The 61,023-nt window shown below is 36.5% G+C and overlaps 1 protein-coding gene across 8 annotated transcripts; it reads left to right on the plus strand.

Annotated features, from left to right (window-relative positions):
* The first annotated feature begins 17,556 nt into the window (after positions 1–17,556).
* Positions 17,557–55,140, plus strand: Fmr1 (fragile X mental retardation 1). 8 transcript variants are annotated; one of them, XM_021153170.1, is made up of 17 exons: positions 17,557–17,883; positions 26,504–26,556; positions 29,730–29,823; positions 32,320–32,391; positions 32,795–32,943; positions 34,972–35,065; positions 35,152–35,268; positions 37,365–37,535; positions 37,647–37,725; positions 40,975–41,084; positions 42,337–42,468; positions 42,953–43,015; positions 45,169–45,255; positions 47,743–47,938; positions 49,390–49,572; positions 50,382–50,464; positions 52,744–55,140. In XM_021153170.1, the coding sequence occupies exons 1-17, from the start codon at positions 17,833–17,835 to the stop codon at positions 52,852–52,854; spliced, it is 1,845 nt and encodes a 614-aa protein (XP_021008829.1). In that variant the 5' UTR covers positions 17,557–17,832; the 3' UTR covers positions 52,855–55,140. The 8 variants fall into 8 exon arrangements, with proteins under 8 accessions (XP_021008829.1, XP_021008832.1, XP_021008830.1 ...); XM_021153173.1 differs by having other exon boundaries at positions 49,465–49,572; XM_021153171.2 differs by having other exon boundaries at positions 49,426–49,572; positions 52,744–55,131.
* Positions 55,141–61,023: the final 5,883 nt, after the last annotated feature.

Below are 61,023 nucleotides of genomic sequence, written 5' to 3' on the forward strand. Positions count from 1 at the left end.
CATAATTTCTGTATCCATTCCTCTGTTGAGGGACATCTGGGTTCTTTCCAGCTTCTGGCTATTATAAATAGGGCTGCTATGAACATAGTGGAGCATGTGCAACCCAGGGTTTCTAAGATACGTTTGCCCTTTGCAAACAGCCAGTGGGGCCCCATTGCTGAAGATAACATCCACATATCTAATTGAACATGGAGAAGTCAAGCTGGTGCCTACATGGAGCCCTCACCCATATGTGTCTTTGGTGAGGCAAGGTACGCTGTAGGCTACCAAAAAGAAACATAGATACCAACCAACCCACAAAACCTTTGACCTACACTCTGTCCTGCCTGCACCATTAATAATTAATGGTGGCACACAACTTGTGGGAGTAACCAACCAATGTCTGATTTGACTGAAAACCTGCTCCATCAGAAGTAACTCAAAGACAAGACTGTGTAACCAAAAAACAAGTGATTAGATAGCACAGAACAAACAGTAAAATGATTCCAAATGGTAGTCAGCTATAACCATAGGTCAGTGCCTCATCAATGAGCTCTTTTAAGGGATTAGAGGCCCTATTGATCCACCAAATAATTGTCCATACCCAAGCCAACACTAGTGATATAAGTATAAGTGTTCATTTTAAAGGCAGTGTTAATTCTAAGACAACATGTATCCAAAGATACATGGTACTGTATATGTAGATGATGTATTTGCATCCTGAAGGGAATAGAAAAAGGAATTTATATTTGTTTTCAAGGATAACCATTTGGTATTGGATAACCACTTTGTGTGCTCTTCCATGGGGAAGATTTTCTACTCCCATTTTCAGCATTCCATGGCTGCCTATAATACTTTGTGTAGGGTTGAGGACTCTTGGACTTCTACTTGACCTGCTATATCAAGAATGGATAAATGGGAGGTTTTGAAGGGAAGACAGAAAATGGAAAATGATGTAATTTTATTATAATCTCAAAAAATAAAATAAGTGTTTAAAAACCAAGAAATGAAGAAACTTATAATTCTAATTGGTTAAGTCTTACAAATTATTAAGACTCTGTTAAAACTTCTAAACATAGTCTGGTTAAATAGATCAGTAAGTATAGATGCTTGTGAAATAAGCCTGGGGACCTGAATTGTATTCCCCAAACTCATATAAAGGTGAAAGAAGAGAACTGGCTCCAAACAATTGTCCTCTGACTTCTACACATGCAACATCCATACACATTCTCCTCATAGTAAATAATAAAATTTATTTTAAAAAGCCTTCCAAGCCACATTTGATAATTATTAACATTTAACATCCATAATCTAAAAATATATATTCTCATCAAGGCATATTTTCAGAATTAACAGAAAAATTTCAAAGTATTGCTGTTGAAAACAATTTTATGTGAAATTAAGATTATGAAATTTGTTGTTTAAAAATACATTATATGTATTTGTGTTTTGTCCCTTGCATGCCTGCCTTCCATGTGCATGCCTGGTGTTACATAGACCAGAACATTTCAGATCCCCTGGTAGTGGAGCAAACAACAGTTGTGAACCACCATGCGGCTTAATGTGTTTTCTTGTGTTTTCCTTTAGAAAATAAACAAAGTATTAATTTCTCTTTATGGAAGAAAGGGAGGCAAGAAAGGAGAGAATGAAGAGAATTGTATATTAAGTATAATTTCGGAGGGGGAAACGGGGGCAGGATCAGGTGTGGGAGGAGATGGGGGAGATGTACAGAGGGTCAGGAAATTGAACAGAGGTGTGTAGCAATGGGGGATGGGGAACTGGGTTTAGCCACTAGAAAGTCCCAGATGCCAGGAAAGCAAGAGGCTCTCAGGACCTCACAGGGATGACATTAGCTGAAATACCCAACAAAAGTGAGAGAGAACCTATAGAAACTATATCCAGAGGCACAGTACCTGGTTGAGGGGTGTGGCCACTTACTGTTCTCAAAATTTTCAATCCAGAATTGCTCCTGTCTAAAGGAAATAACAAGAACAAAGAGTGGAGAAGAGACTGAAAGAAAAAACATCCGGAGACTGCCCCACCTGAAGGAGTTTATAACCCCATAGGAAGAACAATATCAACCAACCAGACCCCCCAGAACTCACAAGGACTAGACCACTAACCAAAGAGTACACATGGAGGGACCTATGGCTCCAGCCACATATGTAGCCTTATCTGGCATTAATGAGAGGGGAGGCCCTTGGTCCTGTGAAGGCTCAATGCCCCAGTGTAGGAGAATGCTAGGGAAGTGAGGCAGGAGTGGGTGGGGGAGAAGCACCCTCATAGAAGAAGGGAAAGGGGGATGGGATAGGGGGGTTGTGGAGGGGAAACTGGGACGGGGGATAGCATTTGAAATGTAAATAAATAAATATAACCAATAAAAATTATAATTTCGATTTTCAGAGTGAACATAGTATAATGATGATTCTGGAAAGCCATGCTTACTGATGGATATACTAAATTTGGTCTGAATAATCTCTAACTAGTTTGTGTATATATGTATGTATATAGGCAGGTAGGTATGAATGAATGTATTAGTAGGGAAAATCCCACAAGGCCTCAACCCTACATAATGAATTAGAGGTAAATGAGGAAAACTGGCATCAGGAAAGGTGACCCTCTTAGGGAAAGAGCACACCAATTGATTGTTCATTGTCAAGTTGTGAGCTCTGAAAACATGCATACAAATTGAATTGTATGGACTTGACAGGCTATATTTGGGATTGTATCATGCTAGAATGTTTGGTTCTAAAACTTAGTGTTTGGGTTGTTGACTTAGGTTTCATAAGAAAGCGTTCAGTGAGTTAGGACTTGGTATTCGGACAGAATTTCTAAAATTTTCTGAAATAGCCCTAAACATTTTTCTATAGTTTTTTTTACTACCTGTTTATGTGGTGGTTTTAGCATTGATGATTATAAAGTGAAGCCTTCTATCAACCCTGCAAAGCCCTGAAGATGGTCTACAATGCCTCCCTGTAGTGTCACATGTTCAGCCAAGATCTCTATGTAGGAAATAAACAAACATAGCTACCTCAAAAAAATATGATAGCAAGCTTCCTTCTTCCATATCTGCTATAAAAGCTGCCAACAGGAGTGACCCAGATTAAAGGTGGTCTCTAAAGATCCTACCTCTAAAGATCCAGATTAAAAGTAGGTCTTCCCACTTCAAATGATTTAATTAAGAAAAAATTCCTCACAGGCACATAAGCTCTTAGGTTTTAGTTAATTCCATGTAGTCAAGTTGACAACCAAGGATAGCCACCACAATTCTACCCCTTGTCAACTTGACACACACTCATCTGTCCTTATGTCATGCTTAATTTCCAAATGAAAACAATAACTAAGTCATAATTACATCTAATATGACATAACTATCCCACATACAATCCCAAATGTATAATATATTTAACCAGGTCCTAATTATACCTAGCATACTACCCCTCAAATAACTACAAACACCCTAAAAATTTTAGAATAGATGCCAATGTCCCTTGATGGACATTGTTTTACTATCTTAAACTTAAATAAGATAGGCACTAGAAGTGGATGCTCACAGTCAGCTATTGGATGGATCACAGGGCCCCCAATGGAGGAGCTAGAGAAAGTACCCAAGGAGCTAAAGGGGTCTGCAACCCTATAGGTTGAACAACAATATGAACTAACCAGTACCCCCAGAGCTCGTGTCTCTAGCTGCATATGTATCAGAAGATGGCCTAATTGGCCATCATTGGAAACAGAGGCCCATTGGTCTTGCAAACTTTATATGTCAGTACAGGGGGACGCCAGGGCCAAGAAGTGGGAGTCGGTGGGTAGGGGAGTGAGGGGGAGGGTATGGGGGACTTTTGGGATAGCATTGGAAATGTAAATGAAGAAAATATCCAGTAAAAAATAAATAAATAAATAAAAAGAAAAAAAAAAGATAGCCACTGATATCCCTTAATGGATGCTACATTACACAATAAAGAAGATGAGGAAAGGAAACACAAATATCTGTACAAACACATTCTTAACACAATATGACAGAAATTCTCATGTCATGTCAATTTTAGTTCCCATGTCTATAGCTCGTCATATGGCCTTAGCTGGTATTTATAACTGCCTTCTTCTATTACTTATTCTATATTTCCTCCGCCCTCAGGAAGCACCTTAGCAGGTTTTGGCTTTTTTTTTTTTTTTTTTTTTTTTTTTTTTTTGAGGAGTGACCCATACCTTCATTTCTGAAGGGTATGTGCCTTTTGTCATCTTGCCTAGATTAGGTTTTCATAGTTTCCCATTGGCTTTAATCACAAAACATTGTAGCACGAAGAGATGCTCTAAAGCAGTGTTTTTCAACTTTACCAATGCTGTGACCCTTTAATATAGTTCCTCATGTTTTAGCAACCCCCAATCATAAAAGTATTTTCACTGCTATTTCATAACTATAATTTTGAGACTTGTGAATCATAATGCAAATATCTGTGCTTTCTAATGGACTTAGATTACCCCTGTGAAAGGATTGTTCAACCCCCAAAGGGGTTGTGACAGTTTTGACACTTTTTTTTTAACTGTGAGAGCTACCATATTAAACCTAGAATCTACACTCAGTGGGCCCATATTCAATAAATTAAGCCTGCTCCAGTTTTTAGTTCCTTCCACCATTATCAAATCTGTCCTTCAAATCTATCCCTTCAAACTATCTGTGATGGTTTGTATATCCTTGGACCAGGGAGTGGCACCATCTGAAGGTGTGGCCTTGTTGGAATAGGTGTGACCTGGTTGGAATGGGTGTGTCACTGTGGGTGTGGGTATAAGATCCTCACCCTAGTTGCCTGAAAGTCAGTCTTCCACTAGCAGCCTTTGGATGAAGACATAGAACTCTCAGCTCCTCCTGCACCATGCCTGCCTGGATACAGCCATGCTCCCACCTTGATGATAATGGACTGAACCTCTGAACCTGTAAGCCAGCCCCAATTAAATGTTGTTTTTTATAAGACTTGCCTTGGTCATGGTGTCTGTTCACAGCAGTAAAACCCTAACTACGACACTATCCTTACACAGATTCTCCAGATTTGTGGTTAAATGAATTTGCAAACTCAATAAGTTCTTTAGTAGTGTAGAACACCTCCTCATGGACTATACTTTTTCTATCTTCTCTCTAGGAGACTGCTTAGTCTTAAATCTGATTATAGGTCAATTGGTGTGGGCCCTGTGGGGCATCAGTATTGTCTTGTCTGGCATCTCCTTCAGAAAAGTCACTGCTGGTTTAGCAGACAATGGAGGATAATTTCCATAGTCGAAGATAGAAAAGGTAATATTTCAGAGGGTGGGGATGGCTGAGAATACATCTGAGGGCTGAGTAACTCATCCAAATATCAAGTCAAAATATACAGAAAAACCAGACAAAAAGCCACATAACTCAAATTCCTCAAACCCTAAGTACACTATTCCAAATCAAACCCTTTTTGTTAAATTTCTTTTTTCACTCCCTGCAAATGTAGAGGATATGCTTATGCTTCTATTTTCTTATTTGTATCTGGAAATACCCTGACAGCACTCATAGGAAAATTGAGCACTTAATTCACATGATCCCTTCTGGTCCTCATACATCTTCCTGACTTTTGATCTTTGCTAGTTTTAATTTTTATCTAGTTACCCAGGTAACATTAAAAACTCTATTAAGAGCTCTACTAATTTCTGAGAGTATTGCTGATAGAATGCACATAGAAGCAATAATAACTACCTCAAAGATGGCATCTGAACAGGGTCCAATATTTTAGGCGTATGATCTATAAAGATGCAATTTTATGTGGCTTAATACTGTGTATAATTACTTCTGACATCCTTTATTCATTAAAGATATCTTTTTATTGGATACTTTATTTATTTACATTTCAAATATTATTCCTTTTCCTGGTTTCCCCTCCAGAAATCCCCTATTCCATCCTCCCTCCCCCTGCTTCTATGAAGGTGTGCACCCACCCACTCCTGCCTCTCTGTCGTAGCATTCCACTACTCTGGGGCATTGAGCCTTCACAGGATCAAGGGCCTCTCCTCCCACTGATGTCAGATAAGGTAATCCTCTACTCCATATGCAGCTGGAGCCATGGGTCCCACATGTGTACTCTTTGGTTGGTGGTTTAGTCCCTGGGAGCTCTGGGGGATATGGTTGGTTGATATTGTTGTTCCTCCTATGGGGTTGCAAACCCCTTCAGCTCCTTCAGTCCTTTCTCTAACTCCTCCATTGGGGACCCCCCATTAAAGATATCTTAAAATAGAAAGGGATGCCTTGCTTTTGGTCTAGTAGTTTGTAATAAAATGCAATTTTAAAGTCCCAATGGGTGTTCTTGTTTGTCTGTTTGTGTGTGTGTGTGTGTGTGTGTGTGTGTGTGTGTGTGTGTGTGTGTTAATTGGAGTCTTCTAACTCAGGCTTACAATGTAGATGTGAGGATGACCTTGGACTTCTGATCATTCTTGCTTCCACTCCCCAAGTGCTTGGATTTTAAGCATACACTATCACACCCAATTTATTCCTGCAAAGTAACAAGCCTGATGTAGAGATAAGCCCTCCAAAATGAAGATGTTAATAAAACTAGAGTAGGAAAAGACTAATCCCTAAAAAGTCAATTTTATTAATTGTTAATTTAAAAAACAAATACAAACTAGCTATTCACTCTTCTCAATTTGACAGTTCAGCTATGGTACAACTGCTAGACAAAAAACAACATTTCTACATACTTGGTGGTCACAAGATTTTAAAAAACATAATCATTTTTACATAAAGGAAATGAATGATATGAAAGTAAGCCAGGACATATACGAGCAATCAAAAACATTTGGGGAAGAAGGAACATGCTATCCTAACTGAAGAAATGAAGGGGAGACTAGTTGATATAGGAAAATGTGCATTCTGTAATGTCGGGTGAGAGGGACTTAAAGTGGAAATCTATATAACTTGAATTTCCTGTAATTGCTAAATAGAATGATATCTTTCAATATTTATACTTTATGGCTCAGATACCTACCTCACTTGCCTTGATTCTTTATCCTGACCTTTAGTTTGAAAAAATGTGAGGATGTAGGTTAAGAAGAGAAATAACACATAATATGCCTCATTTCTTAAGCTACTTTACACCTTGGTTTGTTACTAGAAATTTCCAAAAGAAAACATAAATATAAGTCTTTGTCTTCTTAGAATTAAGTCTCACCAATTAAGATTTAATAAACACCCACTGTTTGAACTAATGACATTCTTGGCAGCACTTATTGTAATGGGACATCTAAACAAAGTTTGTGTCTCAAGTCAGTGTTAAGTCCATTTCAGGGTACAGGGAATCTAAAATTCCAAGTGCAAACATGACTTAGATTCTTGTACTTCTGGATCCATACTTCAAGGTCTTCATCATTATAAATGGTCTCTGCCATCTGCCACACTTACATATTGCCTTCTGATGCAGGGGAAAAAGTCATCCAATGTTCACTGGGATTCCAGGGGAAATCATATTATTTTGGCAATGAATAAACAACTTTGATAAAATATCTTCTGGGGACTTTTCTGTATTCTAATGAAAAATATCCATCTACTCAAATATAACATGATGTCTAGTATCTTTTGCTTTATGTTTGCATCTTGCTTTATACTCATTATTTATTTTTGCATTCTGCTTGCTATTTTTCTTTCCTCTGTCACAGATATTTCTTTACTGTTTATTTGAGTAAGATATTGAGTGTTGCTTCTATCATATAATGTTCTTTTTCTCATTTTCCCATTCAAGTAAGATGAAACATATAGTATATTTTCATTCCAGTCTATCTTCCTCTCCCTGTCCTTTGAAAGGTTTTTATTTCCTCTCACTGCCCATCTTTCCACATAACCTTGCATGTGGTCCAGAAACAATGTACTATCTGTTTGCTAAAACTTCGTGTTAAATCAGTACAACAAACCACATACAAAAGGGAAAGTACAATGCAAGGGAGAACTAATTGAAGATAAAACTATAGAACTTTTAGAACGTAATATAGAAAGGACACTTTTCTTCCCTAGATAAGAGTGGATATAGTTATTTGATGTCCTTTATCTGTCTGTATTATAGCATCTATCATTGTGGCTGCTTCTAGGTCCATAAACAAAAGGCACACATTGTGACCTAGCAAGGAGAGAAGGAAAGGGTATCTCAGATTCTTGCTGAGTTTACCTATCTGTTGTGTGTGTCCAGTCCCAGAACTCCTATCACACTATCAATACAATAAATTTCCCTCCAGTCCAACGGTGTCCATTTAACACTCCCTCCTATTGTTTCTAATTGATGTTTCTATTATTTTGGTTAAAGGTACAGCCAAAACTCTTCATTTGTCCATTCAAAATGACAACCCAAAGCTGAGATGTGTTAAAGCAAAGAAAACATGAGAAAAATAAACTATTATGACCATCCTCAAGGAACTATTCAGTAACAGTTATCTGGACTTAGAACTTCTCCACACCCCAATGCCAGTTATGCCTAACTCATTTTAAAAATAAAATCATTAAACATTTGATTTTGATTTTCTAAACTTACCAAATAAAGAAGAACCTTTAAATCTCAAAGTCATTACATATAGGATGTGGAGAACACTCCAAAATCCCGGAAACTCAGCGACCAATTGCTCAGACTCATAAACAATCTAAACATTGGCTTATCTACCTTCCCAGACAATGACATGGATCCTTTCACCTTACAAGTAAAATTTCACACAGAAAGTATTTTGGTACCTTTAAGGAGTAGAAACCTATCTCATTTGCATATATTTTGGAGAGTTCTGTTCTATGCAGAAAGTCATTCCTGAATTCTTGATTTTTGAAAGGGTACAGAGTTCACTTTTATGAATCAGATCCAAGTTGCTTTGAAGATCAAAAAGTTTTAATACATATTTGAATAAAGATACTTTTAACTTGGATCCAATTTCCTACTTGGCCTTCCTTTTCTGGAAAAGTCAATAAAAACAAAGATTTTAAAAATTTTATTAGCATTACTATTATAATATGCCACAGTTAGAAGTAAAGCTATTTAGATCCTTTGCTTTTGAGTGAGAGACCTTTGAACAACAAGCCCTAAATGGGATGTCTCCATCAAAGACCTCTCCTCAGGGCTAGGGAAGCCCACTAAAAAGGAGGTGGAGTGAGTATAAGAGGCAGAAGAAAAAGGCCCTTTAAATCACCTGAGTAAAGTTCATATGAACTCAGATACTTAGGCAGCATGCACAGGGGCTACAAGAGGCGGCACAGGGTCTTCTGTGGATGTCATAATATGGGATTCCTGAATGTACAAACATGTAGGTCTCTGGTTGCTGTGCCTTCTTTTTTTTTCCAATTTTTATTATGTATTTTCTTCATTTACATTTCAAATGCTATCCCAAAATTCCCCTATACCCTCCCCCCATCCCCCGCTGCTCCCCTACCCACCCACTGCCTTCTCTTGGGCTCTTTTGCTTCTGTTGGTTTGTCCTGTCCAATTTCAATATGATAAGTTTTATTTTATCATTGTTTCATTTATTTTGTTACAGATTTTTTAAATGATGAATGAATGACTATCTAGACACGTGGATAAAGGTTAAAAACTGAACTGTCATTTATACCTGCTGGAAGAGGCAAAATCTACAATGGAGTGACCCACAGTATATCAACAACTCCAGGGAAGGCTTCATGGTCAGAAACAGCTGACCTAATATAATGGGTTCCACTGGTGTGTGTGTGTGTGTGTGTGTATGTGTATGTGTCTGTCTGTCTGTGAATACATGAGTGTGTGCTTTTTTTGTCGATTTTAATTTTTTTTTCTGTTTGGGTTTTTGTTGTTTTTGTTGTTGTTTTCTGATTTTGGTTTGGTTTTGGTTTTGGAGGTTTCTCTTGTATTGGCTTTTGTCTGTTTGGGTTTCTTTTTTGAGAAAGAACTTAAAGTTGGGCAAGTGGAGGGGTGGAGAGGATCAGAAAGAACTTGAGGAAAGGGAAGAATATGATCAAAATATATTTACATTTAAAATTGTTTTAAATAAAAAAATTTAAAATCCTCTGCTTTCTTACTCTCCATGTTCCATGCTATTTCTACGAGTACCAGCTCCATGGAATTCAAAGCTTTTTCACCTCTACTGTCACCCTTTTCCTAGTTCTTCAAGCATCATGTCCCAGCATCTGCATAGTGGCTTACCGCCTTCTGTAACTCCAGTTCTAGAAAGTCCAAAGCCCTCTTATAGTCTCTATGGGCACCAGACATGCACAAAGTACATAGACACATATGCAGCCAAAAAATTACACACAAGCATAAGCATAAAAAGACTCACAAAATGGAAATAATAAAGCAGGTTTGGTAGTACACATCTTAATTCTGAGCACAGTGTAGGTTTAGGCAGGTAGACATCTATGAGTTCCAGGCTAGCTAAAGCAATGCAGGAAGATCTCTTCTCTAATATCAAAAGTGAAAAATAAAAATAATAAAAATTACAAACTAAGGTGACTGGGGAGATGTCTGAGTTGGTAAAGTGCTTGCATAAAATAACAAGAACCTAAGTTCAGATCAGCAGCACCCGTGTAATAGCTGAGTGTGGCCGCACCTACCTAAAACTCCAGGATTGGGAGAGTAGGGATCAGAGGCAGGTGAATTACTATAGTTCCCTGTCCAGCCAACCTAGCCAAGATTGTGAGCTCCAGAGAAATGGAGAGACTTTCTCTAAAAGCTAAGACTGAGAGCAGTTGCAGGAAACAACTGGCATCCACCTTTTCCTCTACACTCACATCTATGTCATCCACTTGTGCATACATCATGTTCACAGAGAAAGGGGAAGACTAAAACAAACAAACAACAACAACAACAAAAAGAACTCAGACGTAAGATACTACCACATTTCTGTAACTAGAAAGTACTAGCAGTGTTTGGCAAATGCAGCAATGATCTTTACTATAGCATAAGAACAGATGCATCATTTTCGGCCTTGCTTTGCCATAGAGACTGAGAGAGTACTCCTGTTAGTAGCACTTTCTCTGCAGATCAGAGAAGACAGCAGATTGGTTGCTTAATCTAGAACTGTCTTTCCTCCTCAGCCTTGCATCATTATCACCTGGACAATTTTTGTAACCGGGATGCTTTCTTTCAGGTGCTATCTACAAAAACAGCACTTTTCTGGGTTTTCAAGTAACTTAATTCCCTTCAGGAACAAGTAAATTCCTTCTACACCATCTTTCTGGTATCTTAGAAAACACAGGCTGTTATAATAACTCTTCTTACCAAGCGAGTCAGGAACTTATTATATACCTTCAATCCATAGACTCAGCACTTTAATCCTTAGAGGAAGATTTTCTTCTATGATTTTATTCAACTTACTCTCTTTATTTTTCTTCCCCTAGAATTCTTACCAATTTTCCCATCTTTCATCCAAATATCCTGATTATTCATGGTGGCTATCTCTCTGTGTTTTATATTTTGAGCTAGGGTTTGGGTTATAATGTTTTGATCTTAACAGTGCTGTCCTTTATTTTGGCTATCAAATTATCCTTTTAGTTGCTCTCACATTTTCTCAAATGTTGTATGCGCCTTTCTGTTCCAAACATCCTATGCCTCCTAGCAAGTCTCTTTACCTGGATGTGTCTGATGAATTTTCTTTCTAACTGCAGAAGCTATGAAGTGATTGTTTATACTACAGTAACTTTGTTTGGGGGGACTTCAGTTCTGGATTTTAGAAAAGTATAATGTAATATAACTTCAGGTTCAGGTAGGGGTAGGCTGATCAAGAAGACTCCCTGCAAAACAACACTACAGAAAGACATAAGTTACGTAGAAACTAGACATACCTTCCCTCCTAATTTGTTTTCTATTGCTGTGACAAAATATTCCAACCAAAAACTACTTGGGGAAAGGACTGGTTTATCTGACTTACACTGTCAGGTCAGCTCACCATTAAAGGAAGTCTGGACAGGAATTCAAGGCAGGAACCTAGAGGTAGGAACTACAGTAGAGGTTGTGGGGGAATACTCTTTAGTGGCTTGCTCCAACCCAATTGCTTCCTCAGTTTTTTTTTTTTTAATAAGTCAGTACTACCTGGCCAGAATGATACCATCCACAGAGAGCTGGGCAGCCCCACATCAATTAGTAAAACCCTACAACACTTGGTTACAGGCAATCTGACAAAGACAATACCTCAATTAAGACAATACTTCTTCCCTGGGGAAGTCTCAGTGTGTGTCAAGATAACCAAAATTAAACAACATACCTCCTTCTCATTTTGACAACCAAGGATCCCCACAACAGCAGGAAAATCTGCACAGCATTCTCTTTCTTGGCCCAAAGATCTGGGATGCTAATGCCCACATATTCCTGAAGCTCATGACGGAGAAAATTCTCTATCGGCTTACTTACTCCTGAAGAATCCAAGGCTTGATGTGTCCCCAACAATTGGAGGTTCCAACCTCTGTTTTCCTAAGAGAGGAAGAGTGATTGGAATTGAGAACTATTTATTCAAAGTATCTCTTTTCACTTGCACAACTTTGTAATGCACAAGTATTAAACCATAAATTTACTTCAAATTTTAAAACTCTGCCCAATTTCCCCTCCAGTTTTATTAGAAGCATTTCAGATTTATTACTATAAAGAGATCCTGATTTTAAAAAGCTACAAGATTTGTTCCATTTTTAGTATTTATATAGCTTTCTCAGAAGACCAAAATGTCAGTGATCAGATTAAAACCAGCTCCCAACCTCAATTTTGAAGAATTAATTTCTTTTGAATAATTAATTGGTCAGTTTCTGTGAATAATAGTTCAACCAAGGTGCATATTATTATTTTCTTATTTATATGACAAAATTACCATTTACCAGGCGAAAGCATTATCAAATATAAATCTTTCAAGCCAAACTGACCAAACTGACTTTCATTTCCTTCTATTCTTCAGTATATTGTACTTTAGTGCACATTCATAAGTCAGGTTTCAGTGCTAAAGGAAACCATCAAATAGCAATCAATTCTGCTGCAAGGCTTAGTGACATAAATTCTTGTGTATTTTTATTCTCAGTCATATCAACCTAGATGTAAAAATAGAAGTCATAATAGCAGTGCTACAATTGTATTACTCTGGCTGTGCTCCATCCTATATAATTCAGAAGATGTTGTAGTCTCTCCTCTTTCTTAAAACTAACTCTGAAGAGTCCCCTAGTAATGCTTAATGAGTTCTCCTCTGATGGCACTTTCTATTTCCCTGTTCCTATTCTGATAGCTCTTATCTCTAAAACTCTTTTACTACTGCCAGACAAACAATGCCTGGTAATTTCTCTGTCTTCAAATTATACCAGTGCTGCTATCTGTGTCCAGGAATTGTTATATGGGTGCACAAGCCAAGCCATTGCCATGAAGGAATTGAAGATGCTCACTCTTACTAGTTGATTGAAAAGCAGTTGGTATTAGCTCCATTGCCTGGAGAAGAACTTAGGTCAAGTACAAGTGGTGCCTTACATAGCATCTCTAGCTGCTCCTCTTAGATCTTGAATTCTATCAGGAGGCCATGGTTAGGGTTACAGAGCACAATCTGAATGGCAAATGCTACACCAAGTTTTGAATCAGTCTCACTGTCCTAAGGTGTCGTCTAATTCTAAACCACACTTGGCTGACCTATCTATTCCAGATACATCTTTCATGATAAGCTTCTCATCTCTCATGAATAATAAACTTATGTCAATCTTTTTCTTCCTTGAGTCTTCTGGATATGACTAGATATCAGTTGTGAAAATAACATAGGAATATATCAGAATGTTTGGATACCATCCATTCTAACTATAGTTGTTATCATTTAAATGCAAATACACTGTCATTTAATATTTTCCTACAGTAAGCATTACCTTGATAGTTTTTTAGATGGGGTCTGCACCTACTACTGGACAAGAGCTCATTATGCAGCTGAAGATGCCCTTGAACTTTTGATTCTCCTGCTTTTATCTCCATGTTGGATTGGGTTTAGAGGCATGCATCTAAAACATGGTATTCTATTTTTTGAATATCTGTTTTAGAGGTGAGGTCAAATCGAGGTGATATGTTCAGAGAAAATAACATGAAAGAAGTCTGACTTTAGCAGTGTCTTGAAGGGCATTTCAGCTAGAACTGAGGAATAAAAGGGCATAGAGGGCTCAAGTTACAAAACCATGAAATATAGAAGAAATCGATGCAGAGACAACAGACAGTTATTTAATGGAAGATAGGGGCCAAAGTGGGGCCAGACATGTTGAAGTATAGGCATGAGAGCAGATGTCATTTACGCTGAGTCTTCAATATGTATTCATTCATTCACTTACCCATTCATTCAATAAATAGTTAGAAACCATCTACTGTGTTCCCGACATTGGTGACACAGGCACTTAAGCAATACATAAAAGACAAATCTTTTTTTTTTTTTTCAAAATTAAGTTTACATTCCAGTGAAAAAGACTAACAGCTTGCCTGATAATTTCAAGACATCAAAGGAAGTATCATGATTGTGAAATTTAGAATGTGAGGCAGAAGGGATAAAAGATGTCAGAATGTATAAAACATTAAGACTTGAATAAATAATTACTTTAGCTTTAGCCAAAAAAAAATATTACCAGAAATCCCATCGGAGTGTTTGGGGTGGCAGTTTAATTGGTGTGGCACATAAGCAGGGGTATTATTTCGTGTTGCAGCTTGACAAAAAGAAGGCAAGAGTGGCTATAGGAAAGCAGGTGAAGAATGAAAGCCTGGATAGTGCATGAGTAGACTCTAGACTCTGAAAGAATTTGGTATCCGATTAGGACTGAGAGACCCCCCACCGTGAGGTGTAAAGTATGAGCCCACCTCAGAGAAATCTAAAAGAGGAAAGATAATGTCACAACATATCCCCACAGTGAGAACAAACACCAAACATTTTAAATCTACCTAAAGTACAAGGGTGAATAAGATATTTTTTCTGCCTAGATAGTACTAATAGTCCAATGAGAAAAATAACTGTAAATAAATAATTCTACTGTATTGTAAATGACAGTAAAATATTAAGCATTCAGAGCCTGTTTTATAATCAGTGCAAAAGAAGAAACAGGAAGTGCATACACAACTCTGTAAGAGCACACTCACAAAATTCTTGCCACAGTGCATGAAGAAGACACAAGAGTTTTCATGACCCTGGGAATGGTGGTATATGCCTTTATTCCCAGTACTTTGGTAGCAGGAGCAAATAGATCACCATGTGTTCAAGGCCTGCCAAGGATAAATACTGAGACACTGCCCCAAAAGCAATTTTAAAAATACAGATTTAATGGTAGTAGTGAGAAACAGATATACAGTCCAGTACCATCTCTGTGTATGCAAAAGCCACACACATATAGCACACTAGAAGTAAAGAAAGAACAGGGAATTCAAGGATAGCCTCTACTAATTCTGAGTTGTGGCCAACCTGCCCTACAAGAAAATCTGTCCATAAAAACACTATCTTAAACTATTAATGATATGTCAAACATTACAACTATTTTCTAGTAGAATGAGACAAGTAACATACACAATAATATGAGCAAAAGAGGGGCCATGTAAGAACGAATGGTGAGCATGCTGAGAATTGAAATAAATGCTTACTGAAATATTTGCAACTGAAGTGAAATAATTACACAATCAGACTCTACCTAATAACTTTAAGGGGGAAAGTTATGCACAGTGTCATGAAATCATGAAACTATGTCTTAGGTCAGCAACCTTTGTGAATTACTGATATGTTTGAAAGCCCTGAGAAAACTACATATCTTACACTTGGAAGATAGAATCTTCTCAATCAATATGTCTCCTTTTATTACACTGGAGTTAAAGCTAATGTTATGCCCCATCTGGTCTATGGTGAGATTTGTATTCAGCCCTACAGGATTCTTAATATATTGTGGCTACTCCAAAGATCCTAGTTCAATGGGTCATTTCCGTTTACCATAGCCTCAAGGAATGTGGCCCTTGATCCACTGCCTTAAAGCTGGAGTTCCAACAACATTAATATTGTTCTGGCTGAGGCAGGCTGGGAACTGGAAGCCTCACATCCTAGCCCTATACCATCTGCTTAGGACAACTCACCCTTGCTCTTTCAAGTGCACACTTCCAAATAAGTCTTTCTTGTCACATTCCAGTTGGAATCATCTTGCTTCCATGCTCACTTATCTCACACCACAGACAGGCTCATTTCCAACTGTAAAAGATATAACCACACTTTATAGACCACATCACAGTTGTGATTCCATATTTATATCTTCTTCATGCGTGTATGTGTGTGTAGCATCCATGTGTGTGAGTATGGCCACACATATGCCACAAAACATGTGTGGGGGTCACAGTACAACTTCTAATGCAGTCCTTGCCTTCTACCCAGAGTCTCTCTTTTTGTTGTTTGAAACTAGATAAGGCACACTGACCTGTGAACTTCTGGGGAATCAACTTTGTGGGAGTGCTTATTTAGGCACTTAGGCCCAGCTTTCTATAGATTCTAGGAATTAGAAAATTCAGGATTTCATGCTCGTATAACAAATGTTTTACCCCCTCGATCCACCTCTCCAGCCCCATACTTACGGTTTTGAGAAGTTGAATTTTGCCCATCTATTCCTGTAGGTTCCAATTTCAATAGTGACAGTCTTTTTGTTGCTACCTCACCAAGGACTCACTAGTGCTTAGTACAGTGCTTGGCACATGGTAGGCATTCAATGGACTTCTCAGTTGGATGCAAGCCTTCTGGATTAAAGGAGCATGGGTCAGGCTGGATATAAGCCCAATGCAGAGGCCAAAGGGGTGGGGAGGTGATTTTGATTCTGCTGTAGAAGGCAAAGGCAGAGAGCTGCATGGAAAGGACCCATAGACAGATCCCATGACTGCTTTACTGATGCCCTCCCTCTGGTACAGGGTGCGTGTAGAAGAGGCAGAAGTCAAGTAAAAGGGAATTAACAAGTGTTCAACTCTCTCTCTCTCTGTCAGCTCTTTTTATTATGAATTCCAAGTAAAACTATGAACGGAAAGTGGGAGGGGGACTGTCTGAAAAAGGGATAACATTTCCTGAAGTTCTGGCACACCCTATTGGCCCTTAAAAAGTACTCACATTTCCCACAATACTTCCCCAAATCACTAGGTAGTAGAGCTTTTTATTTTGCATTCTAGCCATAGGAGTCCCAGAAGTCAGGGTCAATGTGGTTATCACTGTTCCTAGATCAAAGTGTACTCCAATGGAATTTATCACTTTTTTTTTTTTTTTGACTTCCCTCCCGCCGCGACTTGCAGTTCAAACAGGTCCCAGGCCAGTGCCGTGAAAAATCTACCCAATGCCCCTCCACTTCTAGTCGGGCCCCATTTTCGACAACTGGAGGCCTTTTCCCATGTCCTCGCTTCCTGTTGTACGGAAGAGGCCTCTAGTCCCCGCGGCGGGCACAGGCAGCCAGACCTAGTACTACCCTTTACGCTTTCCCGCCTTTCATCAAGTGCGCGCGCCAAAGGGTGCGCCCTGATACCCTGAGGCAGGTACCCAGGAGGGCGCATGCGCGTGCTCCACAGCCCGGGAGGAGCCAAGGGCGGAGCGGAGAGGGCGGGGCCAAAGGGGGAGGGACCGCGCTGGTCACGTGACACCGTTTGACTGTTTACAGGAGGCGCGGCGGAGTCCTTGGCCTCAGTCAGTCAGGCGCTGGGGAGCGTTTCGGTTTCACTTCCGGTGAGGGGCCGCGCCTGAGAGGGCGGGCAGTGAAGCAAACGGACGGCGAGCGCGGGCGGTGGCAGTGACGGCGGCGCCGCTGCCGGGGGGCGTGCGGTAACGCGGCGGCGGCGGCGGCGGCGGCGGCGGCTGGGCCTCAAGCGCCTGCAGCCCACCTCCCGGAGGCGGGCTCCCGGCGCGAGGACGGACGAGAAGATGGAGGAGCTGGTGGTGGAAGTGCGGGGCTCCAATGGCGCTTTCTACAAGGTAACCGGCTACCGGACAGGCCCGGTCCTCGGCCTCCCTCCCTCCCTCGTGTCCAGGGTGGCGGGCGGGCCCCTCGGGCGCGGCGGGAGCGGCGGGCTGTCGGATGTGAGGGAGCGGCGGAGTCGGGGCCTAGAGCCCGCCTCAGCGCTCCGACTCCCGCCTGAGGCCCCCGCGCCTGGCGGAACGCGAAAGGAGCGCGGGTTGCTGAGGGCGGTTGAGCGGCCGAGTTTGTCAGCGAAGCGGGAATGCGAGGACAGGGGATCCGATCGGCCGTGGGGCCGGTGCCGCGGGAAGTGGCGGCAGCGGCTTAGTCCTGCTTTCCCAAATAATCCTCTCCCAGTGGGTTCGGGGCCTGACACGCGGGGAGCCGTGCGGGAACCGGGGGCGCCTCAGCCCGGCCGCCGCCTGCCCTGCCGGACGAACGGCCGTTAGGAGGCTTGGGCGGCCGTTAGGAGGCTTGGGCTCCGTGTTCGGCCCACAGTCCAGACTTTGGAGAGCTCCCCGGTTCTGGGCGAGGGGTGTGCAGGGAGTAGTAAGAAGCGGGCGGCAGCCCGGAATCACAATGGCAACTGCTCTTGAGTGGCCTCTTTGTGAATTTCCAAGGAGGGTTTTAGACCTAAAAGTTTCGGAAAGACCGTGACATCTGAGAGAGCGGTTTCAAACGCTAGCCAGAGCCGGTACCCACGGCCTCCGAGGCTCTTTCTAACTGGGAGCAATTCAGGGATAAGCATGTCGCGGCTTCTAAAAATATTACCAAGTCTGCTTATTTTAAATTTCCCTTTGTGTTTAAGTTCTCAAGGACCCGAATTTGTGCCACAGAACTTCAGGAAATTAACGGGGACTGTACGATTGCTACAGAATTTTTACCAGGACGGTTTGGAATGTTTGTTCTGTGCGCTGAAGTGCATAAACTTGAGTATATTCGCCTTGACTTTTGCGGTGTTGCAGTGGGCTATATTTGAGGTTTTAAATAGGCATTCATGGAACTACTGAGTTTTTTTATACCATTGAATATCAAGTAACATCGTATATTTTTCAAGGAACTTTAAACTTATGTATTGTGGTGTGATTTTTATAAAAATACTGCATAAATGTAGCTCTAGCAATATTATAAATTCTCCTTTTGTGAATGTTTATAAGCTCTGTAAGGTCCCACCTCACTAGAATATTTTAGTAACAGAAGGTGCACGTGGAAGGAAGCATGGAAAATAGCTTTTGCCATTGTCCAATAGTTTTAAGTTTATTATAGAATAACTTGGACATTTCAAATGAGACATACTAGGCTAAACTCGGGAAAGTGACTTTAGTAAATTATGCTTTTACCAAGTTTATGGAGACATTTAGTGGAAGATAAAATTCTCAAATGAAGGAAATTTGTAAAATACTAATTTATACTAAAAATACCCTTTTGTTGTAATATAGGAGACAGAAAGAACACAGCATTTATGTTACTAATTTTACCAGTGCAGTTATTTTTCAATTTGCTGTAATTTAAAAAAATGTTCCAGTTAGTTATGGTTAGTTTGCATTAGAAGGTTTCTAGGTTCTAGAATGACAGTTTTAGTTGCTAGAGTTGGGGCATTGAGACACAGATGAGCAAGGGATAATAGTTAAGAGTATTTTTGTTCATCTCTAATACCAGCTTAGATTTGAGTCCACTGTTAGTGGCTTTTAATGAAGTTGGCTGGCCAGTGAGGGCAAGTACCCCATCCTACTCTTGAAGGATTTATTGGCCCCAGTAATTTTCCTTGAAAACTGACTGGAATATTTTTTTTTTAAAAAAGTGCTCTGTTTTCACTATTAATCCCCTTGCTTTTTTCTTGGCTTTGTTTTTCAACAACTTCTTGATTTGAAGGTGAACAAAAAAAGGAATAGGTTATGAATTATCCTTTGATTCCCTGAGGGGACATATAGTACTTTTTAAAAATGTATATTGAAAAATTGCCATTGTGTTTAAGTTTGGTTTTGGTGTTGTTTGTTTGTTTGTTTGTTTGTTTCAACTGGTCTATATAAAGGGAACGGTACTGACTACCCTGAAAGAGGTTCAAATTTTATAACACTTAGAATATTGACTGTGAACAGGAAAATAAAGTGGAAGCATGCTGAGTTGTTTTCTGGTGAAATTGATGACAAAGATGAGAGGTAAAGACCCTTATGGAAAAACTGGGGTACTTGTTCATTAAATCTGTAGAAATAAAAATTTAAAGTGAAGTAAGTTAAATTCAATATAATTAAATTCAGTCTTTGATTTGCTTACTAGAACTACTGTATTGTGAAGGATAGTTGTACATCTCCTGAGAACATTAAGTTTGCAGAATATATAGAACACATATTAGCGGTGATTTGATTCTTTCTCTAAGGATCACTAAAATGAAGATTTCAAAATCACAAATCATGCTTCCAGCATGATAACAGCCAACCTGTTCTAATTTGGATCTTTTTCTTTTGGTGTTTAATTTTTAAAACGATTAGGTTTATTTGTGACAATGTGAGGGTGAGTGGATGCTTATTTACATCCCATGCCACACTTGTCAAGAGGGACAGATTTCAGGAGTTGTCTGTCTCCACCATGTGGCTACTGGGGATGGATCTCAGGTCTGCAAGCCTTTACCTGCTGAGCCATCTCAAGACGTGGCTCTATTTTGGTGTTTATTTTTTAAGATTTGAAACTTAGACTCAGCACTCACCAGAATTTCTAGTTTTAAGCTTTGTTTTTTTCTTTAACCTGGAAAAAGTTGGTCACACGTACTAGTTTTTGAGCCCTTCAGACATGTTATATTTAAAATCTGAAGAAACTTTGATTTGTATCTCATATGATCTTTAAAAAGCCAGTAAAGTTGCAAAACACTGCTATACATCTTTATTCAAGGTGCATCTGCCCCATGTAGGTTTTTTTTGTGTGTGTATTACAGTTTGGGTATGTTGAGAATGATAATGCATTAAATTCATTTCGATATAGAATATATGCTGTTCAGATGTGAGAATACTACATATGCAAAGATTTCTAGGTTTTATATTCTAGTATCAAGATTAGTAAACCTTATTAGAGACGTATACAAAACTTAAATTTCAAACTATAATGGCTAATATCTAATTATTATGTGTAATGATGCAAATTCACAAATATATTATCATCTTAATTTTAAGCTCAGCATCTGAGAATAGACTCCCACTAGCTGAATATTGTTGCCATATATAGTAGTTTATTAATATACAATAATATACAGTCAAGACATTTTTTAATGCCAGGTTTGGTAGATCTCACCTATAATCCTAGCACCTGGAAGGCAGAGACTAATGGTTCCATGCCAGACAGGGCTACATAGTGAGACCCTACTTTTTGAGGTGGGGGCTTACAAAGTATTTAGTACCCAACCTATATATCATTTTAGCTACATTGGCTTGTAGAAGTAAATGCTTTACCATAAACTTTCACAGGTTTAGAAATTTATAAGCCTACATAAAATTTAAATGAACTCACATTCATGGTTTTCTCTGAAATCCAGCAATCTTGAAGTATGAGTGTTAATTTACATGTTAGAGATAAATTATGTAAATTACCATATTTTAGCCTCCCAAATCGACACACCCTTTGTAAGATTTAGTGTCTTTGTGAATGTAACACCCCACTTTAGAGATGTGCAATTCCAGTTCTATACTCATGTATTCTGATAACCTCAAAATTATTGTGTGATTCTGGCCCACTCTGGGAGATGTTTGGGATCATGGTTATGGTAATAGTTACCAAGTGGGGAGTCTTAGGCACTACTTTGCCTCTATTAACTTCCTCCCACTGTTTTAATTTATATAAAGGGCATAGATATATAGGGAGGTGAAATAAATAATTACTAATGTTTGTCAGGGTGCTAAAAGTTTTGGATCTGGGATTTGAAATCAGACTTGATAATGAGATGATAAAATTTAGCTTGAAGAAATAAAGTAGATTACATTTGTTGCTCACTTTTCAATTTCATTATAATCTTTGCTCATATTTGTTATAGTGACATTGCCTTAACATCCCATAACTACAATTGTTGTATAATCTTTTTTAACTGTAGACACAAAGATGTCATTAATCTCCAGTTTATATATCCATATTCTTTTTTATTAACCTGGTTTGAAATATTTTCCCATAAATTCTTAGTAAGGAAAGATAAGGTTACTCTGCTGTAAAACTTGCTTTTGTTAGTTACCTTAGGAGCTTACTAAACCTGAAAAACTGTAACTTATGTGAACAGTATATAAACATCAGGAAAACAAGTCAGTGGATGCTGTTTTCTTTGTACCTGTTGTCTTTAGTCAGAGTGAATCATTTTTTCTGAGAATTTATGGAAGAACTCTTGTTTTACAAAGTGGGGAGAATAAAGAGTCAATATATATATGAAGCCTTGGGTTTGAATTATACATCTTATATGGCCCTATAATTTATCTCTAGGAGGAAAGTTTTTACTTATTTTATATGTATGAGTGTTTTACCTACATGTATGTCTGTGCACCAAGGAAGTGATAGAAAAGGGTATCAGATCTCCTGGGGATACAGATTGTTGTGAGCTGGAATGTAGGTACTAGGTTTTCTAACCCCTAGTTTGATATCTTAAAAGTTAAGATATGTGAAGAAGTCATAATAGGGGAATAAAAGTTTACCCAAATAGGACTGGACTTTTTGTCCTTTGTGTACCACTTTAATAAAACAGGGTTTGCATTAGATGGTTCTGGTTTTTATATATCCTCAGGACTACGACTTGGCCCAATTGTCATTAAATGGAGGGATGCTATGATGACTTAAAATTTCTGTTTTTCCCCTGGTGAACAACCTTAGTGTGTTTTGGTCACTGCTTTTTTTTTTTTTTTTTTTCTTTTTTTAAATCACTTGTTTCAAACCCTAAAGCTTTTTTTTTTTCCTTTCTAGAGTGAAAGTAACCAGTATTATTTAGTAATTTTGTAGGACTATCCCTTTCTTGTTCTATCTTACTTTTTAAGCCTTTATTTGACCATTAAGACTTTCATTTAGCTTCCTAAATAGCAGTCTTTGGATCTGTCATGATTATGAGTGGATAAGTCTCTTCTCTCCTTAGGAAAACATTAGCACTATTGAGTGACTGACATCCTGTGGAGAACTGTAATCTTTAGCCATGCCCTTAAGAACTTCTGGTTTGATAGCCCCATTAAAGCCTTTTTTAAAGTATAGAGGGAGTACTTAACATTCTGAAATGCAAAGGCATTTATAGTTCTATATCTTTTATGAAAATTACATATGTATATTTACGTTACAACTTTAAAAGGCTAGTCTAGGTCCTTAGTTTAAAAATGAGGAGGAATCTGAGGTTCCCAAATCCTGCAGCTATTATATGATAGAGCCAAGATTTTAGAGCCTATATTTAATTCATAACAAAACTCAACCTCTAAGTTCTCTGATCCCATTAATAGCCCTACCTGTCAGATCCAGTGAAGCTCTTTGGGCATTCATCTAATCTACCTTTGAATATATCACAGAAATCTTCTCAGACTGTTGTTTTTACATCAACTTAGCATGATAGGAAAGAATTACAGCAAAATGAGGTTTTTCAAGATGGTAGATGAGGTGCTAGCTCTCTAGAGGAACCTTGTGAATGAGTTAAGAGAGAGTCAGAGGGCTGGTGAGATGGCTCAGTGGGTAAGAGCACCCGACTGCTCTTCGAAGGTCCAGAGTTCAAATCCCAGCAACCACATGGTGGCTCACAACCATCCATAACGAGATCTGGCTCCCTCTTCTGGAGTGTCTGAAGACAGCTACAGTGTACTTACATACAATAAATAATAAATAAATCTTAAAAAAAAAAGAGAGAGAGAGTCAGAGAGTTTTAAAAAAGCATTATTGGAAAAAGTATGATGAGAACACATAGAAAGATATGAAACCTGTGGGGAAGGCTTACTAAAAGACTTTAGAACTGACAGGATGTCTTCTATCCTTACTATGTGTGCGGGGCAGAGTCCACAGATGAGATTCTTTTATTTACTTAGTAAAGCAGTAACCAGAAGGTATTAAATGCATTCTATATCAGTTACTATGCAAACAGTGACTAAAATGACTGATTTTGAAACAATCATGCAAATATCTATACATAGATAAGCCTCATTAACTCAGAGGCAGTGGCTCTGTTGGATGTGATGATTACTCAAACTATTTCTGACACTTTTCATCCAGAATTATATTCTAGGACTGTGAAAACATTTCTTTTTGCCTCTTTTATTTTTTGGCTGTTTTGCTCTCTGTCTCTCTCTCTTTAGTTATACCATTTACAGCTCTCCTTTGAAAGGGAACACTTCATTTTTAGGAAATAGGCAAATGTACTGAATGCATATGATTAAACTAGATAATAATTTAGGCAAGTAGGGGGAAATAAGAATACAGCCATAAAGTCATAAGACTAAGGCTGATTTTTATGGTTAGTTTGAAAACTCTTAACGTTGTAAATGTTTTAAATCAATAGGCTATGCTACAAACCCCACTGATCTACCCATAGTTCTTGAACCCTCAAAATGTGGAAGGTGAATGGGCGACTGAATTTAATTGTAATTAATTTTAATGTAAATAGCCATAGGTCACTTCTGGTTACCACAGACAATGCAAACAGCAAAGACCAGCTTTGGAAAGACTTTGCTTTACAAAGGACAATTTTCTACCCAGCTGTACCAAAGTTCAGTTTGCTGACTAAAGAGTTTAACTTTTTCAGTATATAATGTACTATAAAGAACTAGTGCTGTGCTCTTATACTCTTCCCTCTTTCTTGCCTCTTAACCCCTTGTTCCCCATCCCCTTACCCCCTCTCTCCACATGGCCAGGGCCTGCCTCTGCTTCTCTCCTCTCTCCTCTCTGCCTTTCTCTGCCTCTACTACCCTGTTAACTCCCCTCCCCATACCCTAAATAAACTCTATACTAAAAAAAAAAAAGAAAAAAGAACTAGTGCTGTTATATATGTTGTTGTGCTGCTGCCAAGGCATATAAACATACAACTTTCAAAGAGGATGAAGACAGAAGTAGTTACTTTTCTTTTCTTAGTCTTGATTTTAGTTGGCAGTCTAATAATCTCCCCCAGAAATACATTAACTTGGTATTAGCTACTGTCTGGGGACAAAGAACACCTTCCCCTTCTCCATAATTGTGTTTTGTAGTATATAAAACCAAGATCCTGAGTAAACAGTTCTCACAACTTTTTATTCAAAATCAGGTATATTGTTGAATAGGACAAACAATCCCTTAGCACACTGGACGCATGATACATGCTTGCTTATGAAATAGGGTATATTCTAAAGTATCAGAATAATATTAAACCAGAGTTGTTCAAATATACTGTAAAATTTTTAATGATTTAAATATATCTGGGAAATAAGCAACATCAAGTGGATGGGAAAGAAAATTTGGGTTCATCATCATTTAAACCTGTAAATATAAAGATACATTGTACTTGCTCCTTGTAGCTAATGGCTTCATAGTCCATATTCCTGCTATTTGTGAAGTCTCCATTATATTGTTGGCTTCACATCATCATTTAGGTGCTCCAATAGGGATTTTATCCCTGATACACATATCACTTGCCTGGCCTCCCAATATTTCTTTTGCAATTTGGGTGGGACTTTCCATAATTTTTATTATACATATAAAAGCTGGTGAATCACCAAGGTGTGCTACCAATGCCATATTGCTGAAATGAATCCTGGGGAAATAACTTTGTCACTAGTTTGAGCAAATTTTCTCTGGTGCTGCTGCCTTCTCAAAGGAACATTTATTGCTTGAGTTGTAGAGATAAGAGATATTCATCCAAACACACACACCCCTAACACACGCACACATATATACATCATGGGTTTAAAATTCTATTCTTTGTTCTGTCTCAGCTTTCTTATTGTTTTGTTTTTTTAAACAATCTCAAGCTGTTTTTTGTTGTCTGTTTTTACTCTTGCTTCTCCATCCTCTACTGTCTTTGGCTAGTTCATCCTTACTTTAAGGGTCAGTAGAAACTTCACCTTTCCAGTATATCTTCCCTTTTCAAAGTAACAGCACTACCAAAAAACCAGACCTTACACCAGGTCTAGAAGAGAAGCATCTTAGGCAGCAGTCCACTTAGTAGATGTTCATTGAATTCATTCTAAGTATTTCCGAGATAATCGTACATATACTACATTTAACTTACTTGTAGTTTCTACCTGAATTGAAAGCTAAAAAGCAAATAGAAGATAGTTAAGTGAAAAGAGGGAAAGGACAATAGAGCACTTATGGATAAGTTACAGCTTATCTTTACTGCTAGGCATGTGGTTCTAGAATAAGTTTCTTAATTTTTAATAATGTAGCTTAAAGCATACCTCTAACTTCATATTCAACACTGAATTTTAATAGCCAGTGTAACTATCTCTTTGAGATGTTAAAATCTTAAGATAATTTTTCTTATTTAGTATTGTAATTATTTGTATTCTTAAAGCCTAATATATAGTACCTAGCAAAATAGATATGGTGAAGAAGGGGACATTAGAAACAGATTTTCAATCAAAGATCCATTTTATTCTTAAATTCTTAAATATCTCTAAAATTTAATTTCATTGGTCTTCAAGCTTAAAAGTTAATTTGTTGTGTTTTTTCTTGCAGGCATTTGTAAAAGATGTCCATGAAGATTCTATAACAGTTGCTTTTGAAAACAAGTAAGTTTCTTACTATATAATCTTAATGTTGAAGATTTTTAATGTTTTGTGCCCATTCTTTTTTTCCTCATTTTTAAAATTGAAGTCTGATTTTAGTGGGTTTTTTTTTTCCTATTATGAAACAAAGTTCCCAGAGAGCTCAGGATTAAATCAATGGAAGGCCCTCTTTTGCTAATGATTGACTTTAGAGGTCCTTACTATATAATCTTGATCCGTAAGTCCATTTGATTATAAAAACAAAAGATCCATTCTTCTCAATGAGCTAAAAGTTTTAAATAGTTTGTAATTTTATTAAAAGTTAAAAATGTGGAAATTTATAGATGTTTACAATAAAAATGATTATAGGTTTTATACTGATTTTTAATTATATGGTTTATTTTATCAGAAGAAATTATGTTTCTTCATTAGGTTATTTTTATTTTTTCATATATTTTTAAGCAATAATTATGACAGGTAATCTTTACTGCTTTCTGTTCTAGATCATAAAGCAGTACTTAAAGATCTAGGAATATGAGCTGTATGAAAAAGTCAATAGTATAGATATTATCATTTCATTGGGGGGGGAAAGTCTAGTCACTAAATTCATTAAGTATTAATAAATACCATTTTTAGGTAGCCATTTGAGACTAAGTACATATGTTTAGTATTGGTATTAGGATTTTTACTAAACTTTGGTAAGTGACAGTTACATTTAGTTTTTCTCTACCATAATAATAGTACATCCAAGGCAGACTGAAAAGCTGTAGATTAAAAAAAAAAAGTAGTATAGTGATTGCTTAGACTTGTTAGGAATGTGTGAGAAAGGTCATAACTAAAGTATAAAATACTTCCTGTTGTGGAGATAAAAACATACTATAATTCACTAACAATAATTGTATATTATATGAGAACATACTACACTATTGAGTTTGTGAATTATGTGGTTTATTAATTATATCTTAGTAAATTTCCCAAACTGCAGTCTGTGACACAGAGTTACTGAGGACTAAAAACAAATACCTTGGTTCTAAAATATTAAGAATAGACCTGCAATTCACTGTCTAGAACAATCTAAAGTTAGACCGTAAGCTTAGATTCTTTAAGCTATCAATAAGACAAAGTAGTAACCTTTGATGCCTGATACACATTTAGAAAGATATAGATGAAAGTACTACCAGAATATTAAACCCTGTTCCATGCTCCAGACTAATAATGTTAGTCTACAAGTTTAAATAATAGAATATCTTTACCTGAATGTGTAAAGACAAAAGTTCCATAATTGCCTTTTTACTTTTTTTAAGTATCCATCATTAAACAATAGACAACTATAATATCACATCTCTATTTAAGGTCTCATGGGTAATTAAGGGGATAATCTTTTTTGTATTTAAACTATTATTTTTACTTTAATTATGTTTCTGAATGTATATCTTTGTGTGGTATGTGCAACAAGAGTGCAGATGTTAATGGAGGCTAGAAGCATCAACTCTGGAGCTGGAGTTAGAGTCAGTTATAAGTTGCCCAACAAGGAGGCTAAGAACAAATTAAGGTTCGCTGTAGGGATTATTTAATGACTAAGCCATGCTTCTAGCTTCATTGCAATTATACTTTTATCTTTTTATTTCCTTCACTAGTAAAACACTGTTTTAAAAAATGGTCATTTGATTCTCTACTCTTAGTTCTGAACTGTAAACACTTGAGCAGAATCTTTGTTCTTTTTGTGTTTCCTCTTTTGGCTTCCACTAAAAAGAGGGGTAAAGGAAGAGAAAGATTCATCAGGAATACTGAAAGAAAACACAGTATTTCATAGAATAGGATCTTTTCATTTAGAAAGAATAGATTAGTTAGGGTGCTTAGTTTTTAACCTGTATTTAATGTCTTCAAATCTGTACGATTAAAGAGTTAAAGACTAGTCACTTCTTTGGAACCAAGAAATGTATATTTTACATTGTATGTCTCACAAGTGAAACGTACCTGACAGTTCATAACATGTTAAAAGTCACTAATTATCAGTGGGTATAAAAAAGCTATTCTGCTGTATTTTAATTATACTCTTTTCAACTGTATTTATAAGTCATGGTGGGGAGTCAGTCTAATTTCATCATTCAACAGATTTCTACAAATTCTGACTTATTTGTCCTCTTGTGCAGTAGTTCTTTGTAAACAGAAAGAAAAAAAAGACAAATAAGTATTCCTCAAGGTTGTTTTATTAAAATATCCTCTATCAAAATATAGTCATTTTATGAAGCTAGAAAGGTTACTCAGCAGTTAAGGATACTTGCTGTTCTTACAAAGGACTGATATTCAGTTCTCAGCACCTGAAACTCTAATTCCAGGCTATCTGATACTCTCTTCTGGCCTCTGTCTATGCACATTGATAGACACACAGGCATAGAAGTTTTTACACAGAACAGAACTGTTTTCTTAATGGAAAAAGTGACTGCTCTAAATGATTGAATCACTAGTGTTCTTATAAAATTTTGTTACTTAGTAGTATATCTTTGTAAGTAAAAAGATGGTGTTTTAAAACTATTCAATATTTTAAATTAAGAAATTAGACAATTTAATTGAACTCCTGTAGGCTGTCTCCATTGGGTTTCTATGGTTTAGGAGACCCACACACACACACCACTCCAGTCCATGCTGATACATCGGTAGATCAGCATCCAGCTACCTATGGCAAGAATTGACTACTTCGTGGGATCTAAAATTTAAGGGGGACAAGTGAGTTGAGAATTGCTAATGTGCTGACTGCCATTTTGCTTTGGGAAGTAGAGGATAGTTATTGTGGTTGATGGAATGTAGTCAGAATTACTTTGCAAGTAGAACTATGTTGATGATAATACTAACAATTGTCAATACTAATTTAAGCATCAAAGGAATTTCTGTTGTAGACTTGGGTTTCTAAAGTGTGAGTTAAAATTATTAGAAGAAAAACCTTTTGAGTAATAGTTTTGATCTGTTGTCTTTAGAAAAACTGTGTGGAAACCTAGGTTGCTATGCTGCATGTAGACTTCGTTAAAATGTCTGTGCACTGCCATTATGCACCACTCAGCAAAAACTGGCCATTTGAAGGCATTTGCTTCTTTAAACCAAGAAAGAGTCACATTTAACCAAAGTTGATTGCAGCATGCTCACTATTTGCATTAAATACCAAAAGCTTGTCAAATAATGATAATTTTGTTTATTTGCAGCTGGCAACCAGAGAGACAGATTCCATTCCATGATGTGAGATTCCCACCACCTGTAGGTTATAATAAAGATATAAACGAAAGTGATGAAGTTGAGGTGAGTAACCAAGCCATAAAATAACCAGCAACTCAGGGCATGTGTGTAATTTTCTTTGACTTTTAAAATATACCTTGCTTTTAACAGTATTTAAACTACCTTGAGTTAAAGTTAAAATCCCTTTTAGTTAATGATTTGAAATGTTATATGGTTACTTATATTTGGCTATTCAGCCATACTCAGGGAATATCTTGTCCCAAGTTTCTTTACCCCATTAGCATACTCTTGCCCCATCTCTAAATCTTTGTGTAGGTAATACTTTTTAATATTTGTTGCTATTCTATTTACTTTTTCAGCAAAATGAATTTGGAAAAATAGTTTTACAAAGGGAAGTAATAATTCTAACAAAGCATGAATATGATATTATATGCCTATGATCTTAACCGTTATGAGGTGGAGGTTGGAGGATCGGGAATTCAGAGTTTATCATTGACTACATAGCAAGTTAGAGGCCAGTTCTTCATACATGAGAGCCTTACCTCTAAAAGAATATTTTAAAGAATTCTAGAGCCAGTGTGGTGGCACATGGCCTTTAAATCCAGCACTCAGAAAACAGGCATGTGGACCTCATGAGCTCGAGGCCCACCAAGTCTATGGTACTGAGTTCTAGGACAACCAAGTCTACATAAAGAGACCTTGTTTCAAAAAAAACAAACAAAAATAATTTTATATAATAGACTAGTTAATATAAAAATTATTTTAGTAGTAGTGAATCTTTCTGATATATATTTTTCAAACCTGTATCTTTTATATCATATATACGAGTGTGTGTGTGTGTGTGGGTGTTATATATATATATGCCCAAATGTCCTTTAATAGGGCATACTATGAACTACGTGCTCATCTACCATTGAGCTCTTGGAATAAAAGGTGCTGTTGAAACTTGATCAAAATCGTTGTATTTATGATTCTCTACTCATTGAAAATTAGTTTTGTATTATAATCTTATTTATATTACAATTTTGTAGTCTCTTTTACCTCCTACTTCCCAAGCCTTATTTTGAGGTCTTTTTTTAAAATGCATTAATTTTTATAGTTTCATACATGTTTGTAGTATAAAGCAAATAAATAGGTACTTGTTAGAGGTAAGCAACATGAAGTTAGGTCCTTAAATGCTAAATTTCTGCTCAGTCTATCAGGTACATCAATACAGTCTTCCTTTGATGAGGTTACATTCTAGCTGGAATAGCTAATGTCATGACAGGTGAAAGTTATATGAAGGAAAAGAAAGCTAAATGGAAGATAATACAGGAGCAGCAATGCTATTTCAGAGTCTAGTTGGAGGTCTCTGAATGTTCAAACCTATGTTCTTTTCTCTGCAATTTAAATGAGGAATAACATACTATTTATTAGCCTAAAACTGTACTTAGTGTATTCTGGGTTTGGCTTTGCAAGAGATCTTAATTGTAAATACAGATGTTACCTAAACCTCTACAGGCCTTTCAGCTCAGTAGATAACATGTACTTGTTCCCAGGGCTGACTATATGAGTTAGATCCCCAGTACTGGCATGGTAGAAGGAGAGACACAGACACATGGGGATTGTCCTCTGACCTCCACGTGTACACCTATAACATTACCAAGTGAATGTATGTGTTTATTCTTTTTCAAAAACCTTCTGGTATCTCCTTCCCTGTGGGCTTCTTGCTGTGTTAAAGCAAAGACCAGTTTATGTGTATGTTTCTATGGCAAGACTTTGGAGGGGTAAAGAAAACCATTTTGTTTTTTTCAACTTAGTTGCATGACAGTTGAAGCCCAATGAGATGCATCATAAAACTTACCTCAGAAGCTAGTGAGATGGCACAGCAGTTCATGGCACTTAAGTTCTATTAATATTTATTTGTTATTGTCTTCACAAAAGATTGCATGCTACACATTGCAAATGAACTTGAAATGGTTTCCTAAGAGATAATTATTAGATCTGTGTATGAAAGCCAGAAAAGTGATATTCAGAAGATTGCTGGAATAGATTTGTCCTTTTTCATGGAGAGGAGGAGCCAGAAAAGCAGAGTAGCCTTCAGAAGAGATGAAGGCCAGGACTCTAGCAAGCCGAGTGATCAGTGAACTCACTAACCTATCTGCTTAGAGTACAGGTAGTTATTGCCTTTGTCTGTAACTTTGGATTGGTTTTCCTTGTTAAAATAAAAATGATGCTTACATGGTTTCAGATACATTTTTGTTAGATTATTGAATAGCTACAGAAGAAAATCTAGTCATGTTATGGATATCAGCTTTTCTCAAGTGTCCATGTCAAGAGTACTAAGTATTACTGACATAGATCAGAGAAGTAAGCAAAGTGCTTTTAACCATGAGTTCTCAAGTTGTTTCCAATTATGTATTTTTGTCTAAGTCAACATAAATGTAAAGTTTGGTTGAAATCATATGGTATATGATTTCAAAGATACATATGGACTTTTTAAGATTTCTTCACTGTCTAGTGTCTGCTGCTTTTGAATTATGTTAATCATAAATATTCTGTTTTATAATTTTTATGTAGGTTTATTCCAGAGCAAATGAAAAAGAGCCTTGCTGTTGGTGGTTAGCTAAAGTGAGGATGATAAAGGGTGAGGTAGGAAAATGCATATTGTTCATACTATTTACATTTTCTAAACCCACATTTTAATTTTGGTGTCTATTTTTAATAACTGCCTAATTTTAAGTCATTTTATAAAAATGTTTTCAATATAGGTTTACTATATGCTTGCTATATGTTTCTATTGATTAAAGTTTTCCCCTCCCCAAGAGTTTATACTTTAAAATGATAGGAGCTAGGCATGGTGATCCATTCCCTTAATCCCAGCACTAAGTGGCTGAATCACAAAGATCAGGGTTAAAAGTCATCCATGGCTATATAGTAAGTACTAGGCTAGTCTGGGCTATTATGAGTTCCTTTCTCAAAAAAATAGTCAAAGTTATGTAGGTTTCCCTTCTTTTAAAAATATGGCTAAGAATGACTTGTTTATTTCTCTCAGTTTTATGTGATAGAATATGCAGCATGTGATGCTACGTATAATGAAATTGTCACAATTGAGCGTCTACGATCTGTTAATCCCAACAAACCTGCTACAAAAGATACTTTCCATAAAATCAAGCTGGAGGTGCCAGAAGATTTACGACAAATGTAAGTTGATACACAAAAAAATGCTATATGAGACGGGCAGTGGTGATGCATGCCTTTAATCCCAGCACTTGGGAGGCAGAGGCAGGTGGATTTCTGAGTTCGAGGCCAGCCTGGTCTACAAAGTGAGTTCCAGGACAGCCAGGGCTATACAGAGAAACCCTGTCTTGGAAAAAAAAAAAAAGAAAAATTGCTATATGAAAAAATGCTGGGACATGCAAGGGTGTGTAGTTTTACAAATATACATTTTATATACACATACATATGTGTATATAAATTAAAATATTATATACAGGTTACTACATATATGTACATATATAAATTAAGATATTGTATCCGGGTTACTAATTCAGAATGTAAATTTTAAAATAATATGTTTTGTATCTTTGTCAAAAGTAGTTTGGTTACAGTAGTAAAAGAAAAAATGTGTTTTCCTAGTTATATAATCAAGCAAGTCTTGTATTTTAAACTTGTTATATGGCTAAAGTGTGTAAATCTACACTGAGTTCTCTAAACAAAGATTTTTTTTCATAAGCTTTGAAGATTTTGAGAATGATAGAATTCTATTAAAAGTCACGTTGTTCATATTGTTGTTCCACCTATAGGATTTCAGACCCCTTCAGCTCCTTGGGTACTTTCTCTAGCTTCTCCATTGTGGGCCCTGTGTTCCATCCAATATCTGTCTGTGAGCATCCACTTCTGTGTTTGCCAGGCACTGGCATAGCCTCACATGAGACACCTATATCAGGGTTCTTTCAGCAAAATCTTGCTGGCGTATGCAATGGTGTCAGCGTTTGGAGGCTGATTATGGGATGGATTCCCCAGGTGGGGTAGTGTCTCTAGCTGCATATGTAGCAGAAGATGGCCTAGTCGGCCATCACTGGAAAGAGAAGCCCCTTGGTCTTGCAAACTTTATATGCCTCAGTACAGGGGAACACCAGGGCCAAAAAGTGGGAGTGGGTGGGTAGGAGAGCAGGGAGCAAGCAGGGAGGATATAGGGAACTTTCGGGATAGCATTTGAAATGTAAATAAAGAAAATATCTAATACAAATGATAAAAGGTTTTTAAAAGGGAATAAATAAATAAATAAATAGAAAGTCACATTGTACACTACAAAATTTTCTCCTGATGCTTTTCCTTTTAGAGAAAATATTTTCAGATAAAATACATACTAAGTTAAAGCTGAAGAGGCTTGGAAAAGCCCTGTCTCTAATCTTTTATCTAGAATGATGTTAAATGCTTCAGAGAAGAGATTAATTTTTAAAGGTACAGTAAGTCTGATGTGGACTACTACCCTAGATAAAAGTCATATTATAGTTCAGAATACATAGAAATTCTATTTTTAAGTCTAGAGATGATGTATGCAAGTAATTTTTATGTTTTCATCTTTATTTCAACAGATGTAACTGTTCTTCTTCAATAGAGAAAGGAGACGATTAAGATACCCCATAGCTTGTCTCCATAATTTTTCAGTTTGCTCACAGAAAATATTGACATGTGTAAAGAAAATCAAGAATTATACAGAAAAAAAGTGGTTCTCATAAATGTGGCTTTTTCAACAATCTAACCCTAATAGCAATTCCTTAAGAGCATAACTGTTTAGCCAGATGTGGTATATGTCTGTTGTCTCAGTACTTGGGAAGTAGAGGCCAGCCTAAGTTGTGTAGTTGAGTTTAAGACTAACCTAGGATAACACCGTGCATGTGCATACACAGAAACACATGGGTAAATAAATGCTTAAAATAATAGCTAAAAGGGCACAGGAGATGGGGTGATATAGACGCAGTGTTCAAGAATAAAATTTTCCAAAAAAATAAAATAGGTTTTAATTAGCTGCTTTTTTTTACCCTTTATTGTGTCAAATGTATGCTTTATTTCACAGGTGTACAGTAAAAGAACATAACTTGTAAATAGAGCTAGCTAAAAGAAATTTAGTATAAATCCTTGGTTTTTAGTATAATTCTATCTGCATATATTTGTGCTAGTGATTGGTGATCATTCATGTTAATGATGAATATGTTTTATTTCTAGGTGTGCCAAAGAATCAGCACATAAGGATTTTAAAAAGGCAGTTGGTGCCTTCTCTGTAACTTATGATCCAGAAAATTATCAGCTGGTAATTTTGGTGAGTGTTTTTTAATTGTCTAGTTTGGTTTATTTCCTCTGGGTCATTTGCTTTGGTAACAATATTGTTAACTTTAAATCACTCAGTCCATCAATGAAGTCACCTCAAAGCGAGCCCACATGTTGATTGACATGCACTTTCGAAGTCTGCGTACCAAGTTGTCTCTTATACTGAGAAATGAAGAAGCCAGTAAACAACTGGAGGTATGTTCCTTTCCCTAGCACTGTTGGTAAGGCTGTCCAGAAATTTCTACTGTATGGTTCTCAAATTCAAGTATGGACAGCTTGTTTTATTATTTCCTATTTTTCTCTAGTTTGGGAATTTAAATTGTACAAAATATAAGCATACTAAAATTTTCATGCCTGAAATTACACAACAGTCATAATTTTAAGGAAATTTTAGACATTTCATTTTTACCAAAAGTTTGTCAAAGCTGCTATAAAGTGAGACAATGCTTCTTCTATGTAACATGTTATCATTAAAGTACTAGAGAATATTTAAATATCTAATCTTATTCCTTTCATTATGTATGTTTATCTCTGTTTAAAAGGGTATAGAACTTCTTCATTCTAATTGGTTGTCACTCTTTAAAACTCCTGTCTTCAGATTCCTGCCAGAGGCTATTTCCCTAACTTACTATTTCGTCTCTTAAGGTGCATTTTATCTACTTTTATTAATTCTCCAATAATTGCCATCACCATGCATTTATTTTCATTGATAACTATCTAGTACTTCCATTCATTACCATAGAAACTAAATGGAATTTGTTTTAATGTACCAACTCAAGTAGATTACTGTCAATTTAAAGAGTCCCTCATCATTATTCATTTCGTTAGGGAGAATCATCAGTTGATATAGCAAAAGAAAAGGGGAGTTTCAAATTGTAGTTTAAGAAAAAAGGTAGTCAAGGCTGTGAAAATTGCCAATTACCAACTTGGTGTCTGATTGATGAACTCTTAACGGAAAAGGAAAATTTACTTTTGTTTGCCAAATGGCTGTTGAGGTCTGTTTGCTTAGTTTTTTTTCTCTCATTCTTTATTGATGTCCCCCATGTTCACATTTTTGTGGTTTAGCGATTTTCTCATAACTTTTAGGCCACAGCAGCCTTCTTAATTTCATTGTGAGTATTATGAACATGTACTCATATATATCTTCTTAAGCATCTAATTCTTCTTGAATGTTCTTTACCATACCTTTGGTTTACATGTATCCATAAATTATCAATGGGAAAAATGAACCAGGGTAATCACGATCCAAAAACATGACTTCCTTGGAAAATCTTCGAAGATTTCATATACTTTACTACCATTACCTTTGAAAACAACTATTGTTCTTTTAAAAATTGCTTACATTAGATATATTTATTCATTCAAATTATCTGGTGTGTTGAATAATGATAAACTATGTGCATGCCTATTTTCTTCACTACTAATATTAAAGAGGTTCATAAACCCTCTTAAGAAATACCCATTTTCAACATGAGCCACTAATCTGTTTGGTTTTCATTAATGGCATGCTAGAACTAAACATTCAGTTTTGATATGCTTTTTAAAGACAGTGATTATCCACATAATATGGGGTATCATTGGAACTTAGTTTTGTCATTGCTGAATATTTTAAAGAGTTCATCAAGCTTTTGTGGATTCAGATCACAAAGTCTAACAGACTCTGAACATAAAAGTAATACAAAATTGATATTTCTGTATTCTACGAGTGTTCACTTAACTGCTAAACCACAGAGTTTTAGGGATTTTTCCCCCCTGGGTTTGAGGAGAGTGGGTGTCGTCTTAATGCCACATTTCAGCTGAAGGATGTTTAGATCCACCATACCTGGTAATATATTATGAAAATGGCACCATTTCTAGAAAAAGTACTTATATATCCATAATAAGTGCAGTGAATAATTTTTTATTAAAGATAGCATTTTTAATTGTTGCTTAAATTGAATTGAGTCTGTCAGACCTAGTGAGCTATTCTTAATTGGGAATATTTTGTCTGCTTCTTAATTATTACATTGTGGATATCATTGAATAACAAAGGCAGCCTTGCAAATAGGTTTGCAAACATAACCTTGAAAAACTGTCAATAAACTTTTTCCTGTTAACAAAAAAAAATGTTTTAAATGGCATAGACCTTCATTAGCCTCAAAAGAACTTGTGTGATTCTAAAATTAGTTTTTCTACTATGACAATTTATAGGACCCTGATATATAGGGTCAAGATAATTTACATGGCTGGCCTAAATGAAATTGTCTTAATAATTGATAAAACATGTTAATCAGTTGTACATTTCTCTTCAGAGTTCAAGGCAGCTTGCCTCAAGATTTCATGAACAGTTTATCGTACGAGAAGATCTGATGGGTTTAGCTATTGGTACTCATGGTGCTAATATTCAGCAAGCTAGAAAAGTACCTGGCGTCACTGCTATTGATTTAGATGAGGATACCTGCACATTTCATATTTATGGAGAGGTAAATATTTCACTATATAATCCAACTTCCCCCTCATAGAAACAAACAAATAGTATTTCAAATGCCAAATCTTTTGCCTTGATATTACACCCACTCACCCTTCTTTATTAGGATCAAGATGCAGTGAAAAAGGCTAGAAGCTTTCTGGAATTTGCTGAAGATGTCATACAGGTTCCACGAAACTTAGTAGGTAAGTAAAAAATAGCTTGATATATACCACAAAAAAATAAAATCCTAGTACACAACTTCTATACTAGTTAAACCTCGTTTCATCACTGAAAATGTAATCTGATTAAGTCAATCTTTGAGATATAGCCTGTTCTTACAGAGTATAGAAAATAATACTCAAAGATTATATTTTCAGAAGATATACAAGAAATACTTGGTTCAGACTTATATGTCTGAAAGGATAATTTTTACCTAGCCTCCTCAAGGCATTTTTTTAATCATAGCATTAGATTTTTTTTCCAAAATGACTACAAATTTAAGCTTTTATAGTTTGGTGATATTTGAGAAAATGATAGCATTCATGTCAGTTATCTCTGGGTTCAAAATCTGGATATGTCTAGCTTAGACATAGTTTAAAAGATAAATTAACACCAACTGTCCTTGGAGTCAGTAGTAGCTCCTTATAAATTGATAAATACTGTTTCCTAATCATCACTGTGATGGCTATTAGCATAGGAACTTTTCACTAGTATTCCCAAATTATTCAGTTGTCTTTAGTAGAACAAACTAAAACCAGGTATGGGTTTATTTTTTTAAATGTGTTTTGAGCTGGCCATGGTGGCGCACACCTTTATTCCCAGCACTTGGGAGGCAGAGGAAGGCGGGTTTTTTAGTTCAAGGCTAGCCTGATCTACAGAATGAGTTCCAAGACAACCAGGGCTACACAGAGAAACCCTGTCTCGAAAAAAAAAAATAAAAAAAAATGTGGTTTGAATGTATAAATGAATTTGGGGTATATTGCTTCTTAATCCTCTTGTAGAAGTATAAAGTGAACAAACTTCCTGTGTAGTTTATGTATACAGCTTAAAACATTCATAGGCTACATTTTGTCAAAATAGAATAGTAATCATCTTACAGTGTCATTTAAAATTACTAGCAATAGCCCAGCATTCAGGAGACAGGCACAAAGATCACAAATTTAAGGATAGTATCGGGTAGGGATAGCAAGATCCTGACTCCAAAATAGTGTCCAAGAGTCGTGGTATTTTTTACCATTAATTTAAAAAAAATTGAAGGTAAAGAACAAATGCTAATGAAATTAGTTTACATGTATGCTGCAACACAAGAATGTGAATTTAGTGTTACCAACACACATACCAGTTGTATAGAAGATACATGCATAGCACAGGATGAACTAATGATTATGATAGAACCATGATATCCATTAAATTTTGATAGTGGTATAGTAGGTGAAATATTTATACATATTTGATACCATTGTGACTTTGGGTGACTGACTTAGCTCTTGAGAGAAGAGTTCTTTTCCTTCACTTAGCATGTATATCAATGTGGTAATTCAAGGTCTACATGCTTAATGAGGTGTTGTTATGTGTAGTACTTAGCACAGTTCTGGGTACAGAAGGAAACTCCATGTTCTCTTTTGTTTATTCATAACTTCTTCATTTCATTACAGCAAATTTATAGTAAATTGTTCTGTTGGAATTTGTAAGTAACTGCAATATACAAGTAAACTAGATTCAATTAGATTACCAAAGAAGAAAGAGATTATACCTATAGTCTTGCGTTAAGTGTAGAGGATGTTTAAAGTTAGTTTGCACCAAAAAAACCTATTGCAGAATTGAGTTTTCTTTAAGTTTATACTTAGTAAAACAAGAGAATTCTGGTTTGATGAGGAATGCTGCAACACTAGGAATACTGGGCTTCTTCAGAAATCAGTTTTTGTTAGGTTTGCTGGGCAGGAGTTCAGGGTGATGTCTTAATCACTATTACTTGAGTTTTCTCGAGTCTCATCTACTGATTGATTACCTATTTTTTACAAGCCTTCTTCAGTATGTACACCAATTTATCTTGCCTAAAAATTTGTGTGTTCTATCTAAACTTTGACAGTGAGTTTGTTTAGATGAAGTACTTAGTTAAGATATTTCTTAATAGAAACATGCTAAAATCCTACTTTTCTTCATGCTAATTTACATCTTTATTAAAATCAACTTTCATGGTTATGTAAGGATTTTACAGAAAAAAAAAACTCTGAGAATACTCCAGGTAGGGATTTTTGTACGTACTTCATTTCATTTGAAGAAGAGTAGAACAGAAATAATGAGATTTTTAGATTAGAAATCCTGGTTTAGTGGCATGAGTTTTGTTTTCTACCACTGACCAAAGAGCTCAAGGTGGAAGAGTATGGAAGCCACACACATGTCAAAACTGTGGCTCTCATTATAAGAACTATGAGTCCTTCTGCAAGACCTTTTGCTAGTTTGTTATTTAAAGTAACTAGGAAGCAACTTTTCTCTTTTACCAATTTGCCTCCGGTGAGGAGGCAAAATGAGCATATAGGAGCATTTCACTCATGGCTTGTATAAGTGCTTTAGGTCCCCTTAGAATCTGGTTTGCCTCATGTGTAGGTTTCTGGAATTAGTAGTGCTTAATTTGTAAATTCTTGCTTTACACTCATGTATGGTAGTGGCTATGAAAGCAGCCATGTCCTAGTTTTATATATATAATTGAACTTTACACAGTGGGGCAAACAATTGCTATTTAGAACTACTACTAGATTTTTCTGAATTTCAACAGTTGTTACTAAAGAATACCTATAAGCCTTTTCATGGTAGTTTTGGAGTTATCTGAAAGTGTGCTTAACCTATGAATATGTATGCTACTCTACATTGTGAGTAATGTATAGAACTAATATTCTGTTATTAACATTGGCCTGAAGAATTTTTGTTCCTTTTAGATATTTAGATAGCTTTCTAAGCTCCTGAAACTTAAGAGCATATTTTTAAATGTGTCATACATAATTCTAAAAATAGTTCCTATGTATATATGGGGAAATGTGAATCAAAGCTAGATGAGAATTGAAATTGTCAAGTAAGCAAATACATTTATTATCCTTCTTTTCCTTAATTCCTTTTGTAGAGCTTTACAGAGTGCTAAATACCACAGTACCAGTTAGTTTAAAGTATATGCTCTTATGTGAGATAAGGGGTTCTCTTTGAGTTATCTTTAAATTTTCAGAATTACCCAATCAGTTCACAAGTATTAATCAGCTGTAGTATCTGACCAAATGAGTTTAAAAATGACCTAATCAACAAGACTAATTTATAATTAAACTATCTTTTTAAAAAGCTTCTGTTTTGAATCTTATAATCCAGTATGTATATGTATTTGAATGTGTAAGATAGTTTATAGTGGAGTGTGCTTGTATGATTTGAGTGATGTCTTCAAGCCAAACATGAATTATTTATTTTAGGCAAAGTAATAGGAAAAAATGGAAAGCTGATTCAAGAGATCGTGGACAAGTCAGGAGTTGTGAGGGTGAGGATTGAGGCTGAAAATGAGAAAAGTGTCCCACAAGAAGAGGTATGTAATAGTGCTTATTTTTCTGGTTTTGTCTAAGAGGGAAGAGTTTTGTTTGTCTTGGTTTTTTTTTGTTTTTTTTTGTTTGTTTGTTTGTTTGTTTGTTTTTGTACGTATTAATACAGAGGCTCCTGTATTACATGCATATAATATTTTTTTGTGATATTCAGAATCAAATCCAGGACTTTGATAATTGTTCTGACTATTGGACATGCTTAATACTATAGATACTAGACTATCTGTTTTGGTTTGGCTTGGTTTTTGGTTTTTGAAGACAGAATTCCTCAGTGTAGCCCTGGCTATCCTGAAACTCACTCTTAGATCGGGCTGACCTTGAACTCAGAGATCTACCTGCCTCTGCTTTACAAGTTCTGGAACTAAAAGTGTGCACCACCACCCAGTGACTATGTCTTCTAATGCTGGACTTTAGATAAGTAAATTTAACCTGTATTTGTCTTCATTTTGTGATCTTATAATGGGTAGTCATGAGTTTGCTATTATAAGGTGTATATCACTGGTTCAGCCATTAATGAATGACAAAAAGCGTGCATAGACAACCTTTATAAATGCTTTTGATTGAGTGTTAATGTGGTAAGTAAGTTCATTCTGTGCGTGCTTTTTCTGCACATGATCACTTCCCCCAACATGGCTTTGATAATTCTCAGTCCTATCTACATATGCTTATTGGTGTAACCTTTTAAGTATTTGTATGGAAAGTGGAAAGAGACAGTATGTATGCAGTTGTACTCTCAAAATGCTGTCCACGCACAAGCTTATAATTTTCACATTAATTAGCTGTCTTTTGTGAAAGATTATTTTAATTGAAGTTAAATCAATTTAGTGGGTTTTTTTAAGGTTTAATTCAATAAAGTTTGTGTGTGTGAGTGTTCGGAGGGGTTGGGGGAGGAGCTCAGTTGTGAGCTGCTAGAAACCAAACTTGGTTCCACTGTAAGAACAGTGCATGCTCTTAACCTCTACAAAAAGCCATCTCTAATCCCTGATTTGGTTTTTAATTGCATAATTTTTATGCCCTGTAATTTTATATGTCAAAACACTTTATAGTAATCTATAGTCTTAACCATCATTGTAATGGGAAAAGGTGAACTTCAAACATTGTTCCTAATATGTTGAATTATCAGATTTCTTTATAAATAATTAAGTGGCTATGCTTAACAAAAAAATATCACTGACATGGTAATAGAACTAAATACTCATAAAATTGGAACTTTTTTGTGTTTTATGTTTTTTTATCAAGGAAATTATGCCACCAAGTTCCCTACCTTCCAATAATTCAAGGGTTGGACCTAACTCCTCTGAAGAAAAGAAACATTTAGATACAAAGGAAAACACCCATTTTTCTCAACCTAACAGTACAAAAGTCCAGAGGGTAAGAATTTGTCACCTCTAACCACACTAAAAGTAATTTCTTTGATGCAGATTCCACATTTGGTATTTGGGCTGTTTTTTCTCGTTAGATTTGTAGGCTACTCTTACTCTATATTTTCACATAGGTTTGGTACCATATGAGATTACAAAACAAAGTAATACATATTTTTTTTCAATTTATTCACAGTGACAAATCTTAAGCTATAAACCTAATGGGGTCACTTTTTTTCTGTTGAGGGTGGACTTTTTTTTTTTTTTCATGCTATAACTCCTTAAATTTTGCAGGTGTTGTAACTCAAAGTGTACCTTCTATTAGATGTGTTAGTTACTTCTTAAAGCCATATTTTAGAAACTGATTTTCACTATTTGAACTAACCTATTTAGAAATGCATTTAGAAGTCCTGCAGTGAAAGTCCTGCGTTCAGGCTTCTGTGTATCGTTCATTATAGTTAATCACATCACTTGCATTCCTTATACTACTTTAGGTGTTAGTGGTTTCATCAATTGTAGCAGGGGGACCCCAGAAACCTGAACCCAAGGCTTGGCAGGTAGGAAACTATTCCTTGAAAAATACATTTTAAGTTGATATTTTAATGTTTATTCCCCTTGTTAAGAAAGACTACAAATGAGCCTCATGGTTGGGGGCTGGTGGAAGAGTATTTGTGGGTATTTGGATCCACAGCCCTAGGCTAAATATCAAACATTTTCATTCCACTTAGAAGTAAGTTCTTCCCTTACATGTCCAGTGTCATTTTCTACCAGTCTTCCCACTGTGTCTTATAGGAAGTTTGATTCCTTCTGAAGTTCTTGGAATTCTCTAAAATTGAACATACGTTTTGCTGCTGCTTAATGTGTACACTAGAAGCCCAAGTGTGGGTTTATTCTACCCAGACTGTTCTTTTTCCTGTATTTGCCTTATCACTTTGACCCTGTTGTGTGTAAAGCTTTCCTTGTATACCTACCACAGGTTTCCCACTTGTTCCATCTTCCTGTGTGCTCACCCAGAGCATGTTTTTAGATGTTTTCTTGTTGGTCTCTTCAGCCACATTGTAAGCTCCTTGATGTCAGGGTCCCTTGCCTGGTATATGAGAATTGCTTATAATAAGGATGGTATAACTCAGAAAAGACTAAAAGCAAAAATGCCATTTTATACCAAGAACTAAAACTGCAAGTAAATTGGACACTCCTTTCTGTTGGGCATCCCTTTTCTCATCTTAGAAAAGAGAATCACTTTGTCCTAATATTGGTATTCTATATTTTCAATTTATTCAGATCTTCTGATTAGACATTTGAGTTGTCCTTGGGTACTCTAACAGTTTGTACCATGTTATAAGAGAAAATTGGTTTAAATAATGTTCTTCAAATTCTACCTAATTAAATCTACAGCACAAAATTAAAAGCTTATTTTGGTGATTACTTGGAAAGCATGTAGTATTTCATGACTTGATATTTGGCACTTGGAAAGAGTACAATTAATGCCTTTGTGATTATGCTATTGAGAAAAGGAATAATATTGAAGGAGGGCACTTTTTATATTGTAGTACAAAAAAGAAAATCTTTACAAGTTCTTTTCATCACCTGATAGTTCAGATAGTCACTGCTACTAGGAAGCTGTGCCTTGCCTACTATATGATAATCGGCCTACAAGCTATATTTTCTGATGGTTCAGTTTTATTGTTCATCAACAGTAACATTCTTATACAAGGATATAGAAAATCCTGTGTCCTTCCCTTCCTTTCTTGAACCTACTGTATACTGAATATAAACAGGGAAAGCATCCCAACAATATCTACATGTTCTAAGAAATGTTCTTTAGGAAAGAGTGACACTTTGCTCAAGGGACAGATTCTTGGCCTCCTGCATTTTTGCCAAACACTTGTAACTGTAATACTTATTACTTATTAGTATTACAGTATTAGTGTGTGAGTACCAATAACCATGTATTTCTTCAGTAGCAAAATGATTGAACTTTTCTCAGCTTAGAATGTGTCTTATTTATCCCCTCTTTAAGCTAGACTTTCCTACTGGTTATTATATGGAATGGTTTGGGTTTTTTTTTTCTTCTCTTATGCTGATGAGAAATATAAATATTTAGATTATATCTTTAAAACAATCCCTATATTAAAGTGGTATATATAGAACATCAAAGTATTTATTATGATTGAACTTTGTAAGATTATACTATATTTTTGAAATTTTATGGACTTATTAAATATTATGCTTATAATTTTGCCTTGGTTTTTGTTCTTCTACAAACTAGTCAGTGTATTTTAATTTAAATTCTCATTTTTGTTCATGATTTGGATTTTGTTGATTTTGTTGGCAAAATTGAGGTTTTTTAAAATTTGTATCCTTGGTATGTGATTTTAAATTGAATTTGATTTAGGTAGAACTTACAGTGAGTGAATTAAAGCATAACTATTCATCTTGCTTACCACAGTAAAGATTGTATAATTCTTAGTTAAATGTTTGTTATTTTGTCAACATTAAATGGTAGTCTTTAAAACAGTGTGATGTCTAAGAAATCACTATATTGATCTGCCCTTGGTTTTACATATTGATTTATATTTTAAATAGATGTTTGTGTGTTTATTGTTCGCCAAACCTTGTGCTAGGGATTTAGTCATTAGGTGTTTTTGTTTTTGTTTTCAGATGAACCATCACTAGTTCTTTAGGTTCACTGTTACAATTTCTTTTTCAGGGTATGGTACCATTTGTTTTTGTGGGAACAAAAGACAGCATCGCTAATGCCACTGTTCTTTTGGATTATCACCTGAACTATTTAAAGGTGAGGACAGGATGACTTTTAACTTCTAATCTTCTTGTGCTGAATTATTAAAAACTGTATAGTAAATCCTTCCAAAACTAGGATCCTTCTAAGCTGTGCATAACAGTATATGACCTTGTAAAAATAATAAATAAAATACATTGTTTAAGTTTATTTCTTCCAAAAACTTAAGTTAATTTTTCATTGTAAATCTTACGGCTAATATCCCAGGTCTCAATACATTCATATATATACATATATATGTACATGTATATATATGAGTGTGTATGTATATTTTATATATATATATATATATATATATATATATATATATACATATATATATAGTGTTATTCTGCTAAACCCTTAGATTCAATTTAGGTAATGATGTTATATATACATATATATGTGTATATATATGCATATATATATATATATTTGAACCTTCTAGCTTTTATGGATGTTTTCTGATCTAAATTTTGTGTGTACTTGCCTTTGTTGTCCCTCCTACGTTATTTATCAAGGAAATTCTAGCATTTTGTGAAGTGCTTTTTCAATATTTACTCTTCATACCTTTCTCTATATTGTGTTAATCAAAATATAAACTACTTGTGCTTTCTTGTATATGCTCATCTTACTGATTTTACTGTTATGCTTCCTTAGCTTGCAAGCTGGGAAGTAGGAACCCAGAGGCTATTATATTAGTAAAAAGAGCATGGGATTGGCAATACATCTGTGAAGTAGCTATGTGTACTTTTTCAATTTCCCTTTGGCCCAAATATAAAATTTAATGAAATGAAATCTTAATTGTTTTTAGTGTTATAATGTCTTATTTGTTAAAATATATACCAGAATTATTCTATAAGTCTTTTTAAAAAGTCTACAAAATAATCTAAGTTCTATTTTATTTATGATACTAACTTAAGAATGTGTTTGCTGACTTAAAGAATAAAATGTGAATCAGTCTTCTAGTAAGTAAGAGTGAAAGGGAAAAAATGGTGCAGTACCTGGTCATTTCGTTCATTCTTAATGGTGGTTAGTTAATAAATAAAAGTGGGAAGGTTTCATCCAGCAAGGTTTGCATGGGTAGGATGCCACTTTGATTTGCTTATTTATTTTTTGTTGGACAGTGTTTTATGTGCAATCTGTTGTATGTTTTCCTTTATAATCTTCACTAAAAATAATTATTGTGACCTAGATAGACAGAGCTGCATTATATCATGTCCCTTGTTCTTTCAATTAATGCTTTTTCTTAGATATTTTATTTTTCTCTATTGAATATTTTGTCTGTTACTGGCAGCTGTTTTGTTGCCATTCTTATCATCACCAAATCATCTTTTGGTTGGGTCTAGCATCTCACCAAAACTAAGTACAATACCTAAGTGCAATAACTGGAATACCATTCTCTTATGCAATTTCTAGGTAACACATTCCATTAGCTAGAAATATACCTTTGCAGGAAGCCACTAGTCTTTCCTTTTTCCTACCCAGTTTATCACAGATTCTGGTTTAGAGAGCAAGTTCTCTGTGGATTCTCAGTCTGACCGTTTTTCACCCCCCTATGTCAGAACCAAAATTTTGACAACTTTGTTTCAAAGACCTCTTCGTGATTGACACACTGAATATTTACTGTAGTTACTGATCTTATGCCCTGTAGCTAATAAGTGAGATGCTCATGGATATGCTAGAAAGGCAAGGGTTAAAGTGAAAGTTTCATCTGGATTTGACAGATCCCATGTTTTTGTACATGCTATGTATAAGGGTCTATCACTGGATTCTGGAGTTGATATATTTTGTTCAACCCAATGTATATTGTTTGTAATACTTGTTTAAGCAGAGTTTTAGCATTTTAAAAGTTTTTCAAGACATGATGTGAGAACTAGGTGTTTTGATGTGAGACCTAGGGATTTCCTCCCCTTCATATAAAGGAATATTAGCATGTTTAGTTCATTGAAAATAAGTGATCCGTAATTATATAATTATATCTAAAAATACTACATGCTCTTTTAAAAATATACCCCAAGTACAATACTTAGTAGATTAGAATATTAACTGACAAAATAATTTCATTGAGCTCATTTATGTGTGATTTTTAAAGGTTAGTTGATTAAATCTTAAATGTCTGTCATTTATCTGTATTTTTATACTTTTTAGTATTGTTTTAGTCAATCTTATTTCAAAAAGTCCCCAAACTAATGTATCTCTGCCTTATCCATAGACTAATTGAATAGCAGTGCCAAATCACTCAAATTTATTCAATATAACTTTAAAACTGAGTGTTTTTGTTATATTTCTAAGTCTTGACATCAGTAAGTGTATCAATAGTAATCTTTCTTTTTAAGGAGACCATTCAATTTCCTAATAATTCTGGGTTAACAGTGTTTACTATAAATTTAGAACTGAAGTCGAACTATTTCCAGTATACTTTTTTATCTGATGAAAAGGAGAAAGGTAATACTAAGTAAAATGTCAAATTATTTTTACTGTTATCTTGTATATTTTAAATAGGAAGTAGACCAGTTGCGTTTGGAGAGATTACAAATTGATGAGCAGTTGCGACAAATTGGAGCTAGTTCTAGACCACCACCAAATCGTACAGATAAGGAAAAAGGCTATGTGACTGATGATGGTCAAGGAATGGGTCGAGGTAGTAGACCTTACAGAAATAGGGGGCACGGCAGACGCGGTCCTGGATATACTTCAGGTACAAACTAAGCATTTTCCTCAGTAACTTTATCTGTTCCTAGACTTAATAGCTGCTAATCTCTAATATTCATTAGAACTCCATTATAACAATTTCTCACTACATGTTTTCCAACTCACAGTGGGTCAAATTGTGTTTCAAGAAACATGTAGAATAAAAGCCCGTTAATGACACACATAGTTCACAGGGCAGTTGTGAGTTCTGTCCATATTCTAATTGGGGATAAATCTGCTTAAGCCCTTGTGTGTTGATGACCTAAGACCTCTCCTGATTTTATTACTGTATAGCCAAAACTTTTTTCATTTGTGTACTGTGGCTCATTTTTTGTCAGGCATGTGCTGGTCATACTTGCTGGATGGACTGTGTAAATCAGGGGTCTGCATCCTATGGCTCATAAGATGATTTTGAGTGGCATGGCCAAAGTCAGCCATAGGCACAGTCAAGAAGTAGGCGAAGTGACTCTTTGCCTTCCCAGCTCTTCTATCCTTGCTTCTTCTTTCTTTTCTCCCAGTAACTTTCAGTGACACCAGTGCCCAGCTACAAGTTCCTACTGTCTTTCTTGCTCGACTATGTATCTATATAACTTGCTAATGATGGTATAAGGTGTAATCCATCTCACAAATATTTGCATTTCAAAAGGGAACTCTTTAAGATGGAAAAGCCTTCAAGATCCACAGGAGTGACGCTATAATGGTGAAGCTATAATTGCTCATTAGCTCCAACAGAGGAAGAGAGAGAGGTAGTAGAGGTGATATTCCAGAGTGGGGAAAGACACCTACTCATAAGGCCAACCTTGAACCTAACCCTTAACCCTCCTCCTATCAGTTTGTTCTTTTGACCAATGAATTTCCATCTCACTGTGGAGCTCTTCCCCCCCCCACTCCCATCCCCTATATCATTAACCCCCTCAGATGTAAACAGTTGTTTTATAGTGATCTTTTGTTTAGTCATTCCCACTGGGAGTGGGAGGGAGATTGTGGGGTGTGCATCAGGAATGCATATCCCCTTTCATTGGAGATAATCCCACAATAGTCCCTCCCCTGAGACACAACAATCATGGTGGCCTTTATTGGCTGCTTTTAGAGTTGGCCAAAGTGTACATCCTTCTGTCCCTGTGTCTACTAAAAGCTCTCATTATAGAAGTTTTGATTATCAAAGTATTACATTGTTACAGACAATTTTTCCTCTATTGATCACAGCTATTTAAAAATATGGCACATTCAGATCTGAACTTAGACAGCTAACAAAACACCTTTTAAAAAGATGTATAAAAATTACTTCAAATATGGCAAGCCTTTTACTTTGAATTTAAAACACAGATAAGTATATTCTTTGGTAGGCTTCTAAATTGGGAAGAATATTGAATCACCCCTGAAACTTCATCTCTGGAAGCTTCTGTTAACCTTTTTTTTAAAGTCAGACAATGGTATATAACTTTTAACTCTCGATAGGAACTAATTCTGAAGCATCAAATGCTTCTGAAACAGAATCTGACCACAGAGACGAACTCAGTGATTGGTCATTAGCTCCAACAGAGGAAGAGAGGGAGAGCTTCCTGCGCAGAGGAGACGGACGGCGGCGTGGAGGAGGAGGAAGAGGACAAGGAGGAAGAGGAAGAGGAGGAGGCTTCAAAGGTATAGCTGAGAAGAAAAGGTTAAGGGCCAGTGGATAAAGGTACTAACTGCCAGTCTTAACCCTAGTTCAATCCCCAGGACCCACATGGTAAAAGGAGTGAAGTGACTCCTGCTACTTATCTCCTAGCCTATACATGAACTATGGTATATATGCCTCTTCACAGATATATAAGTGGGGTTTTTTTTTTGTTTGCTTGTTTGTTTGTTTTTGTGGGTTTTTTTGTTTTTTTTGAGACAGGGTTTCTCTGTGTAGCCTTGGCTGTCCTGGAACTCACTTTGTACACCAGGCTGGCCTTGAACCCAGAAATCCGCCTGTCTCTGCCTCCAAGTGCTGGGATTAAAGGCATGCACCACCACCGCCCAGCTATAAGTGTTTTTAAAGAGAGAAAGAAAGATTAAAAGTAAACTGTTAGCGGTTTGAGGCTAAGTAAAGAATCTTGGTGATATACTCTGTTTTGGGCTTATCATCATCATAGCAAATGATTACTTTTTCATTTGTTTGACAGAATATTACACAGCCTTCCTTGTGATTTTTGGAAACTATGACTAAATAGTGATAACTAATTTATATTCTTCGTAGTTCCTTACCAGCATCTGGTTGTTAATCCAGATTGACCTGTTGAATCAACCTTCAGAATATTTTGTTTCTTGTTACCAGAATAGATTATTTACTTTGTATAATTGGAATTGGTAGGCTCTTCATTACATTTTAGCTTCTATTGTTGGTCTGAAAGGGGAATCTGAAAATAGAGAATTTTGAGCAAATGTTTTAAGAGTTACTAACTGTTAAACATTTTTAAAATATACAGGAAACGACGATCATTCCCGAACAGATAATCGTCCACGTAATCCAAGAGAGGCTAAAGGAAGAACAGCTGATGGATCCCTGCAGGTAAAACCTAGCTGATTCTTTCCATCTAAGTAGTTTGAATATGGCCATTTGAGAGTAGAGAGGTAACTGCTTTATTTTTCAGCATGTTCAAAGATGATACATTCATACTATATGAAATATTTTTCTTCAGCATTACAGTTGTAGAGTCTTAGACCTCTGTGACAAATGTACAAGTATGAGGATTTTTCCAGTGAATATATGGTTTTAAGTATTTGTGAACACTTTGGCAGCCACATTGTAATTCTCAGACTCAATGGTGGTTCTCGAACCTTCTCAAACAAAATATTCTGAATGAAATGTACTAAGTGGCCCAAGTCAGGTACCCTCTCCCTTTAACTGCAGAGATAACCTGTTATCCTTATCTGTCTTGTAATCTTGATAAGATAGGGCTTCTGGTGTCTAGCTTTGCATGCCCTGTGGGTCAGCTGTTTATTTATGTGCACAGTCTAGTCTGAGGATCCATTCTCAAGTGAGCTATTGTCAGTGCTTAAACAGTTGTTAAGTAATTTCAGCTTTACTCCCTGAACACATCCGAGCACCTTTACTAAGTGCTTCATGTGTATTTTATCTCACTTAATCTTACAATAATCCACTGAAGCAAGAAGTTTTATTATCCAATTTTTAGGTGATTAAGTAGAAGCTGCAGTTCAGTGCCCACAGTTACTTAGCTAGCATATGATAGACTGATAATCATTCAAACTTTGGTATCTGATCTCTTTCACTTTATCTGTAATGATAACTCTAAATTTTTTAAGCAAGTAATAAGAGTTCCTTTCTGCCGGGCAGTGGTGGCGCACACCTTTTATCCCAGCACTTGGGAGGCAGAGGCAGGCGGATTTCTGAGTTCGAGGCCAGCCTGGTCTACAAAGTGAGTTCCAGGACAGCCAGGGCTATACAGAGAAACCCTGTCTCGAAAAACCAAAAAAAAAAAAACAAAAAAAGAGTTCCTTTCTGCCTATAAACCAATACACATGATTAGCTAATTTTAACTCAAAATGGTGCAGTAGAATCTTCTGAATCCAAATCAACTCTAAGGGAGTCTTAACTTCATGGCATGGTCCATTCTGAAGAACCAGACAGAAAAGGCTAATATTGTTTGCCATTGACACTTAAAATAGTTTATACCCCTTAGAATGTTATACATTAATCTTCATACCTTCCTTGGATCTTAGTTCTATAAATCATTGTTTCCAGATTTCTCCTCGCGATTCTGTTTTTCAAGATTCAAGTTAGAGAGCCATCTGACTCTTCTTACTGAAGTACAAGTTCCTAGACTGATACAAACTAAAATCAAAAGTGTATGCTAGAACATTATTTGGAATTTCAGTGTTTTTTTTTTCTGTATTTTTTTCCATGTATGTATTTATGTGTATGAGTATGTAGGTACATCCTTTGAAACTGGAGTTACAGGTGATTGTGAGCCACCATGTGGGCACATGGGAACTGAACCCAGATCCTCTGGAAGAACAGGGGTTCTGAACTGCCTAGCCATCTCCCCAGCCCCCACTATTTAGACTTTGAAGGAGTTGTAAAAGAGGTTTCTAAAGGATGGGGTGGAACTTTTGGTACAGAAAAACTTACTGATACTATAATATATGTGTAAAGATGGGAATTAAAGATTAGCTCATGAATGGGTTAGTTGACTTTTCATTCAGGTGAAGCTATCATAGGAAGACATGTTTTTTTTTTTTCTCTCTTGGATTTTATAGGTATTGCTAAATAAGCCATTCCTTTTGAAATATGTTGTTGTGAGGTGTGCTTTGTGTGTGTGCATGTGTATCCATATGATCTGCTGTACACTTTGCCTATACCTTATATATTTTCTATTAGCCAATAATAGTAACTTAATTTGAATGACCTCACTGATTTTTGCTTAGAATATAAAGGTGAAGAATACAAAGTGAGATTTTTTTCTTATAGATTGTACACAGTGAGATGGCTACTGTTTTCCAGCTAAATAATATTGTTTTAAAAACCTAAACCAATAAAGAAAGAGCCTACCATGCTTTAATTTCTTACAGTTCTATTTTCATCTGCATTCTCCTTCTATTTTTTTGAGACAAGATTCCACTTATGTAGCACTGGGTAGCCTAGAACTCAGAGATCCATCTGCCTCTGCTTTCCCCCATTAACATGTGGCGTATGTATTACAGGCTTAATATTTCTTGTGAGGCCATTTATATAGGATCTAGTGTGTATGTATATATAACAACTATAACTTGTTTTAGATCAGAGTTAACTGCAATAATGAAAAGAGTGTCCATACTAAACCATTACAGAGTTCCTCCAGTGAAGGGAGCCGGCTGCGCACGGGTAAAGATCGTAACCAGAAGAAGGAAAAGCCAGACAGCGTAGATGGGCTGCAACCGCTGGTGAATGGAGTACCCTAAATAAGCTACATAATTCCGAAGTTATATTTCCTCTACCATTTCCGTAATTCTTACTCCATTTTAGAAAACTTTGTTAGGCCAAAGACAAATAGTAGGCAAGATGGCACAGGGCATGAAGTGAACACAAATTCTGCAAAGAATTTTTTTGATATTGGCCATAATCAACAATCTTCCAGATTTGCACAAAAAGATCTTGAAATTTGATGCATAACTTTTAAGTACACTTAACACTTCAGGGCAGGATTTTACTTTTATTTTTTAAAAATACTAAGCAGTGATCTTTATTAACTACGACCATTTTCCTGAATTGGGCTATATAACTCAGCAGTACGTTTCAGTCTTTGAGTAAATCACATTTGTGATAATCATACTAGATCTCTGTCTTCAGTCTCATTTAAAGTCTTCATGAAATGCTGTGCCATTTCATGTCCTGTGTCAGTTTATGTTTTGGTCCACTTTTCCAGTATTTTAGTGGACCTTGAAATGTGTGTGATGTGACATTTGTTATTTTCATTAGCAAAAAAAGTTGTATGATCTGTGCCTTTTTTATATCTTGGCAGGTAGGAATATTATATTTGGATGCAGAGTTCAGGGAAGATAAGTTGGAAACACTAAATGTTAAAGATGTAGCAAACCCTGTCAAACATTAGTACTTTATAGAAGAATGCATGCTTTCCATATTTTTTTCCTTACATAAACATCAGCTTAGGCAGTATAAAAAATAGGACTTGTTTTTTGTTTTTGTTTTGTTGCACTGAAGTATGACAAATAGTGTTATTGGAAGGGATGTGTAATTTTTCTGTATAGACAGGAGAAGAAATAACTATCTTTTCATTTGGGAGAGGCTAAAGATGTTTTCAGCTACTTGCAAATCTTCCTGGTCGAAAGTTAGTAGGATATGCCTGCTCTTTGGCCTGATGACGAATTTCAACTTCGAACCATTTTCTTTTGTCCTCCCCAAATTTTGTCAAGTTTTTTCATTCATATTTTACATTAAAGCTTATTTTGGGGAGATATGAAGGTCATCTTCATAAATACATAATAACCCTCAAAAGTATATAGGTACTTTGTCTGAGAAACATTGAAAGCAGGTTAAATGTTTTGTAACTTTGAAATACAAAGTCTAATGTATAAGCAGAACCGAAAAGCAGACCTACAATTGGTTAACAAATAATTCTTTTTTTTTCTTTTTTGATGTGTTGAGTCTTATTTTTTGTGGGGTTTTTTTTCTCTCTTTTTTTAAATGACTGAAATTCACTGAAGAAAAATATGTGAAGGACCTTCACTCTGAGATGTTATATTTTTCTTAAAAAATAACTCTGAGTAGGGGTACCACTGAATCTGTACAGAGCCGTACAAACCGAAGTTCTGCCTCTGATGTACTTTGTGAATTTGTTTCTTTGAATTTTCATTTTTCATTTAGTTTTCCTTGCATACAAATAAGCATATAAAATGGCAACAAACTGCACATGATTTCACAAATATTAAAATGTCTTTTAAAAAGTATTGCCAAACAGTAATGTTGATTTCTAGTTATTTATTCTGGGAATGTATAGTATTTGAAAACAGAAATTGGTACCTTGCACACATCATCTGTAAGCTGTTCAGTTTAAAATACTGTAGATAATTAACCAAGGTAGAATGACCTTGTAATGTAACTGCTCTTGGGCAATATTCTCTGTACATATTAGCGACAACAGATTGGATTTTATGTTGACATTTGTTTGGTTATAGTGCAATATATTTTGTATGCAAACAGTTTCAATAAAGTTTGATCTTCCTCTGCTAAATTGATGTTGATGCAATCCTTACAATGATTGCTTTTAAAATTTTAAGATAGGAAAGAAATCTATAGAAAGTGTTCTGTTACAAAATGTAACTGTTACCATTGGAAATTTCACATGTCAAAGGAGGTTAGCCGTTATTTACCAACTTTCAAGAACGTAATCTTGTTCAATAAGGTGAAATATCAATGATTGGTACACAGTCACAATGTACCGTTAAAATATGCACTAAGTCTCTTTTTTTTTTTACAAAGGCTGAATTCAGCAAGGCGCTAACTTGCTTAAATGTGAATTACTAACTTCTAAAACTGTAATTTGATTCACATCTTTTCAAATGGAGTTGGAGTTGATTCATATTACAATATTTGTGTGCAAAATGTGTATGTTTTTCAGTTTAAAGTCATGTTTTTAAAATCTTATTAAAGTTTCAAAAATCTGAAGATTGTTTATCTTATCTAGATGTAAATTTTTATTAAAAAGTTGCACTTATGAAAAAGCAAAATACTAGTCTGACAGATGTTTGCTCTGGTTTTAAATTTCGACACAAATGACAAAGATAATATGTTGGGGTTGGAGGAGATATTTGTCACTCAAAGGAAATGATCATTTTGCATGTTTCTTTTTGTTTTGGTGCGTGTGTGCATGCATGCCTGCGTGCATGTGTACATGTATATAACATATCAGAAGAGGGAGTCAGATCCCCTGAAACTAGAGATACAGGTTGCTGTGAGCCACCATGTAGGTGCTAGAAACTGAACCCAGGTCTTAATAGAAGAGTAGTGTGCTCTTAGCTGCTGAGCCATCCCTCCAGGTCTGTTTACTAAGCTGGCTTGAGATTCATTATATAGAGTGGTCTTACCTCAAACTCATGACAGTCCTTTTTTTTTTTTTTCCTTTTTTTCTTTTTGCCTTACCTCCTGAATGTTGGGATTTAATATAGGTGTGATCCTGGTTTCTATGTGCTTTTAAAAAACAAAAGCAAAAGTTTGTGTGCTTTCTAAAAACAGGCGGGTGTGGGAGGTCAATTTGGATGGATGAACAAGAGGTGAGAAAGGCCTAGGAGGAATAGGGAAAACCATGATCACATGTTTAGACATAGGATTCTGGTAAACTAAATTATGCATTCACTCATGTTTGTACACATATCAGGACACCCTGCCATTTGGATCGCAGGGAGAGTAAGCAGGCCTTTGTAGTTTAAAAAGGCTATTTTTTACACATTTTTATTTCATTGTGTGTGTGTGTGCCAGAGTATGCATGTAGAAGTCAGAGGATCATTTTTGAAATTGATTCTTCTTTCTGTGGTGTCCAGGGAATCAAACTCAAGTCCTCAGACTTGTTGGATATTCCTTACCCTCTGAATTCAAAACAACAACAAAACTAATAATTTATTGTTTGAATTTTTGCATGAATATAATCATCCCAGATTCCCTTCCCTCCTACTTTCCTGTCTCCCTACCACTTTTCCCTCCAAAGGCCATGTGTTTTATAAACCCACTGAATGAATCCATTTACTATTACCAGTATGTTCATTGGAATAGGGTCATCTTCTGGAGCATGGGTAGCCTGTCAGGGACTGGGTCCCCTGAAGACAATTTACTTGTCCTTCTCCAGTAGCCATCAACTGCAAAGTTTGTCAGATATGGGTTAAACTTCCAGCAATGCTAGAATTTTGGCTAGTTTGATACTGAGGCCAGTCCTGTGCATATAATCAGTCAATGTGAGTTCACTTCTGTAACAGCCCTGTCATGTCCAGAAAACACTCCATAAAAAGTCCTTCCCTACCTCTGGCTCTTACAGTCTTCTGTCTTGCGGGAGATGTGTGATACCAGTCTCCCAATTAGGGCTGTGTACTTTTCAGTCTTCACTCTTTGCAGTTTGGCCAGTTTTAAGTCTGTATTGACCCCTATCTACTATCTACTACAAAAGGAATCCTCTGATGACTGATGAGGGTTGAATGTAGAACATACTTTAAGAGGCCGTTTAATACTATGTTCATTTATCAAAATAATAGTACTAGATTTCTTGAGCCCGTACTCTATGTAGCCAAAGGTTCTTTTGAAATAACCATTTACCAGGCGCAATTCTTGATTACTTAGAAAGCGTAATCAGATGCAGGATTTAAGTCCTAGACATCTTTTTTTTTTTTTTCTCAGTGTGTATTGTTGGACTGTTAAATACTTCCTTTTTTTTTCTTTATGCCAAGGAGTTTTACATTAGTGGCAAAGTATAAAAGCCTTTAAAGTTTTCACTTGCCACATGATAAAATGTACTAAGTTTCAGAACTGAGTGTTTAAAGGTTTTGTAACCAATTTCTATATACTAGATCCTTGATTACTGGAGTAGATTGAGAAATGAAACAAGATTTAAATATCAACAGGTCATTCCAAGGAATCCTGAGAATTAGAATTTATTATCATTATTCAATATTATACAGAATTCATATGGTACTTGCTGAGCGGGAAAATGGAACCCATTTGTTCAAAATCAAAATTATTTTGGTAAACTCTAAGGCATTCTTGTCATATTTCTCCACAGATAAGGACATGTAAAAGATACTGTGTCAAGGAACAGTGCTAGGACTCAAAGGAATCTTTGTCGAACTAGTTAGTATAGCACAGATACCACACAATACAACTGAAGGTAAAGATGGGGAAAAGGGGAACTGCATTACACATTTGACTAGAACTTAGAATAAGCTATGTGATAGTGGAGCAGTCTCTCAGACTGTTAAATTCATGGATTAAGATTAAAGGTGGGTAGCATTCTTATTCCACATTAATAGTTACGTTTTATGTGGAGAAAGCTTCTTAAAGATAAAATTATGATGGGAAAGTTATTGAATTAATGGACTGTTCCTATCCACTGTGTATTGTCACTGCCAAGACACAGATAAAACCACATAAGAGGGCCACAATCCAAACAGGACTGGCATGGAGTCAGTGAAAAAGACAAGAGAAACAGGTTTGCCTATGGCATTGATCTATACATGGAAAACCCAGTATTTTCAGGAAACTTTCAAGTTTGGTATAACTAAGGTACTTAAAATTTGAAAGTGAGGAGATACTGTTGAGGATATAAAGAGCCAAATTGAAGTTGAATGTGAGGAAAGCCTTTGAAGAACTGTAAACAATCAGATTTGCACTTAAGTGTGGGAGTCCAAAAGGAATGATAATCTTGACTGCCACAGGACTTTGCCCAAATACTAGGCCAGTCTAACTAAAAGACTGAAGTGCACTGCGGTGCAAACCCCTTGACAACCAAGGTTACAGTTGCTAGCAGCTGGTGTTCGCAGACAACTCTGCTGAAAGCTGTCATCTAGAATCAGGCTGATTGGCATGTAAGCCCCAATTTGAATCTCTATATTGCAAGGCTGCCATAGGGCCTTGTGCTGTGGACAGATAGTCATAAAGAAGCACTTTTGGAGTACAAATGTAGTCAGATATGCCTTCATGTTAACATGGAAGAATGGAATGAATGAATCCATGTGCTTCTTCCTTCTAACCCTTTGCCAGTAAGTTGTCCTCATTAAACCTTCATTTCTTGTATATGCTATGTGGTTTGCTTTAACCCACTAATTCTCAGAAGATGCCTAACTGGTACAAACTATGTATTACTTGCCCTTTGGAAACTATAGAAGGGATCAAACAGAACCATACCTTGCAGAAATGAGCACCCCTCATAGAACTAGTGGCAATACATGAAAATGAGGGAACAGAGAGGCACTCAGTGGATTGCTTACCTAGCACTTCAGGATAGCCTGAGTTCTCAATCCCAATACTGCATGAACTGGGTATGGCATATAACTAGAAGCCTGCTCTCAGGAAGTGGAGGCAGGAGGGTAAGTTTGAGGTCAGTCTAGAGTATATAAAACCATCACAAATAAATATGAGATAAAAATCTCAGTGAAAGCCGGGTGTGGTGGCGCACGCCTTTAATCCCAGCACTTGGGAGGCAGAGGCAGGTGGATTTCTGAGTTCGAGGCCAGCCTGGTCTACAGAGTGAGTTCCAGGACAGCCAGAGCTACACAGAGAAACCCTGTCTCAAAAAAACAAAACAAAACTCAGTGAATATGTTTATGACTTATTACAATGCAGAGAGGCTTTGGAAAGGTTACCACAGGAGGCAGGTTGAAATAATGTAACCCTTTGTCACTCCTTTACAAGGCTGCCAGCCCTTGTAAATCCTAAGAAAAAGAAATAATTGCAGGGGGAAAAGATCCAACTTTCAGCCCCTACTGCCACTGAAACAGCTAATGAAACCTAAATTTGCATTGACACTTGGGCAGTGTGTACCACCCACAGGTCATTGAAGGAAGATAAGTCATGGCTTCTGGGGCTGCAATAAACTTAACAGGGCATTGATTGGGTTTCTAGACTTGGACACTGCACTCTTGAGGTTTGATCTCATTATGTGATGAAGAGCTTTACACCCATGAAGTAAGGTGAAGCTTATGGTTTTAATGCAGCAGTCCTCAACCTGTGGGTCACAACCATCAGAAAACATTATTTCCAGTGCTCTTAGGAACTGAGACATCATTCAGTAGCAGAAGTAGCAATGAAAATAATTTGATGGTTGGGAGTCACCACCACACAGGGAATGATATTACATAAAGGGTCACAGGACTAGGAAGGTTGAAAATCGCTGCTTTAGTGCATGATTCACTTTGGCCTGACTGATTAGCTAGGCTGCTGACTTGTGATGAAGGAGCAAATGTGAGTGCAACTTTTTTAATTGGGTGCTTAGGAGATTCAGATCTACACCCCTCCTGTTGAGTGGGCTATAAGTAACCAAGACTGTTCTTGGTTACTGGCCAAATAAGAGTGCCACTATTTCACATTTAAGGATATCCCACCTTACAGGTCATTGGTATGGTTTGTAGGCATCACAGCAGGGTGACACTATTGGTTGTGTCCCTCCCTTGGAAGCTTGTAAAGTATCCTCCCAGGGCCCCCAATGGAGGAGCTAGAGAAAGTACCCAAGGAGCTGAAGGGGTCTGCAACCCTATAGGTGGAACAACAATATGAACTAACCAGTACCCCGGAGCTCTTGACTCTAGGTGCATATGTATCAAAAGATGGCCTAGTCGGCCATCACTGGAAAGAGAGGCCCATTGGACTTGCAAACTTTATATGCCCCAGTACAGGGGAACGCCAGGGCCAAAAAGTGGGAGTGGGTGGGTAGAGGAGCAGGGCGGGGGGAGGGTATGGGGGACTTTTGGGATAGCAATGGAAATGTAAATGAGGAAAATACCTAATAAAAATATTATAAAATACATTTAGAAAAAAGAAAGCTAGTCCTCAGGAGACTTTCAGGTCCGACCTAACTTGATCCTATGTCCAAATGTAGATGGTGTCTACAACAGTAGGGACTTACCTTCCACTTCTAGGAGGCAACCAAGGGCAGTAGCAATAGCCAGTTTTGTTTAGGGTAGTCTCTTGGACTTCCCTGACCAACAACTTACTAGGAGCATTTCCATGACTAGTATTAGGGATTTTGTTAGTCTATGGCTTGTGGGGGTAGCATAGTCAGCCCAAGTGGCACAACTTCATTTAAGCTACACACAATGGGCAACATACATACAGTTATATGTAAATAAAAAATAATGTGATTTCATTATGACATTTTATTTTTTATTTTATTTATTTATTTATTTATTTTTGTTTTTTCGAGACAGGGTTTCTCTGTGTAGCCCTGGCTGTCCTGGAACTCACTCTGGACCAGGCTGGCCTCAAACTCAGAAATCCACCTGCCTCTGCCTCCCAGGTGCTGGGATTAAAGGAGCGCGCCACCACCGCCCAGGGACATTTTATTTTTATGTTTCTATTTTATTATTTTAAATCCCAAACATAGTTTCCCCTCCCTTCTCTCTTCCCAGTCCCTTCTCCCACACTCACTCTGCCTCCATTTCTCTTCAGAAATAGGCAGCCCTTCCAAAGATACCAACCATTCAAACATGGCATATTAAATTACAGTAAGACTAGGCACCTCCCCTTGTATTAAGACTAGACAAGGCAATCCAGTAGGAGGAGAAGGTTCCAGAAGCCAGCAAATGAGTCAGAGACCTCCCCTGCTCCCACTGTTGGGAGTCACACAAGAAGACCAAGCTACAAATGCATAACATATATGCAAAGGGCCTAAGTCAATCCCATGCAGGCTTGCTAGTTGATGGTTCAGGCTTAGTGAGCCCCTAATGAGTCCGGGTTAGTTGATTCTGTGGGTTTTCTTGTGGTGTCCTGCCGGGCGTGGTGGCGCACGCCTTTAATCCCAGCACTCGGGAGGCAGAGGCAGGCGGATTTCCGAGTTCGAGGCCAGCCTGGTCTACAAAGTGAGTTCCAGGACAGCCAGGGCTACACAGAGAAACCCTGTCTCGAAAAACCAAAAA

Source organism: Mus caroli, chromosome X (genome assembly GCF_900094665.2).
Source record: "Mus caroli chromosome X, CAROLI_EIJ_v1.1, whole genome shotgun sequence".
NCBI classification, from domain to species: Eukaryota; Metazoa; Chordata; class Mammalia; order Rodentia; family Muridae; genus Mus; species Mus caroli.

Excerpts from the sequence above, each read along its gene's own strand:
- Fmr1 (XM_021153170.1), top strand. The coding sequence starts at position 17,833 with ATGGAGGAGCTGGTGGTGGAAGTGCGGGGCTCCAATGGCGCTTTCTAC. Across the intron at positions 35,269-37,364 it reads AAGCCAGTAAACAACTGGAG|AGTTCAAGGCAGCTTGCCTC; the intron begins GTATGTTCCTTT and ends ATTTCTCTTCAG. Across the intron at positions 45,256-47,742 it reads ATCACCTGAACTATTTAAAG|GAAGTAGACCAGTTGCGTTT; the intron begins GTGAGGACAGGA and ends TATTTTAAATAG.